The following is a 72,089-nucleotide window of genomic DNA, read 5'->3' as shown; positions in this document are numbered from 1 at the left end:
AGGGTTAATGAAGCAGCTCCTCATCAAGCATAGAGATGTGTTCACATGGAATCACAAGAATATGGTTGGATTAGACATAGAAATAATAGAGTAGCGCCTTTATGTTGAACCCAAGGCCAAAAAGATATGGCAGAAGTGGAGAAACTTCAATGCTGTAAAATATGCGGTGATAGTAGAGGGAATGGATCGGCTACTAGAAGTAGAACTTCATTAGCGAGTCACATTACCCAGAGTGGCTTTCCAACATAGTTATGGTGAAGAAGGAGAACACAAAGTGAAAAATGTGTGTAGACTTCACAGATTTGAACAAAGCATGTACCAAGGATAGCTTCTCTTTGCCATAGATAAACTTAATAGTTGGTTCAATGGCAGGACACTGAATGTTGAGCTTCATTGACGCTTACCCGTGGCACAACCAGATAAAAACTCTGTGAGAGTGACCAAGAAAGTTGTCCTTTATAGCGGATAGAGGATTTTACTGTTACCAGGTTGTGCCATTCCATTTGAAGAATGTAGATTCGACATATCAATAGCTGGTGAATTGCATGTTCAAAGAACAAATTAGATGCAATATGGAGGTATATGTAGATGACCTCTTGGTCAAAAGTAAGGAGGAAGACCATCACTTGGTGGAACGAAAATAGGCCTTTGCCGTTTTGCAAAGTACAACTTGAAGTTCAACCCGACTAAGTGTGCATTTGGTGTAGGTTCAAGGAAATTCATAGGCTTCATGGTATCGGAAAAGTGATCGAGACCAATATGTAAACAATCAAGGTGATAATGGAGATGAAATCACCCCGAAATTGACCTGCAGGATAGCAGCACTGAATACTTTCAAAGCCTTCAAGTGTTGGGAAGATCCAGAGGTGGGATACCTATCTAGTCCTCTCTTCCTTAGCCAAATCAAGCAGGGGGAGACATTGTATCTATATTTATTGGTTGCATCAAAAGCAAGAACTGTTGTGTTGGTAAGGGAAGTAGGAAGAATTTAGAAGATCATATATTATGCTAGCTAAGCTTTAAGGTAAGCGAAGACGCGGTACCTATGAATGGAGTTATAGGCATTCATGCTGGGGGTAGCAGCACGCCAGTTAAGGCCCTACTTATAAGAACATGTTGCAATGGTACTGACAGAAGCCTTTCTAAAGAAAGTCCTACACAGGCCTAACACGTTAGGTAGAATGGTGAACTGGTCAATTGAACTTAGTGAGTTCAATCTCAATTACCTCGCAAGAAGCGGCATGAAAGGACAAATCCTAGCAAGTTTTGTTGTTGAATTTACCAACTTCCTGATGGCACTAAAGGGAACACCCAGAAAAGTATACGTATACGGCTCCTCCTGCCGCAGTGGTGTGGGAGTAGGCCTTCTTGTTATGGAACAGGATGAAGAAATTCACTAAGCCATAAAGTTGGCATTCTAAGCTGAACCACTATTGGCAAGACTCACCATGGCCAAAGGGAGGCGCGAGTGAAGTTGAAGTACAAGAAAATTCCCAGCTAGTAGTGAACCAAGTGACGAGGGAGTACTTGGCGAAATGGGACAGCTGAAGCTGTGCTTACAGTTGGGATAGGAATGGTGAGAGTACTTCAATGGATACCACAGGAAGAAAATTGATAAATTGCCAAGCACGCATACATCACTTTAGGTATTGGAGAGCCGTCTATTGGAATCAAAGTATTGATAATAGGATCAGGTATACCATAGTGTGCATAAGATGTGGCAAAATACCTAACCACAGGGAAACTTCCAAGAAGACAAACAGAGGCTAGAAAGATAAGATCCAGGGCAACCAAATCCACCATAGTGAAAGGGATGTTGTATAGAAGAGGTTTCTTCACACCACTCCTGTGCTACATATCCAAAGAGGGAGTGCAATATGTGATGGCAAAAATACTTGAAGGAGTCTATGGAATCATTCTAGCGGCAGAGCCTTAGCACAGAAGGCCATGAAGGCAAGATACTTTTGGCCCCACGCACTCAAAGATGCAAAGAAAGTTTTTAAGAAATGTGTGAAGTACTAATAACAAGCAATTGTGCCTCACAACCCACAGAAGGAGTTGATTGCGATGGTGGCGCCATGGCTTTTTCACACAATGAGGAATAGATATTGTATGACTCATGCCACTAGGAAAGAGAGATGTCAACTTTATAGTGGTTGCCATTAACTACTTCACGAAGTGGGGGAAAGCAGAGACATTAGCGACAATTATGGTGAGCTAGATCATAAAAGTTTTCTAGAAATTCATGTTGTGTCGATTCAACATACCGTGGTCCTTAGTCTCAGACAACGGTCTACAGTTCGATTGCAACAAATATAGGTATTGGTGCTCAAAGTTGGAAATTAAGGTCAGATATTCCTCCCTCTATCATCTGTAGGCTAATAGACAAGTTGAAGCGATAAATAAAACTATTTCCACATGTAGAAAAGAGGCTCGATGATCGAAAGGGAGTATGGGCTAAAGAGCTACTAAGAATACTATTGGCATACATGATGATCGTGATGACCCCAATGGAGAGACCACATTTATGACATAAGATAGTGAAGCTAAATGACAAAGGTGCGAGGAAACAAACAACAAAGGCTTGAAAGGAAATCTAGACTACTGTAAGAAAAGAGAGAAGAGGCAAAAACGCAAGCAGTAGCATACATGAGGAGAACAACAGAATATTTCAACAAGAGACAAACACCGGGCGATTAAAGCTGGAGACCTCTTGCTAAGAGAAATCGGGATGGTCACCAGAAGAGAAGAAGACATAAAGCTTGGGTCCAGTTGGGAAGGGTCATATATCGTTGTAGCAAACAACAAACCAGGCTTATACCACATGGGAGACATGAGCGGGAATAGGCTACCACACCTATGGAATGCGGTGCACCCGAGAAAATATTTTATTTAGCCAATTGCATGTAACTTGAATATGGAATAAAGAATCTTCTTATGAGTATACAAAGAAACAAGCAATTTTTTTTAAGGTAAAAACAGAGGTTTTCTCTGCCTTAGGATTCTCTTACACTCTAAGACAGTGTAAGGGCTCTTTTCTGCTGTCTCTAAATATTACTTGAGCCAGTTAACACAGTATCACCTTCATCCAAAAAGTTGCTTGTGACATGTTTGAAATCCAAATCTATCAAATAACTTAGCTTTGTTGTAATAATGCCCACTTCAATATCTACAGCAAGCATGGCAACAACACGTGACATTTGGGGGGGGGGGGGGGGAGCATCATTGGTGATGCCTAAGTACACAAATGAGCCACTCCTATCACTCTAGTTGCTTCATTTTCATCAAACTCCAACAAATTAGGATCCACCAATCCTAAAGCTTGGTTATGTTCTTTAAGAGTCCATGCCTAGAAAACATAATAGTGATTATCACAAGCTTTGTGTGATTTAGGTGCTAGCATAAATCTGATGCCCTTTTCTATTTTCAGACAATTGGGGCTAGGAAAGTTCAAGGCCACTACTGTTTCACTTCAATTGGCGGACCGATCCATCAAACGCAAGAGGCATAGTAGATGATGTTCTTGTTAAGTTGATAAGTTTATTTTTCCTGCAGATTTTATTATTTTAGATATGGAGGAAGATCGAGAAACCCCATTAATTCTTGGTTGATCGTTCTTAGTCACGGGAAGAACTCTCATAGATGTGCAACAAGGGAAACTAATACTATGGGTGCAAGATGAACGAGTTACATTTAATGTATTTGAAGCAATGAAATATCCATCAACAACCTATACATGCTTTAACATAGAAATAATTGATGAAATTGTGGTAGAAATTTTTGAAGAGAGTTATCCTAAGGAACCACTTGAGGCATGTCTTGTTCAATCCGGCACTACCAATAACGAGAATTCCAAGATCGACAATTGTGCACACTACTTGAAAGCATCTCCACCTTACTTGCCTAAAGGGAAATCGAAAAACATAACATTGGGTGGAAGCACTACTCAATAAAAGTCATCCATTATTGAGACCCCTTCTTTAGAACTCAAACCCTTTCATTCTCATTTTAAATATGCTTATTTATATGATTTTTCTTTACAATTTCTTCATCTTTGACAGGTCTTGAAGAAGAGAAGTCACTTCGAGTTTTGAGTGCTCACAAGCAAGCTTTGGGATGGACTATACCCGACATTAAGGGAATAAACCCTTCGCTTAGCATGTAGAAGATTTTAATGGAAGAGAATTATAAGCCTATGGTGCATCCACAAAGGAGGCTTAATCCGAACTTCCAAGAAGTTGTAAAAAAAGAAGTTCTCAAATTGTTGGATGTCAGAATTATTTACCCAATTTTTAATAGTTTATGGGTAAGTCCAGTGCAAGTAATGCCCAAGAAGGGAGAAGTGACAGTGGTAGAAAATGAAAATAATGAACTCATCCCAACAAGAACAGTAACGGGTTGGAGTGTGTGCATAGATTATCGCAAGCTCGATGATGTCACACAAAATGATCACTTTCAACTCCTTTTCATTGATCAAATGTTGAAATGGCTCGCCAGTCATGCTTAGTATTGTTTTCTAGATGGATACTTGGGAACAATCAAATCCAAATTTCACCGAAAGGTCAAGAAAAGACCACTTTCACTTGCCCGTATGGAACATTTGCCTACCGGAGAATACCCTTTGGTTTGTGCCAACGATGCATGATGGCCATTTTTTTGGATATGGTGGAAAATTTTATTGACATTTTTATGAATACTTTTTCTGTCTTTGGTTCTTTATTTGATAATTGTTTAAATAAATTATCTTTAGTTCTACAAAGATGTGAAGAAACTAACCTTGTTTTTAATTGGAAAAAATGTCATTTTATGGTGCAGGAAGAAATTGTACTTGGGCATAAAGTTTCTTCCATGGGAATTAAGATAGATCAAGCCAAAGTAAAGGTCATAAAAAAATTCCTCCACCTAGCACAATCAAGGGTGTGAGAAGTTTCTTGGGACATGCAGGATTTTATCGTCGTTTTATTCAAGATTTTTCTAAAATTACTAAACCCTTTTGTTCTCTTTTGGTTAAAGACATTCCATTTAACTTTTCCAATGATTGTTTGTAGGCATTTGCACTTTTGAAGAAGATGCTAAGTTCAGCCCCAATAATCTGTGCACCAGATTGGGCACTTCCATTTGAATTGATGTGTGACGCAAGTGATTATGCAATAGGAGCTATGCTTAGACAAAGGAAGAATAAGGTTCGCCATGTTATCTACCATGTGAGTTGTACCTTGACGAATGCTCAATTAAATTATGCTACTACGGAAAAAGAAGCCATGATCTTTGCTTTTGATAAATTTAGATCATATTTAATTGTGTCAAAAGTAATTGTTTACTTTGATCATTCAGCTCTTAAATAATTGTTAGCTAAAAAGGAAGCTAAACCAAAGTTATTTAGGTGGATTTTACTTCCACAAGAATTTGATTTGGAGATCAAAGACAAAAAGGGAACCGAGAATCAAGTAGCCGATCATCTCTCTAGACTTGAGCATACAACCGAAGAGGCAACCCCACTTTTTGCTATAAATGAAGTATTCCTAGATGAACAACTCTTTGTTTTATCTCTAACACAAGTTCCTTGGTATGCAGATTATGTAAACTATTTGGCAAACAATATGATCAATCAGGATTTTACATACCAACAAAGGAAGAAATTCTTTCCAGAGGTCAAGCACTAATATTGGGAAGAATTTTTTTCTCTACAAACATTATAGTGATCAAGTGATTAGGAGATGTGTACCCGAGGAAGAGATAGAGTCAAACCTAAGACATTGTCATTCACTAGAAGTTGGCAGGCACCATGGAGTAAACAAAACGATTGCTAAAGTGCTCTAATCAGACTTTTATTGGCCCACCATTTTTAAAGATACTTGTATTTTTGTTTTTTCTTGTGATAAATGTCAAAGAGTGGTAATATTTCCTGGAAAAATGAAATGCCATTAAATAATATGCTTGTTGTTGAGCTATTTGATATTTGGGGCATAGATTTCATGGAATCATTCCCTCCTTTCTCTACTCAATACATTTTAGTAATTGTAGATTATGTTTCCAAATGGGTAGAGGTCGTAGCTCTTCCTACAAATGATTCTAAAGTTGTGATGAATTTTTTGAGAAAGTAGATATTCAGTCGGTTTGGAACTCCAAGAGCAATAATTAGTGATTGGGGAAAACATTTTTGCAACTAGCAACTTGAGGCACTCTTGAGCAAATATGGTGTTACACACAAGGTTGCCACTCCATACCATCCTCAATCTAGTGGACAGGTAGAAATTTCCAACCGAGAGCTTAAATGAAAATTGGAGAAAACCGTGAGAAATTCAAGGAAAGATTAGTCCAAAAAATTAGACGATACACTATAGGCATACAGGACAGCCTTCAAAACTCCAATTGGTATGTCCCCCTATCGTCTAGTTTTCGGGAAGGCATGCCACTTACAGATGGAGTTGGAACACAGAGCTTATTGGCTATCAAGACTCTTAATTTTGACATGGAGGCAACAAGTGAGAAGATGATATTACAACTAAAAGAGATGGATGAGTTTCGGCATGCATGCTCGCATATACGAGGGCAGAACCAAGAGACGGCATGATAGACACATTCTCAAGAGAAATTTTGAAGTTGGCCAAAGAGTCATACTTTATAATTCCAGACTTCGCCTTTTCCCAGGCCCGAACAATTACGATCCCGATGGTCCAGACCATTCACGGTAACAAGAGTTTTTCCATATAGTGCCATTAAGGTTTCTAATGACTCAAAAGGCACATTCAAAGTTAATAGTCAATGTCTAAAGCTCTACTTCAAAGGAGATTTCAACAAGTAAAAAGTCTCCATTGATTTGCTTGATCGGTGATTCAAAAAAGGAAATGTCAAGCTAAAGAGTATAACCAAGTGCTTTTTGGAAGGCAACCCAATTGTCTTTCTATTATTTTATTTTAATTTTTTTTATTATTTCACTTTTATTTTCTTTTTCATTTTCTCAATTTGCAAATTTTATTTTTCGTTTGCTAGAAAAAAAAAAGGGCAGCTCTGTGCCGCTGTGCTAGAAGAGCATGTCGTAGCACGTAAAAAGGCAACAATTGAGCATCGCAGTGCCCAAATGACTGCCTCCAATGTTGTTCCCTACTCTATATTTATCATAGCACTTTTGTAACACTTCCCTATACCTACCATTGCACTCATGCAACATTTTCAGGAAAGTTTACTTTTATCCTTTCATTTTTTCATATCTTTTGATTCTTCACATTGGGGACAATGTGCTCTTTAAGTTTGGGGCTAGGGGTCATTTATTTTGGAATATTTATTTATTTTCACAAAAAGATAGATACATATTTAAAAATTTTGAAAATCACAAAAAAAATTTCTTTTCCTTCTGTTTTGTTTTTGGTTGATGATTTCAAGCCTATGATATTACTTGATTGAAATTAAAGTTGGATTTGTGGAAAATGCTAAATTTGTCTTGTTTTGTGCTTAATTCTTGTGTGTGTTAGTTTTATTTGAATTCCATTGAATACTATTGCACAATATCATGATCAATAAGTTGTTTTGTTGGCTTAGAGTATATTTATGTAAATTATATATTTTCTAAGATCTCATCGAACTCTAGAACCTATTTGATAATCTCTTGAGGCGAAATCCTAGGCAATACACCACTAGAGAAATGATCTAGGCTACCATTGGAATGGTTGAGCTTTTCTAGCTTACTCTAATTATCTATCTCTAGTCACCCCTTTGAGCCTTAAACAAATTGGCCATTTTTCTTTCATTAACCCACATTAACCACACCTTTTAACCCATAAACACTCATCCTACTTCTTTTTTTTTTTTTTTTCCAAGAAAATAAGTGATTTGCTTAGTTATTGGGAAAGAGAAAAATTTTGTTAAAGAGTTAGAAGAGCAAGAGTAAGTTTTGTTATTCTATTATATATATATATATATATATATATATAATACAACCCCAAGTACAAAAAAAAAGTTTGGGGTTGTGGATATACCAAAAACAAAAGGAAAAAAAAAAGAAATTAAAAAAAAAAGATGAATAAATTGCTCATAAGTTGCTCTAGGAAGTAAATGTAAAACTTTGTCTCTCTCTTCATTGTGAAGCTTGTGTTGAATTTTGCTTTGAATTCCATGCCATTTTTTTCTTTTGCCATTACCTTAAGCCAAACATTACAAGCTTTTATTAAGACCTTTTGATCTTTGGTTGTGTGTTTGTACTACATTACTGGAGAGTTGATTTGAAAAATAGGCATATGAAGTTCGAGAAGCTCATTCTCATAGAGATCAATCATAATTCAATCGAGTTTGCATAAATTGATCTGAGTTAATAGAGTAGCAATATTGAGATTGGTTACTCACACACACAATCAAAGGTTTTCTTGTAAACCTAAACATACTCTTGAATTAATCTAAAAACTTGTTAAATGTTTAGACTTTTCCTTGAATCAATTTCTTTATGCAATCCATGAAGCAATCATTGTGAGAAATCAACCTATTCTATTTGTTTAATTTTTCTTTTCTCTTTTCTTTTTGCTCAAGGACTAGCAAATCTTACATTTGAGAGTATTTGATGTGCTTAATTTCTATACAAGTTTTATCATACTTTTACTCTTAATTTTATGTTAGTTTGTGTTTAATTTTCTTATTTATTAGAGTTTTTATTTATTTTGTTTATTTTTTTAGGAATAAATAAATTGAAAGAGTCATGAAAATTGAATAGGAAACTTTCCTTTCTCTAATTTCTTGAAATATCCTTTAGAATTTGGAGCATAACTTTTGCTAGAGAACTCCAATAAGGGCAATCTCGGTGTTGATGGAAAGCTAGGAGAAAGCCCTACAACTTTTGTTTTGAAGACTTTCCCAAAAATGAACATCCTAAGAGATAAAAGAGAGCGTCGAGTCAGAGGTTGAAAAAACTACCTAATTGAGAATCCTATTTTGGAAAACAGGGGAGATAGGGTTTTGAGGAATGTAGAAAATGAGAGAAGTTTGGAGCATGACCAAAGCCTGGTGAAAATGTGTTTTTTTTACTATTGGATAGGAATTCGAAACTTGGAAAAAGAAGAAGACGACAAGCCGAATTAGAGTTTGTAGACGATTGAGATTCTCGATCTACATGCAGTTTCCTTATTAACTCTTTCATCTTCTTTTTGTACAATCTCATTATGAATTCTAGAGTTATTATGGGGTTTGGCAAAGTCTTCATTTGTTGATTTAATTTTATTTCTTTTTAAAATTCAAAATCCCTAGTTTTCTTAATTTTCAAATAAGTTAGAATTACAATAGTTTCAATAATTAATAGGTAAATAGTCTTCGTGAGTTTGATATCCTTCTTTATCACTATATTACTTGTTACAATTTCGTACACTTGCGAAATTTCACATCACATACCAAACCCCATTCAGTCCAAATCACAAATATTCGTCTCAATGAAGCCAACTTTTTGAGATGGTCTCAGTCAGTGCAAATGTATATTTGCGAGAGAGGTAAGATTGGGTATCTTACTGGTGAAACCAAGGCCTTTGACAGAGCAGATCCATCATATGCTATATGGGATGCTGAAAATTCCATGATTATGGCTTGGCTTGTGAATGCAATAGATGAAGATATTAGCGCTAATTACATGTGTTATCCTACTGCAAAAGAACTCTGGGATAATGTTAGTCAGATGTATTCTAGCCTTGGAAATTATTCTCAGATTTATGAATTACAACAAAAAATCGACAAGACCCAACAAAGGGAAGACAATGTGACTAAGCATTTTAGTGTCCTTAAGGGACTGTGGCAGAACTTGGATCTATTCAATGATTATGAATGGAAGAGCCTTGATGATTGCAACTATAACAAGAAGATGGTGGAAAATGCAAGAATTTTTAAATTCTTGGCTGGACTCAATGATGAGTTTGATGAAGTCGGAGGGAGGATTCTTGGTAGAGAACCTCTGCTTCCAATCAGAGAGGTATTTTCTGAAGTGAGATGTGAAAATTGTTGTCCGAATGTTATGCTAAAGAAAAAAGGGGCTGATGGAACAGTGGAGAACTCGGCTTTGGTTGCTGCTAATCCTATTGTTTTGGCTGCTGCTAATGCCTTTGTACAGCAGTCATATCCCAATAAAAAATCTCAAGTATGGTGTGACTATTGTAATAAGCCACGCCATACCCAAGAAATCTACTAGAAACTACATGGAAAACCAGCAAATTGGAAGAGTAGCAAACCTGGACCTGGACCTGGAGACAACCAAGTGATTCCTAGAGCAAATGAAGCCCAAACCAATGTTCTAAGTTTAAAGTAGATGGATCAACTTCTTCAACTACTAAAATCCAATCCGATATCTGGTACTTCTATTGGTTCCTTGGCCCAAACAGGTAATATGCCGAGTGCCTATTCTAGTTCTTTAGCCTTTGCACTATAGATTATTAATTCAGGTGCATCCGACCATATGACCAATATATCTCAATTGTTTCAATCTTATTATCCTTGTCCGGGTAATAAAAAGGTTAGGATTGCAGATGAAAGTTTTTTATCCATTGTAGGAACATATTCAATTAGAATTTCAGGGAAAATAGAATTAAAATATGTCTTTCATGTTCCTAAACTTACTTGCAATCTTCTGTCTGTTAGTAGATTATTCCGTGATTCTAATTGTCGTATCATATTTTTTGATTCTCACTGAATTTTGAGGACTAGAGCTCGGGTGCGATGATTGGCAATGCTGGGATGATTGATGGCCTTTATTATTTTGATGATACCCTATTCAGCAGTAAACAAGCTCAGAGCTTGAGTGGTAGTACTAGTTCAATCCCTGTGCGTGAGAAAATAATGTTTTGGCATCTTAGATTAGGGCATCCTAGTTTTTCTTATTTAAAATATTTGTTGCCTAGTCTGTTTAAAGTTTTGGATTGTACTTCTCTTCATTGTGACATTTGTTATTTATCAAAAGTTATCGAGTTCCTTATAATTCAAAAGGCTACCGTGCATCAAAACCTTTTTACTTGATTCAGAGTGATGTTTGAGGTCCCTCTAAGGTTACTACCTTATCTGGGAAAAAAAGGTTTGTGACTTTTATAGATGATCATACTCAGATTTGTTGGATATATTTGATGAATGAAAAATCTAAAGTTGAAATATTATTCAAGAATTTTTATAGTATGATCGAAAATCAATTTCATACAAAAATAAGCATACTTCGTACGGATAATGGTAAAAAATATTACAACCAAGTTTTGAGAAATTTTTTAAAAGAAATAGGGATTCAACATCAATCCACGTGTTGTGACACCTTATAACAAAATGGCATTGCTGAAAGAAAAAACCATCATTTACTTGAGGTTGCAGGGGCTATAATGTTTTCTATGCATATTCCAAAATATTTGTGGAGATATTCTATTCTAACTGCTTATTACCTCATTAATAGAATGCCTTCCTGCATGCTACAGTATATCACTCATTTGGCATGCCTAAAAAAAGCCTTTCATGATAATAGGATAATTTTTTATTTGCCTCTAAAAGCATTTGGATGTACTATTTTTGTTCATATTCCAGCTCATCCTAGATCTAAACTTGATCTTAGGGCTTAAAAATGTGTGTTTCTTGGATGTGCTCCCAATAAGAGAGGGTACAAATGTTTGAATCCAAAAACAAAAACACTTCACATCAGTATGGATGTCATTTTTGTTGAAAATCAGTCTTACTTTAACCAAACTTATCTTCAAGGAAAAAAGAGAGTAGTGAAGATCAGTTTTGGCAAACTTTTGTACCAATGCCTAATGTTTTCCTTGACATCTCTCTACAAAACGTTCAAGGAACTAAAATCTTAAATATTGAAAAAATGGAAATCCTAATCTGCCTGTACAAAGCATAAGGGAATCACAAACAAGGGGAGAATTGCTACTGAATAATCCCTCATCTGAGTTTCGTGTTTATACTAGAGGTAGATATCATTATGTAATTATGTAAATATTCTTAGGAGATATTCTAAGAGATATTCTTAGGAGATATTCTAGGAGATTGATTTTGATTTGATTTGTTTGAAATTAAAAATAAATATTATTTTATTTATAAATCGTAAATAAATAATAAATGAATTGTAAGAGAGAAAAGAAACGGTACCCTCTACCCCTTACTATTAATAAAAGAAATAAATTATACATTAGCTACTATTCACCCCACATCCCATACTTGATATGGCTTTTTTTATATGTTAGACCCATCTCTCTCCTCAAGCTCTTTCTCTCTCTTCGAGCTCTCTCTCTCTCCTCAAGCTCTCTCTCTCTTCGACCTCTCTCTCTCCTCAAGCCCTTTCTCTCATTGAACCCCTCTCTCTTCTCAAGTTCTCTCTTACCGAACCCCCACCCCTTCTCTCTCTCTCTCTCTCTCACCAAGTCCTCTCTCTCCTCAATCTCAATTTTGGATTGGTTTCATTTCCACTTTTTTTCTTTTTATCAAATTTTCTACACACAAGGCACTGAGAGGAGAGATGAAGGGTTATGGCAGAACTGGTTTACTTGTTAATGAATTCGGTTTGCTATTTAAGTGTGGAAAGGTGTGGGATAGTAAACCGGCTTATGGGTAGATTATTTCTTATTTACTAAACATCCTAAACTATCTAAAGGAAAATGATATAGGTTCGAAGACTTTTATGCACTATTTCTTACGCGCTGCGTACTCTTTTTTTATTCTTTAAATAAAAAAGGTCAAGTGTCCAGCCCACAAGATACCATTCAATCGGTATACTTTTTCCTTTTTCATAATATTAAATATAGTCTTAACTATACAAATTTTGTATGCTTTTAAAAAAGGATAGAATTTATTATTAAAAAAAATTATTTTTTCATGTAAATCTCATTTTTATTCACTTTTTTCAAACTGGATGTGAGAAAATAAATACAGAGCAAAACTATAATTATCGCATATCCTATTTGCAATGAGTAAAAAATAGAGAAATAATATTTGTAGTCTTAAAATGTGTAAGATTTATGTATTTCTTTTAAAAAATGAATAAATATGAAATACATATGATAAAATTAAAGGTGGCTCTACAGCCACCGCTTTGAGCTCTCTTGGGAGCTGCCGTTAGTTATATTAGGATTTTGTTTTTTGTTTTTTTCTTTTACATATATTTTTTAATACTTTTAAATATTTTTTTAAAAAATAAAGAAATCACAATATTATTAAAAAACGCTTCCTTAATTACTAAGTAAAAAAATTTTAAAAAAAAATTCCAATGGGAGACCCTAGCAGGAAAAATAGTGTTTTTCTAAATTTAATTTTTTAAAAGTAAATTTTATTTATTTTCAAAATGAGTATATAGAACTTGCTAACTTTAAAATTATATATTAATCTATAATTCGAGAAATCACAAAATAAATAATAAATTTTATACATTATAAAAATGGAGAGATTTAGGTTGTTTTGGATGTTGAAGTGAGTTGAGTTGAGATAATAAAATATGTTAGAATATATTTTTAATATTATTATTATTTTGGATTTGAGAAAGTTGAATTGTTTATTATATTTATATTGAAATTTAAAAAAATTATAATGATGAATTAAAATGAATTGAGATGATTTATAGTTTCAAACGAAACTTAGATTGTTAAAACGAAAATGGGTTGCAAATCGTAGAGTGCCACGTCCGAGCGTAAAAAGCAGGGCGTAAAGGTCTTCGTACATGTAGCAGCGCGGAATCACTTAGTTCAATGCCCTTTTATATGAGAAAAATTAGCATCATCAAAAGAAGAAAATTCAATATTGTCACCAAAGAAGATGCTAAAGAAATTGAAACATGTAGAATTTATATAACAAATAAATTAAAGCTGCTGCTCATACTTGTCTTTCTTTTAGCTTCCATAATTTTCTTTGATGATTTAACAAAAAACTCAAACCAAAATCAGATTTAATTGTGCATTTTGAAACCTACAAAAGCTTGTTTAATATCTGAAACAACCAACCACATGAAGTGTGCAAGAACAAGGAAATATTTGCGACTTGCGTATAAAATATGTTCTTCAGGTCAGTCCCAATATCTCTTCTTGAAGGGGAATTTTCTTCAAATGATTTTAACATCATGATAATCCAAGTGAAACATGTCAATTAATCCTACCGCCAAGCTTCTTTAAATGATTTTAACATCACAATAATCCAAGTTCCTCCATGAATCCATCCCAATCAAACCATTAAAGTCTTTCACGACTAAGTTGGAGTCAGTATGGCCAACCTCCGACTCCAACTTTGACTTTGTCGGAAGTCGACTCTGGCCTCCGATTCTGACTCCGAGATGTATCCTTCGCTCTGACTCCAATTCTGATTTGTTGGAGCGGAGTCCCATTTTGAGTTTTTTTTAACTTCATATTTTGCCTACTTTTTAAAAAAGAATTTTTTTTTTGTAGGCTTTCAAATTTTAATTTTTTGAAAAACTATAATCTAAAAGTAAATAATTTAGTAATAGTAATTCATAATATATAATGCATGCATGCTAGATGTCAAAAAATTACAATATAAAAATAAATAATATCCACCATCCATATATCATCCACACCCAAAATCATTCACTTCCAAATCATCCATCATAATAATATTTCCTTCCAACTACAACAAAATATTAACTCCCAAAATCATCCACGCCCATCATCCACATCTATCATAATAGTATTTCCTTCTAATTACTACAATAAACATTTTTCTAAGTTCCCATTCCAACGCAACAACAAAAGAAACCCAACAACAACAAAACAAATTTTTTGTGCCCACCAAATTAAATGTTCCCAACAACAATAACAACAGCAACTACAAATGTTCCCAACAAATGAATAAAAATAAATGTGTATTTTGGTTCATTTGTTGGTTTGGTACATGCTGAAGTTGGTGGATTTCTCAACTAGGGAGATTAAATGTTGGTGGAAATATTGCTGAATTTGATCTGTGATAGGCATTTTATGGAGATTAATGTGTATTTGCAAAATATTAAAAAATAATAATAAAAAAATAATATTAAAATATATAATATTATATTATTATTTTGACTTTGGGATGACTAGTCCAATGTGGTTCTATGTCTATATTGGTTTGGACTTTCACCTAAAGGTCTAGTTTTAGCCAAAATTTAGACTTTTATTGGATTTGAGAATTTCCATTTTGGTTCCATCAGATTTTGCTGATATTCTTCAGCTATGTCAAATTTCATAGAGAATAAAAAAGATATCAATTAGTATTGTTGTATTGTAGTCTAATTTCACTTAATCACTAAATTCAGTCTATACCTATGGACAGCTTATACATATGCTTTTCTACTCGACACAGAGTACTATTGTAGTTGAAGAAGAGAGCTTACCGCAAGAGGTGCCGGCGCTCTGAAATGCTAGGCTGGTACGGTGACACGGTAGAAAAATTTCCCGGAGGGAGTTGGCGCAAAGAGAGGCTAGGACAACACTAATTAGTGAGATAGAGAGAGGGAGGGAGAGGGCCTTCATGAGACTTATAGAGAGAGATAAGTCGATGGTGGAAAATGAGAGACAGAAGAGGAGTTTATTGGCGATGACGCGACAGTAGGATTGCGATGACAGTAGCGGCGACAACAATTTGTTCAAGGAAGAGAGAGAATCGGGGCACCCAAGCAAAACCGTGCCAAAACGCACGTACAATCTTGTCAAAAAATAATACATTATATATGCAATGAGTTATAACGGTGATTTGTCGGTCGATGCTACAATTATTTGTGCCAAATTAGTTCTAGCAGCAAGCTTTAGCAGTGACTAACACCTGCTGCAATAAAATACAGACCTCGTGGGGATTAGATAAGTCGATGTTGGACGTGATATGTTGCGACGAGTTGTTGTGCCGTAGAAATCAATCGCTGCAATAAACTTTTTGTCACAGTTTTAATGGATTGAATCTAATGAATGGTTGAAGAAGACAATTGTGGTGAGACTGTCTCTTAGCAGATACATAAAAAAGAAAAAGGTGATTCTATAAATCGTCACCTATTAAGATGTTATTTGCTGCGATACCTTTTGCTGCAACCAATAGTTGCCGCAAAAGGATACAGATTGACTATGATCCTATAAGTTGACGCGAAGAATAGAAAGTGTCCCTAATATCTAGTTTTTATCGGCTGATAACCATCGTTGAAAAAAAAATTGCACTAAAAGCATGTATTTGTTGTAGTGAGATCATATAAATAAAATATGTTATCCTTATGTAAATGATTGATCTAAGTCATGAATAAAAGTGATCAGCTAATACCATCATCTCTCTCGACATGAGTTATACACATTAACTTAAAACATGTGACTAAGCATATAAGCACACAAAGGTAAACACATGAAGGCAGAAGATTTCACATTCCTTATGCCTTTGCCTTTGTTTTTCTTTCTGTGAGTCTTTTCAAAGTGGATTGAGATGGAGTTTGTGGGATGTTCTGGGGTTACAAGCAATTCCTGAACTTACGCCTTTTATACAGTGGGCTTAATAAAAGGGTGTCTCAACCTCAAGTAATAGGCTCTCCATTATAGGGCTGAAATGCACACAAAGGGAACAAAACAAGGAAAAAAAACTGAACAACAATCTTAATATTTTTGAGCTAGATACAGTACTTGTTTGAGTTTTCCTTAATTTTAAGAATGAATTGCCTTGTCAATTTTCTTCACCAAGCATGATAACATATACTTGACTTCATGATATTAATTGGAACACAAGAAACACTTTTGATACATTCTTGTTGACGAGAGAGAGAGAGAGAGAGAGAGGAAAATCAATATCAATTAATTTTTAGCTAGGTCTGGCAGATGCTTAATTTAATTAATTATGCTAGAATTAGTATGATTGCATGATCTTAATTATGGGATTGGATCGGAAGGCTCAATTTGAAACATTTAGAGAGAGAAGCTCTCACATCTCTCTAGAAAAAAACTTCTGAATCTAGGTCCAGCGCGGCGTCGGGGGGGGGGGGGGGGGGGGGTTGGAGCCTCGCTCCTCCTCCTCTCCTCCCCCCTCTGACTTCTTTGTCTAGTTTTTCTCCATCTCCTCTTGATTATTTATTTATTTTTTGTTTCTCAGTCGGAATAAGGGAGAGAAGTAAGATCTAAGCTTCTCCGGTGGCTATCTTCCTACACGCGCCCCACCGGGGGAATCCTCACCCGCCAATCTCGCAAGCAACCGAATTGGGCACCAATTGGAACAGTGTGTTAAGGGAGCGCAAGGCTCCCACGCGCTGTAGCTTAGCTTAGGGTCCAACAACTCTGGCACCTTGAAGATCGACAGATCAGCTTCCTCTCAGGGTGGCGCATGTCCTTCACGCGCCACCACAATTTCAGTTTTTCTCTACTTTTTAGGTCTCTGTTTGTGTGTTTTTGTGTCTGTATTTTGGTGTTTGTTTGTGTTAGTTAATAATTGAAATAGCCTATTGGACTTTTGTCCATAACGGTGGTTGGTTTCTCTCTCCTCTGGTTAGGAGGATGGATGTGTTGTTCACTTCTCCTCCTTTAGAGGATGGAGTTTTGATGCGGGTTGTTATTTTTTTGTTTTATACAGAGATTGATACTCTCTTTTTAAGAGTTTCTTGAAGTTTATACAATGCTCGTCGCAAAGTTTTTGTGTACAGGGGAGCTTACAATAGATGTTTAGTTTGGCTGTAACTTGAGTCACAGATGTAATTTCCTTTATGGAATGAAATGAAGTTTATTTCTTATCAAAAAAGAAAAATTATAGGATTGGATCCACTTTTGCACTACTTCTGATTATCATACCTAGATTACATATAAGCCTATAAGTTGCTAGACAGCCCAAGTAAGTATATTCAATTAGATAAAATCTTTATTTCCTCATAATTTTTTTCCTTTTGCTCTTTTACACCATATTCTTTTCATAAGTTCTAACAAAAGCATACATGATAGCAAATCAAATAGATAAAATCATGTCAACGAGTGTTATATATATAGCCTAATGAACTTTCAATGCGTGGATAGTATTTATTTAGAATAAAATATAAAGTATTTTGATCATTTCAGATTATGTTGACCGTTGAGATGATTAAATTAAATGTCATTATCAATTGCCCACGGTCCTCCAAAGCATGGGCAAATGCCCATGGTTAGGTTAGGTTTTTATATCATTATAAAATGCCCATGGTCCTCCAAAGCATGAACAAGTTGCAGATCAAAATAAAGTAGTTAGACTTGCTGGGTTTTAGGATTCTTCTTCTACACATGGGCATTCGACTTAAACATCAAGTAGCTTGAAACATGTACACAGATTCACAAAGCATCTAGCCCCATCTACACAAATTCATAAAGCATCTAGCCATCTACACAAATTCACAAAGCATCACGAAATAGATCAATCCATTTTTCATTTGCACTTTGAAATTAAATCAGTACACAGATTCACAAAATTTCAAAAAACTCAATCTGATACCGTGATGGCACAACATGAAATTTTTTAGTGTCTTCTTGGTTCTTGTGTTATACACCCCACAATTTGAATAGAACCAATCGTAATGGATGCATGTAAATCGATGGAAGCAATAGAAATGGAAATGAAAGCTACTTCATATATGTTGTAATTCCACAGGGTATTCGAGGTACCTCAACCTCCAGGAAATCAAACAAGTTCTTTAAGGTTCCAGAATACCCACCACAAACGACTACCTCTAGTACATATACTGGAAGGGACCCCTAATTGGATAGCAACGAATAAGGCCCTGGGCCAAACTAAGACAAATAACTAAAGCTGATAAAATCTAGGCCAACATCACAAATTCAGCCAACTAAAACAAACTCAGTAACTCAGCCAAACAACAAAGAAGACAAATTAGCTAAAGGCCCATCAAGCATGCCCACGTTAATTAGGTTCATTATATTATCCACCCCTTCAAAGAACCGTGTCCTCAAGGTTGAGAACACTGATGCAACCCTTAAAAAAATAGAACAAAAGAGATAGAGCAGCAAGTCCAATATCAAAGTCATTGCCAATCACAGTAGTGGTGTTCCTATCGACACCAAAGGCATCAGTTTTCTCATAGATTTGATGGCTCAAGCCTGCTATCTCAAAAATGCCTTCAGCATTGTCACTGATGAGTCCTTAAACATCCATAATAAGAGCCCAAAGTCTGGAACAAGATGCCACACAACTTATAAACAACCCATCTACAATTCCTCTATCACCAATATTGCATTGTCTGTACCGGCTAGCAACACGTACAACTCAATTTCTTCCATCTCCTTCATTGTTGGGTTCATAATATATTTATCATCTGAAGACCGATTCGAACTCTTGCAACCGCTTCTGAATTGGAAACTTCTGAAAGAGCTACTGCTATTCCAGTTGTTGCTTCATACAATGAGCCATGCCAATAGCAGTGGATAAGCGTTTTATAGGAGTTCAACCCAAGGTAAACCTCAACACTCTTATCCAAAATCTTACTCCAAAGTTTACCAATTTTTCCATACACATTTAGAAATACATTAAAATTGATCAAAGTAGGCTTGCATCCCTCTTCTCCCATCTTCTTAAAAAAATTTACAGCCTTATTTGATAAGGAACACATCCTTCTGTCGTAGGGATTCCCCAACTCCAATAAGTGCACCATTTTACTGCTATTGTCATTATAGCCACATGTGTAGTAAGTCGCACCTTCTTTTCTTGTAGCATCAACAGCAGCATGCGCCGCACACTCAACACCAATAAGCAAATCTGATGAACGTGCTCAAGGAGGGGCCAATTGTACTTCTCAGAGAAATTCCTTGCACCACAGTCCCACTAATTCGATAAGCTTGCATTTTCACCATGCTTGTCGCGAACTAGAGCATCGTAAGTATCTCCACCACATTTTCATTGCCCTTCAGAATCTTCAAGACTACTTTATCACGCACGTGATAGTCATCCCATATTTTGTACCGCTTTGCTTTGCTTTGAATAGAATTATTGTCAACTTTGGAGCCTAGAAGAGGATCGCCACTATTCCCAGGATTAATGACAGCATCTCTGTGGACTCCTCCCCCAATTGTGACTCCAACTTGACTGAAAAGGTCTCGATTCAGTCTATTGATAACCTCAATAGGAAGTTTATGATCAAAACCAAGTGGATTGCTCATAACTAAACACTACAACCCAACTCTTAGAGAAGTTGATTGTCCCACCTTGATTGGCCTCAATAGATCTTCAAAGGCTTCTATGTTTAAGACGACAAGATCCTTCCTAGTGACCACTCCTTGTACGTACATTAAAATTATAGCATTCCAAAACCCCACTTCCCTAGGAGGCATTTTCTCAAACAACTCTCTCGCATCAACTAAACAACCAAATACTTTTCTACACTCAAAATTCATCTATGGGAACCATTGAAAGAGAAGAGAACCACTGCCCAAAACAAATAATACTAACAACAAAAAAACTTAAGGGAACGTAGATGAGTGCAACATAAGCACCAAAATGACTCACCTCGTTCACTTTGTCTTCTTCCATGACTGCAGAACTGAAAGTGGAACTGTGGTTTAGGCCAGAGAGGAAGCCGCTTGAGTCGAGAACCACCGTCCGAATCTCCGATGGTTGTCCCACCCTCTTGCAGACATCACGGAGGTGGGCTACAACTGCACCATAGGCTTTGTGATGGGAACCAAGGTGGGCCCCATCTTAAATATCCTTTGCAAGTTTCAGATGAGCCAATTACAGAGCAAAGAAGATCAATGAAGCAATGCAATGATTGAAGCAATCCACTTGGAACGAGTCTAGCAAGAGCTGAATATTCAAGATGGGCTTGAGAGAAGGAGATCCAGTAATCATCCACGTGATACAAGCTATGGAAGAGTGCAACATAAATTAGGGCCTATTATTATGATTATGTGATTGAATGCCTTGGACTTGTTTATTTTATTGAAGGGGCTTATTTTATTAGTTATAGGAATTAGTCTAGAATAATTGGGCTTCAGGATGTTTGGCCCACATATATCTTATTTCTTATGAACAAGGGTTTTTGGGAAGGCCTTGTATTTTGGCCAGGGGCTAATTTGAAAAGTTACATTTTAGGAACTAGGGTTTCAAGAGTTACTGTAGTCGCGTTACTGTAGCCGCATTACTGTTCATCCAGGGGCATTTCGAGTAAAATGGGCTTTATTTTGGCTAGGATTTTACTTAGGTTATGGTTTAAATACTCTTTGTTGCCTCATGTTAAGAATTTTATGAAATTTGATAAATTTATTTATTGTGAGTTGAATTTATCTCTCTTGTTCTTAAATGAACTTTTAAACTTATCGAAGGTAAATCACAACTTTTGTGGCGTTCCTCCTTGTAATCTGGGTTCTTGAGACAGGTACTTCAACGGATCTAGATTTTAACATAATTTAGGTTCTTGAAACGAGTTCTCGTCGAGTCTAGATTCTCCATCTATTGACTTAATTTTGGATTTTTTGAGTGAGTTTTCAAATTGATTGTGGGTTCAAGGGATTCCATTCCTACGGGTTCATATCATTTGGTATTCAGAGCAAGGTTTCCAATTAGGTTTGACTCTATCTTTTAATTCTTATATCTTTAATTTTGATTATAGGGCTTCATTGTTCTAGGGTTGTAAAAAAAAAAAAAAAAACAAACAAAACAAAAAGTAGGCTACCAAAATTCTTAGGGTTTTTGGTGTGGCTGATTTGCATCACCTAGGGTTTCAAAATTATGGAGTTTCTTTCATCTCTAAGTTTGTCAATTGCTTGGAGTGCCGTTCCATTGTTTATCTTCTACTTCATTGTCAATTCTTGTGTGTTTGAGTTCAATTGCTTGATTTTTACAATTGTATTGTTGTTTGTGATTGAATTAGAGAAAAGAAAAGAAAAAAAAATAGTGTTAAATGGATTAAACGTGTTGCATGAACGTTCGTGAGAGTATCATTTGTCATTCATTAACTTGTTGCATGAACGTTTGCGAGAGTATCATTTGCCTCTCATTGCGTTTGCATATAATTAGAGTGGTCATTTTGATGAAAATAAGATTTTAGATGAGTTGTTTAAACATTTGTGGGAGTATCACTTGCCATTTATTGACTTGTTGCATGAACATTTGCGGGGGTATCATTTGCCTTTCATAGACTTTGCATATAATTGAAGTGGTCATTTTGGTGTGAGAAAAACTTTAGAAGTGTTTCACGAACATTTGTGGGAGTATTGTTTGTCATTTATTGAGTTTACATATAACTGGAGTGTTCAAGCTACTATTAAATTTTCACCTTCTGAAATTGTTTATAGACTTCATCCATTTACTCTTTTAGGTTTAATGCCTTTACATGTTGATGACAGGAGTAGCTTGGATGGATTTTTTCAACTTCATGAACAAATTAATGATAATGCATATCAAATGAATCTTCCAGATAAGTATCATATTTCTACTATTTTCAATGTTACTAACATTTTGCCCTTTGATGCAGGTGGAGATTCGAGGTCGAATCTTTTTGAGGAAAGGGGGAATGATGGGAACCAATGTGGACCCCATCTTAAAGATCAATTGCAAGTTTCAGATTAGCCAATTACAAGATCAAGAGCTAAGAAGATCATAAAAATGCAAGGATTGAACAATCCACTTGGAATGAGTCTAGCAAGAGCTGAATATTCAAGATGGATTGAGAGAATGAATCTAGTGATCATCACATGATACAAGTTATGAAAGAGTGCAACATAATTAGGCTATTATTATTTATTGATTGAGCTTGATTGTTTTTTTATTAATGGCTTATTTTATTATTATAGAATTAGTCTAAATATTGAGCTTCAGATGCTTGCCATATATATTATTTTTATGAACTAGATTTTGGAAGCTTTTTTTGCAAGGCTAATTTGAAAGTTATATTTTAGGAACTAGGGTTTCAAGAGTTACTATAGCCGCATTACTGTTCATCCAGGGGCATTTCGGGTAAAATGGGCTTTATTTTGGCTAGGGTTTTAATTAGGTTATAGTTTAAATACTCTTTGTTGCCTCATGTTAAGAATTTTATAAAATTTAATGAATATATTCATTGTGAGTTGAGTTTATCTCCTCTTATTCTTAAATGAACTTTTGAACTTATCAAAGGCAAATCACAACTTTGTGGCGTTCCTCCTTGTAATCTGGTTCTTGAGACAGGTTTTTCAACAAGTCGAGATTTTAACATTATCTAGGTTCTTGAAGCGAGTTCTTGTCGGGTCTAGATTCTCCATTCATTGACTTGATTTTGACTTTCTTGGGTGAGTTTTCAAATTGATTGTGGGTTCAATGGATTCCATTCATGCAGGTTCATATCACTTTGTTTGGGTGAAGCCAAAACGAAAAGAGGAGCACTGCTTCAGCTCGATCAGGCGCTCTGTTTCGTACGACACTGGGGTCATGACTTTTGTGGAGGACTAGCGCATGAGGAGGCTCATTGGAGTCAAGAGCAAGGAGTTTCTCATCGGGGTCACCCTCTTCGATATCTATATCGACGGCCTCAATTTGGGTAAGATCACCCCCGCCAATCCAACTGGCATCTCTATGTCGTTCCCATTCTTGGTGTTCGAACTCGACGAGTGGAAAAGTGGGAATGGAGTTTGAGCGAGAAACCATCTCTAACACTACCCTCGAGAGAGAAAGAAAGAGCTTGGGTAGTTTGTGTTTATTTAACGTTGGAGAAAAGGAGCCGAGACCATGAAAATAAACACCCCTAGGTCGAAGGTTCCATACAGGTGTGATTCAGTTGTGGTTGTTGAAGATAGAGTAACATCAGAGACAAACAGTGATTCTGAAGAAGCCCAAAGAGCTAGATCCAGCGCCATCAAGAAGCCTTCTGAGGTTCCTTTACTATGATTAGAGCCGGCGACCTTAGAGACTGCAGATAATTCCCCCAGGTCCTTCGAAGACTCGGAGATTTCACCAACAAGAACTGGGATATCTTCTATAACTACTAATTTTCCATTTCCTCCCATCGAATCTGTAGCCCCTTCCATTTCCTCCTTTAATTCGATAGCATCCAAATTTTCGCTCATCTTCATATCAAGATAGAGATATCCATCCTCAAATACCCTTGTTTCTCCCAACGTAACATCATCTTTCAAGAGGAATTCTCTGTACATCAATTTTTGTTGCTCCAATGGATTTATATGTCTTCCATATGTGTATTCAATATTCAACTTCACGTAGTAAATAGTGTAGGAAGATTCAACTAAGATTTTCAAATATTTACCGTCTAGAGACTTCATTGTAAGCACCCTTTCTCTAGGATCTCTATATAATTATCATAGAGTGCACAGTGATGAAGTTTTGCATTATTCAATTTTGCCATATCAGAATCGCCGTCTCTAGATACCACTTGTTATACACCCCACATTTGAATAGAACCAATCGTAATGGATGCATGTAAATCGATGGAAGCAATAGAAATGGAAATGAAAGCTACTTCATATATGTTATAATTACACAGGGTATTCGAGGTACCCCAACCTCCAGGAAATCAAACAAGTTCTTCAAGGTTTTAGAATACCCACCACAAATGACTACCTCCCATACATATACTGGAAGGGACCCCTAATTGGACAGCAACGAATAAGGCCCTAGGCCAGACTAAGGCAAATAACTAAAGCTGATAAAATTTGGGCTAACATCACAAATTTAGCCCACCAAAACAAACTCAGTAACTCAGCCAAACAACAAAGAAGACAAATTTGCTAAAGGCCCATCAAGCATGCCCACGTTAATTAGGTTCATTACATCTTGGTGCTTCATTAGCCTCGAGACCCTTTATGAGAAAATAAAAATCAAAAGAACGGAGAGAGAGAGAGAGAGAGAGAGAGAGAGAGAGAGAGAGAGAGAGAGAGAGAGAGAGAGAGAGAGAGAGCACGATGGGAGAAGATATATAGAAGACAAAGGGAGAAGAGAGAGATAGGGGCTTACCAGAAGAGAGAGAGAGGTCGTGCGGTGGGATTCTGAGAGAGAGGTCGTGCGGTCGCCGGTGGAATTTTGAGAGAGGTTGTGTTGCGGGGGGGGGGGGGGGGGGGAGGGAGGGAGCTACGCCTAGGGTTTTAGTGCGAAGAGGAAATGAAGAATCCGAGGAAGGGGGTTTGAATTCGAAAGCCCGAGGGTTTTAAGTTGTTACCACGTAAAACGACACCATTTTACCATATAAAAAAGACGCCGTTTTACATGGACTACGGGTTGGGCTGACGTTTTGGCCCTTTTTGGCTGGCCTATTGGGATTTTTTTTTTCTAAACCCTAATTCAAACCCTAAAGGCCTAATCTAGATCCTAAATCAATTTTAATCTATGTTCTAACCCTAACTTTTTTATTTATAGTTTTTATAATTCTTTTATCACTTAATTTTAATTGTTAGTATTTATTATTAACAGTTATTATTTAACTAGTGTCTAATTACATGTTATTATACTATAATATTATATGTTATTAACTCAATCTAATACTTTATACTAATTTCTAACTTATAAGTTATTCCTATAGTATTTAATAGGCTATTAGTATTATAGACTTGTACTATAGTATTTAATTACATGTTGTTCTACTAAAGTATTACATATTATTATATTAGTTTCTAACTTAATTAATATACTAGACTTAGTATTCTATGTTTAATGTTATTATACTAGTGATTATACATTAGTATACATGTTATTATACATTAGTTATTATATATTAGTATTACATGTTATTATATATTTGACCATTGGTTATTATACATTACTATTATAAAGTTTTAAATTTCGTTCAAGTGATGATTCCAATTTAAACAGAATGTTAGTTACCGTGTTGAATTGAGTTGCTTAGGATGTCTTTGTCGAGGAAATGATGAGCTGGGTGCTTTGAATTCTAAAGTGGTTTGAGTTGAGATCACAAAGTTGGTCTGGTGCAGAGGGAATGTTTGTTTTCATTCTAGACGAGATCCGTATAAAAAGATCCAAGATTTTATTCTGCTTGGTGTGTCCTAGACACGAAGTTATGAATGGATATATGCTTATAAACCGACAATACGACATTAAAAAACCAAAGTTATGGAGTGGCCTTCTTTAGGAATTTTGCAACAAAACAAAAGCTATACTATACAAGCAGATTTAGGAAAAAAGTACTGTTATTCAATTACACTTCCATCCAATATACACCAAAACCAAAACCAACTGCCCAATTGAGCTATATATATATATGTATATATATATATATATTAATATCAGTAAATTCACACAAATATAACAACATCAAATATCAAACATCAAAGCATCACTGTCGATGGCAAATAATCACTTAGCTGAGGCATGGGATTCGCAAAAAAGGAAGCTCCATAGGACCATAAGTATGGTGGAGGGACTCAATTAAACATGGGCAGAGTTGTGGGGCTTGGACTGAGTTGTAAACCAGAGACAGGAGGGAGTAAAATACTAAACAGAGGTTTCAGATTCTTTCCAGAGTTGTAAACCAGATTGTAAAATGCATAACTTTGCCAACGGTAGGCATAACTTTCAAGTTTCTAAAGATCACTTTTTTTTGGCTAATCACAACAGCACAAAATGGCTTTGGCTGGTTGAGTAACAGTATAAAACGGCCATTTTGTTGTCGTTTTCAGGAGAACCGAACTAACTTTGAGAAATTGGAGTTGCATATTAGTAATTTTCTCTCTAAAATCTTGCAACATCGTTTGTTTCAACTGTAATCGATTGGTTACTAATAAAAGCAGGCAAAGATCCCCATAGTTTGGAGATTGGGGTAGAACCCAAACAAACCGGCATTTTGTAATGCCTGTGTTTCACAAGGCCTAGAACCAGAAGAGCAACAAAGTGTGCAACCTCGGCCCATACATGTTAACAAGGTCAAAGATACGGAGGAAGAGATGTGTGGTTCAAATAAATTTCTTTTTACAGTTCCTACAACGACAGAAATAAAAACAAAATAAAGTTGAGAAATGAAGCTAAACAAAAGGTTCAGCCCCAGACTTTCTTAGCTAAATAAGGTGATTGATGCAAGAATCAAGAGAGTTGTGGCTTGTCTCTTTTTAACCATATAAGTTAGAGAAAAGATATTTGCAACCATAAATTGTGCAACTATCGCATAATCACTTTTAAAAAAATGAATAAAACATGAGACCCACATAAAAAAAATTAATTTTTTAATAGTGGACCTTACTCTTTTTCAAAACAATTATGCGGCGTTTACATACTTCACGGTTGTATGTAGAATTACTCATAGCTTTTATACATGCATAATGTCTCGTCTCTCAACGAATTGGCATCAAACAATTCTTATCACTGAAAGAGGTAGTGATTCCTTTATTCCTGTGCTTCATTCTCATTTTTTTAACCACCAAACTGGATTTTTTTTTTTTTTTGTACATTTCCATTAGTAGAATGCCAGAGATTCACTCTCTATCGGGTTATCCACCCCACTCCACGTTGTTCAATCACATTTGCTAAGGAGAAGGTGGAGTTAACATCCAAAAAAAAAACAAAAAAAACAAAAACAACATTACAAGGCCTTCGGCCCTCCTAACAAACAAGGGTGTTCTCCCTCAGCCGCTTTGTTGCATTACATGTTGACATAAATCCTTTTCATGCAGATGAGGCTTATTTTTTCATCCACAACACCCATTGATATGATTGGACATGATACATTAGATCTAATCTATAATAAAAACAAGTTTACAATTTGATGTAGCAGTATTCTCTTTGTAAGTATGGGCCTAGTAATTTTGCTATCAGTCAACCAAGGAAATAATTTTTATTGATTGAAATGAATGACTCAGGATGACTAAACATGAGCAGCTGGCGAGAGTCCCATTCCTAACCAACAACATCAATTTATAAACTAGAGCTAAAAGCCAAGTTTCAAAACAATAGCAAATAATAACTAATCCAGCTTTATTACCATCTATTGCCAATGCTTATTATCTACATGAAGCTCCACTTGCGTCAACGCATATCCTTGTTGATAATCCACATTCTTGCTCTCCAACGACCACGCTGAGAATGCACTGCTTTACCTGTCAACCTTTAGTAATAGGGTGCATTTGTGATCTCCCACAGCCAACCACATCTAAGTCCACCACCAGATGAACCACCACGGCCTGAAGTCAGACAGCCAGCCAGCTAGGTTTTCTTCAAGCCATATGGACCTGCTTCCTTAACACACGGGAAAAATGGAAGAGAACAAACAAGAAGGAAAGAGGGAGCGGGACAAGGATAGGAACCCGAGGATGAGGAGAAGGAAATGGAAGGGGACACTGTTGAAAGACTAAGGCCCCGTTTAAATACAAAAACGGTTTCATCTCATATCATCATTACAACTTTTCCAAATTACCATACCAAATATAATAAACAATTCAACTTTTCAAATCTCAAAACAATAATAATATTAAAAAAATATATTTTAACAATATTTTATTCAACTTTCAACTTTCATCTAAAACCATCTCATCTCATTTCGCTATCCAAACGGGACGTAAGGTAGAGGTAGAAACAGGAGGAGAGGAATATGGGAGGGGCAATCAAAGGAGAGCATATGAGGGGAAACTACCCATGACCGAGCGGTGTTCTCATGTGCTGCTGATACAGGAGTAAAGGGGAGTAAAATGTTCGTGGTAGAAAACCAAATTCCGAAATAGTCTCCCAGATAAAATAATTCGAACTAGATGTACTACTTCTATAAAATTCAAAGGAAAACATAAGGATTTCTACAGTGCATTAAACTTCTACAAAATAAACATGAAAAGTCACCTTAATGATCTGACAGATCTAGCATGCATATTCTCAAGGCACTAAGCTCACCATGCCTATATATATGGCATAGAGACTTCTATGTGAAATTTTGTTATACAGATACCATGGTTTTGAAACATTTTTTATGGTACAAATCCATACCTTCACAACTATTAAAACCCCATTAGTTATTTGGTACATCTGTTGATATATCATTTCACTCTATAAAGGCAACTGTGACTGATGATGAGGCAAATTCAATATCACGATGATTGACACGATTATATAGCAAGACAAGATACTGTTCATCTTCCTTCTCCAATAATATCAGTGACCATCGATTTGGTGACATTCATAGGTGACGGCGTTGGATCAGTTGGGCTCACATCAGCTGGGTTGCCATCTTGGTTTTTCTGCTGTCTCTTAATACTACTTGAGGCAGTTAACATGGTATCACCTTCATCTAAAAAGCTGCTTGTGATGTCTTTGAAATTCAAATCTGTTAAATAACTTGGCTTTGTTGTAACAGTGCCCACTTCAATATCTCCAGTAAGCATGGCAACAACACGTGACATGGGGGGGCGCATCATTGGTGATGCCTGAGTGCACAAAAGAGCAACTCCTATCACTCTAGTTGCCTCATTTTCATCAAACTCCAGTAATTTAGGATCCACCAATCCCAAAGCTTGGTTATGTTCATGAAGAGTCCATGCCTAGAAAACGCAATAGCGATTATCACAAGAAAAAACAAATAAATATCAATTACATAGTAATTTGAGAGAAAGAGATTCATTTTCTATACCCATTCAAGCAGATAAATCTTTTCAGTATCCAAGCTATTGTCTGAGTTTGGCCTCCCACTGAGGATCTCCAGAGCAACAACACCAAAACCGAAAACGTCTGCCTTTTCTGTTAAGTGTCCACGCATTGCATACTCTGGAGCTAGATAGCCACTAAAAGAGTGAAAATGATTAAAAATAAATTGCTTAGTGAAGAACCCCTTGACGATATCTCCATGACTGAGTTAATCAGGAACAATAGGCTCACAAAAGAGAAAGTGTAATGAGCAAATTAAAGAATATATGAACAAGTATGGCTTTGACTTGGGGTCTAGTCAACACATTATGTTGGCAAATTTTGCAGACGTGGTTGGCACGACTGAAGGCTATGCTAACTAATTTTATTTATTTTTGTGTTTCTTGACATTAAGCTTCTGGGTAATTCTAATTATATTTCCTTGGGTTTAAGCGGCTGGATTATTTCCTCAATTTCTAAAATTTACCGGACATGGGCCATACTCACCCAGGATCTTATTTTGGTCATCTTTTACTTTTAGCTCCTCTTTGTTGGATTATGGGAGTTGAAGCATGAAATGTCGAAGAGACTTCTGTTTGTAAGCCAGTGTGAAGAAAATACATGCCACACTGTTAACAAGGCAGGATTTCATTTGCAAAAGAATTTAAAATCATACTCTCCTGCAAATCAAAATTTTGCTATGTCCACAGTGTGGAGGGTATGTCCTCGACATTGGCTTGCAAATATAATTTTTCAGCAAAGAAACTGGCACCCTAAACACTTAAAAAGGTGCTCACAATTTCAGAGCACTCCACAGACTAGTTTTGTTGTTCTCGTTCTTGCTTATTTCAAAGCCCAAACTACACCCGTCTTGTGCATCATAAAATAATGTCAAACCGACAAACTCTCCCAACCTTTCCCACAATAAAATCTAACCTAGATATCGTAAAACATAACTGCTAAAGTTGACAATTCCAACAAGCTCAAAGCTTTCTTTTTTGAAAACCAAGATTCAATACCTTTTCAATTTGTAAATATATACACTCACTTTTCCCGTGTTTAAAAGTTATAGCAGCAATATCTTCCAATGTTATTGGCCACCATACAACAACTTGTCGGTACCTTGATAAATAACAAATTTTGTCCAACACCAGTCAGATTCTGCAGAGGTACTGCAGCAGTTTTTTTTAAAAAAAAAAATCATGGAATTAAGACCAATGTGATAAGGCGATGGATCCAGCTAAAGTAGTCATTCTTGTTCTCAATTCAATCTATTAGTAGCCTAGATCAGCCATATATTAAAAAATAATGCTCCAAGCCCTTAAGTTTGTATGTGATGGTTATACAATCATGCTTATAATAAACTATTTTTCTTTTTCCTTCTCACATTTAATAAGGGGTTGAAAGTATAGCTTACATGGTCCCAGCTACTCTGGTGCTGATGTGTGTTATCTTGTCATCGTATAGCTTTGCCAATCCAAAATCTGAAATCTTGGGGCAAAGTTCTGCATCAAGCAAGATATTACTAGCCTTGACATCTCGATGTACGATTCTTGGCCTTGACTCCTCATGAAGATAAGCTAGGCCTTTTGCAGTTCCTATGCATATGCTGAACCGGGTAGGCCAATCAATATTCAGGTCATTTTTTCCTGTATAAATAGTGGTTGCCATCTTATAAACATGAATAGTTGCGAAGTGGTGGTTAATATTCATAAGCACGAGTAATTTGGGGCAAAAAAATATACGTTAGCTACAATTTTCACCCACTAACTACCACTTGGCACTTATCATACACTTTGCGTCCGAAACTACAAAGGTTTGAATTTGCACCCTAAACTACCAATAGGTTTCACTTTCTACCTTCAATTCAAATCTATCTGTTAAGATTGTGTTACATTGCCAAACAAATGTAATTATTCACAGTGAGTGAGTAATGTGGATTGGCACAATCTTAATGGTCATATATTTGAATGGAAGGTACAAAGTGAAACCTATTTAATAGTTTATGGAGCAACTATTTGTAGTTTAGGGTGCAAAATATATAATGGGTGGTATTTTATGGGTGAAAAGTGCAATTTCCCAAAACTTTATTGTTAATTAATTTCATCTATGTATAGTAAAAACATGAAAATACTCCAGAACGTATAAAAAACGCCTACGATAGTTTTACAAATTTTGAATACCCTACAATGAAGGCTTATTCATCTTCAAATGGTTCAAAAATTTAATGAGATAACAATAAGACAATCAACACAAAGCAGTGAAATAAGTATACATAAGATTATAACTTTGGCCTGCATCCACGTTCAAAGCAAGAAATTTCACAATGGATTGATCGAGGTTACAACATAGCTCTCAAGAATTTCAATCATTGTACTCTAGATGATTCTGTGTTTCTCACCAGGTTTAGCAAGAAACACTACATCCGGCTGTTGAAATAAACCCAAAACTTGACCTGAATGAATTGAATCAAACTGTATAAAGTTGGGCAAGGCAAGAGCTTCTTCCCCACATGACCCCACTAGTTATGAGGTGGATACGTGACAAACGGGATTCGATGCAAAGGTTAGAACACGGTACGCATTCCAGCCATAGTATTGAGTGATAGGTGACAAGATCTGAATATATGAATTTCTGTTGCCTTTTCCCACAAAACAAACTAAAAGAAGAAATTTGTACACTAACAATTCAATGAAAGTAACTTTATTGTGTATAGAAACCAATTGTATTTTTTTTTTTTTTGTGATAAGTAAAAATATATTAATATCAATAGGCGTAATCAAGTACACTAAGTGTATACAAGAGAGAGAACCTAGCCCATAATAGAGAGCCCCTAAATGAACATCGCCCAAAGAGGGAGAAATTAGAAACCTATCCAATATACTCCAAGCCCTATTGGGACAAAACCTGCCTTCCCAAAGCAAAGCAAGTCACTATAACTACCCCAACCATTTGTCTCCCACACAATTAATACTCCACCCGAATTATCCTAGGAGGACTGAGGAATGTTTTATGCCTTCCCTCTAGTCCTCCCTCGACGTGTACTACCTTACCTCCCTTTGCGTCGTAGTTGATTGCCCAAGTAAGACATTTTAACTCCCTACTCTTCTTAAATCTTGATTTTGTTTCAAGCGAGTGACCCGCTTGAATTGCAGTGAGTAGTGCTGTGAATTGGTTGTCAAATCCTCCGCAAGTAATCCCCAAACACTGTTGTATCTCATTAACCTTTTGCAAAACCCAATCCAATGATGGTCCAGCTATATTGTTTAATGGAGGAAGAGATAAGAAGGGGATAACATCTTCCACAGACACAGTTCTCAACTGAACACCAAGTCTTAAACATTCATCCTCGCAAGGCACCAATGACAAACCCATATTCAAATCCAGTACCTCCTCAACAACTCCATTGATTCTCTCCAATGGTAAGGTCATGATCACCATTACAAACCAATTATAAGTGACTTTGTGACACCCCGTATTTTAGTGGGTTTTTAATTGAAGGGGTATTTTAATTAATTTAAATATTGGTTCTTTTATCTTAAATTTATCGGGTTTTCTCATTGGTTTATTTTTATGATTTTTAAGTTGTGTAATTTATTTTGATATACTTTCTTAATATTAATTATTGTTTTACATTTAAATTGCTCTTTAATTTAAATTAGTTTATTGTTAGATTTTATTATTTTATTTTACTTCATCACTGTGTTTAAGTTATTTTATTTAAATTTACTGTTTTGAAATCATTTTCGTTGGATCAATTTTTGTGACTCAAGTTGTGAGGACTGGACTTCATTTTTTTCCCTCACTTTTTCTTTTTTTCCTTTTTTCTTTTTCTCCACTTTTTCTTTTCCTTCTCTTTCTTTTTCTCCTTATTTCTTCTTTGTTTCTCTCCCAGCCCGCACGAGTCTCTCCCCTCTCCCCCGTTCGTTTGTTTCGTCAGCCCCAAGCGCCGTCGTGCGCAGTCCGTGTCCACCACCGCCCCTCTCAACCTCTTCCTCATCGGCCAGCGACCACCTCCCTATGTTTTCAGCTCCTCCACGCAACCATTAACCCCCACGCACAGCCTCAAGCCGCAGCTTTCCTTGCGTCCTTGTGCCACCGTCGCGCCACCTCCGGCCACCATCTCTTCACCACATCATTCTTGACCTCCCAATAACCTAAACCACCCATCCTTAGCTCCGATCCGTCATCGATGAAGCTCCACCATCTACTTTTTCGATTTGAGCATTTTGGCCTCCAAACACCTCCCACGCCGCCACCCACGGCCAACCACCGCCACCACTAGCTTCACCGCCACCTTTAAGCCCTCCCTTGTAATCTCAAGTCTTCGTTTGTCCCCATTCAAAAACTTGCATTTTGAGACCCACGGCCACAATGCATTTTGCACTGTTACATTGTTGTGCCGCCACTTCTAGCACCTCTGTGATCCTTCGAAAATTATATTATAGCACCGTAAGTATTTTTCCAAAAAACTTTCATGATCTAAATGTATTTTTTTGCACTAACTCATTTTTATGTGAACTGATTTGGTTGTACCGGATTGAGTCAGAGGAGTAAGGGGGTCAGTTGGATTGGTTGATGGAGTTGTTTATGTGATTGGTTTATGCTGGGATTTGTTAGCTGTTTCGGGTTTAAATATTAGTGTTTTGGAATTTGACGTTGGTTATGGTGGATATTGATGAATTTAGAAAGGGATGATATTTAGAGTTGAGAGAATTTTAAGTTTTTTTTTAGGAATTAAAATAGGTACTTCAGGTGTAATATGAGATTTATCTGTTCACTGGAGATTTATTTAAGTTACATGAATTTTTTCTAGGTGACAAATGAAAATTGTTCAGTGCTGTTGTGAAGAATTTCTGAATAAGCTAAGAGACCCAGGTAAGTGGGGGTTTTTATGCTAGATTTGCATAAAAAGAAATGAACGGAGGTTGGTTTGTAAAAATGTGTATTTTGTTTTAAAAAGAAAAGGTGAAAGACAACTTCAATATATGTTTTGCATTCACTCGTGAGATATGTATAAAAAAGAAAAGAAATGCTTTTGACATGAATAGTGTAGACATGAGCAATATTTGACATGTTTCTGAAATGTGCAAAAGAGCGAATATGATATCTGTGAATTTTTCTACATGTGATATGAAAATGATTTGAATCTGTTTTTGATCAAATGGAAATGATATGAATATGTTCAGCACATGGTTTGATATGATATGGATATGAAAAACCTTTGGCATACTTATCTGTTTCGATTCTGATTTTGGATATGGTTCTAATATGATGATACTGATTCACGTGATATGGTTAGTACCAACATAATATGATATGATATGAGTGCACCCATTTTGGAAACAAAATAGTCATTTTGTGTGTTATTTCCTGTGTGCACACTCAGGACTCCGAGATTGAAAAAGAGGAAGTTTCACAACATGATACTGTCTGGTTTGGCCACCGGGGATAGCACAACCCTACCAAGGAGGTTAAACATGGTATATGACAAGATACGATACGATACGATATAATAAGATGAAGATATGCAATTATGTTATGCCAAAGCGGTTTTTGAATATGAAAATGGTTTATAAGTATGAAAAGATTGAAAAGTTATTCTGATTTTTCTGATAACACGTTTTGAGATGTGCATATGAAAATGAAATGTTTTATTTCTGCATACCAAACTTTCTAAAAATGGCTGATGTTTACATACTAGTATATGTTCTCAGCTTACTAAGTTGTGGATAACTCACCCCCTTATTTTCATATATTTTCAGATGACATTGATTACCCAGTTGGGGGTCAGGAATAGGAATTGGAGCTTGGCTAGATATGGATGGAAGGTCGAGTACCTAAGAGTACCATTGTTAGTAGAAGGATTTAACTTGAGTATTTGAAGTACTTTATGTTGTTTGGACCTATTGAGACCTAAAGATGTATCGTTTCATTTCGTTGAGATTATTGGGAGATTGTGGACCCCCCTTTGGTTTATGTTATTCTGTAATGATGACTTATGGAGTTTGTATTATAGTTATTTAGAAAATATGAGACTGTGTACTATTTATGAAGTTCTTGGAGTTTTAAATACCTGGAGAGACAGGTTTGTAAGTGACAGGTAGTAATTCTCCGACCCTTCCGGGTACGGGGTGTTACAGTTGGTATCAGAGCCAGGTTTGAGATTCTGCAGACTTTATGGATTGAGGTTTTGGGAATTTAAGGTTTTAGATTTGATTTCTTATTTTGAAGGTTGTAGGACAGGACTTGGAGGTCTAGAATTCGAAGTTTACATAAGTTTGAGTGAAAGCCAGGTTTGAGGTTTTGCATACTATATATAATAAGGTGTTTGATGACATTTAAGGTTTTAGAATTTTGAAAGCACTAGGGACATGATTTTAAAGATATTTGGTTTGAGCTTTTGCATACTCATGTTGGGTGGCCTACGAAATCTGAGGTTTTGAATATTTGTGGGCTAGGAAGTTAACTCAGATTGGAGGTATGGAAATTTGTAGACTATAAGAGATGATTTTATTTGTATTTAAAGTTTTAGAATCCGGCAACCTTTTGGAATATATTCTAGGATGTTTGAGGTCTTAGATTGTGTGGGTTTTAAAAAGAAGATTTTGAAGAAAACTAAGGCTTTAGATTTTTTTAGATGTTAAGAAATGGCTTTCTTTACACTTGGGGTTTTAGATCAGGTAGGCGTACTTTGTTGACTATAGGTAAGGATCTTTTATAAGATGTAAGGTTTAGATTTTTGAAGGTGCACATAAGTTCAATTGTAATGGATTGAGTTTTCATGATTTTCATGTCTAGTTTTCTATTTCTAGTTAGATGTTCCTCTTGTACAATTTGTTCTTTTGTGTTTTATTCAAAAATTTTAGAATTCTGTTTCTATAGTAAGAAAAAAAACACGAGATGATTATTTAGTATCATACCAAAGAGTGCTTGATCAAGACTTTTGTTCTCAAGATATTCATAAACGAGGAGACGCTTATCTCCTTCGATGCAGCATCCATACAGTTTCACTAGATTGCGATGTTGTACAGCAGATATGGTAGCAATCTCAGCAATAAACTGACTCCTCCCCTGGTGAGATGCAACTGAAAGTTGCTTCACGGCCACTACCCTCCCATCAGAAAGCGTACCCTATAATGCACCACAGTTAGCAAAAGAAAAAAAGCCCTCCTTTGGTGAAGAAAAGTTAGAATCACTTATTTATTTTTAATATTGAATCGTCATTGTGTATTAAATGGATATGTAGTATTAAGAAAGTTTACCTTGTAAACCGGTCCAAATCCTCCCTCTCCTAGCTTATTAGAAGGTATAAATTCTTCTGTGGCGGATCTGAGCTCAGCATAACTATAAGTATTTGGTCTAGGACCAATACCAAGAAACTCTGCAAAGACAAGCAAGGATGGAGTAAGAAATAAATTCTAGTATAAGATACATAAAATAATAGTTTTAGCACGCAAGGAGATTCAAAGACCAATATGTGGTTCACTTTAGCTTAATATTGAAAGAAGTTAGATATTGACAGGTACTTTTAGGAGATATAGGCGCCAATGCCATTATGAGGTTTTGTTGAAATAATAATTTCTTACTTATCAAAACAAAAAAAGTTATGTTGAAATAAATTTTTTTTATCGTTAAATAAGAATTTTATCAATGAGAAATAATAGGCATAGCCTAAGTACTCAAGACAGGCTTTGTTGAAAGAACTACCATGCGCTTACCTTCCTCGTCATTGCTGTCTGATTTTCTTTTCATAAAACAAACTGCAACTATCAGTATTGAGCTAACAACTCCTACAGAGACTGCAATACCAACAACCAACCCTGTCCTGTTCTTCCCTTTTGAAGTACTTGGTGGAATTCCACTAACAGTAGGCGGGAAATCTGAGCAATAGAAGCCAATGATCAGTAGCAGTCAAAGGTAGAGACGAGCATTATGCCATTTGAAATTGAATAGAGACCTGTAAATTATTACAAATGATACCTGAAATAGCACGGAGGGCCGAAATCATTGGGCCATAGTAACCTTGCACTGGTATGCAGCAGGTCCCTTTACCAGCCCAAAACAAATGAACTTCAAGGTAGTTCTCCGAAACAGTAGCATTGAAAACCTTTTCAAGTGCTCTTTCAACACCACCTGCCTCCTCTGATATGTCAAAGTCTTTCTGTTGGAGACTCCCCTAAAAAAGCAACAGAGAGGGCATAGTGATATATCTATCTGAAAAATAATGCATTGAAGGTTTAGCATATAGAAACATTTTAGTGGTTCTACGTCAATGAGGGATAGTTTAGAGTTTTGCTTTATACAGATCTTACCTGAATATAGATATCAAATACTCTCCTCCCTAGGCTCTTCCAAGATTGTGAGCTTCGATCTGCAAAACCTGTTTCTGCAAATAGCATTCTTACAGTATAAGGTCCATTCTGAAGACCCAGGCCATAGTATCTAAGTGAACCAGGGGATATTCTTGAATTCTGGAAAAGTTCTGGCGTAGTCGTCCCAGTTACTTGTGCTAAGGTATTTTCTACATAAGATGTATTTTGGCGGTCAGAGAACTGCCCCACATTGCTCACTGCCCATTTGTCAAAACTGGTTACATAGAACGAAGCTGCACCAAGAGATGCATTTTCAGCCTCATACACTGTGCCATCAGCAGTTATCATTGCTCTGTCACCGCACTTGATTGAAAAGTTTGCATCTGTAAGATTCAAAATGAAAGCCTTGGTGTTGATGTATACATAGGTAAACCAAGGGGGGCTTGACCCTCTAGGAACCGGTTATAAGAAATCATTTCATTGACTGGGATACTCTTTTAAGATTAAAATAAGTAATAAAAAACCTCAGTTTCATGGTGGAGCTGAGATGACTGAAAATAATTCGAAGTGGTTCAAGTAAGCTTGTCCCTAGAGAAGGAACTAAATTTATCGGACTCAAGTTGGGAGTTGAAGGAAAGCTATAACATATAGACGAAACACTAAAACTACCATCTCAATAACGTGCTCCTCACTTCATTGTACATCTTCAGGCAGCAATGAGTATGTGGATAAATGTGTAATTTGAATCCTTCCCATGTTCTTCTGAAGTTCCTCCATACCTCTTTTGCATTTTTTCATCCAAGTCCAATTTGGTTATATACATGACATATATATATATATATATATATATATTTTATGACCGAGAACCACCTCACGACAGAGCCCTTAGGACTCACCTATGAAACCTAAACCTCCGGGGAGACTAGCACAGCAACCCACAGCCATGGCCTCCCACTTAAATCGCAGTTTGATCCCAAGGGGCTCATGCACACAAGTTCGCCCTTACCACTTGAGCTCCCCATGGGTGGGTTTAATATATATGGTACAAATAGAGGAGAAAAGAAAAGTATAATATAAATACTTTACTTTTTCCATGATTAGGTGAAATTACCAAACAAAACAAGAAACGAGAGTACCAAAAAACTTACAACGTGGAGAATTCCTATTGCACAGAAAGCTCTTCTGAAGACAATTCAACCCTGGCAAAGTACTGCAATCACAGAAAATGATAGATGCTCAATCTAGACGGAAATTTTATCATCTGCAGAAGTAAAAAATTGCAGCTAATTTGGGCTGGTAGGGCTCTTGTTCTTAAAAGCAATTTTTGTATGTCTTCAAAAACTATTTTCAGATAATTATTCTTGAAGACAGCCTATTCTCATAGAATATCGATGCAATGTGTTCCATATTCCAGGGGATAACTGGAATAAGTATGATGTGTGTTTTAATCAGTGTGGAAATGTGCGTTACCATACATGAGGTGTATTATAAACCCAGGCCTTCTAAACTTTCTTCTTATTTTCTGAAAACACAGGAGAAAGGCTTGTTCCTCCTATCGTTTCTTTCTTCTTTTTTTGTTTTCCTTTTTTCTCATTCCTATATTCAATAATGGGTTTATAATGAATGAATAAGAGATACCATAATTCAATTACTCACCTTATGTTTGAGCTACCAAACGTGAAATTGTTGGCCACCAAATTCCTGTATAATTCCATGAAAAGAACCTTATTATGTTTTTGTCTTCATGTACCAGCCAGACCCAACACAGAGAGAGAGAGAGAGAGAGAGAGAGAGAGAGAGATGTCACTGCAGGGATTCAAGCATTCAAAACAAGTGGAATGTTTAAAATAACTATCTGGAAACCCAATGGTAGGCGGACAAGCAAGAGATTCTTTAATACTTGTATAATTGGTTAATTAAAATATGTAGTTGATTCTTTACATTTGTTCAAGAAAGATTATGCAAGTGATGCTTGAGAAAAGATAGAAAGAAGCGCTATATGAGCACCAGAATACCTAATGTTTCAAAGCAAAATGTTAGAGCGAGCAAAATTTTTGTGAGAAAAGATGTATAAGAATATAAGAGACATACAGTTGTAAACCAGAGGTAGTTACCCAACTCGGAAAGCTTCCTGATATATCATTGTAAGATAAATCTCTGCATCCAAAATCATATTAACAGGAATGAATAAGTAAAGAAATTAGAAAAGCAATTAGATTGATTCCATGCTATCACATGGAAGATGTCCTCCTTCCTCGCATTTATTAAGGAGATATTCAATAGGTCATATAGGAAACTTAGCATGAGATGCATCTACTTATCCAAAGAAACAAAGGGATGGATTTATCCAAACTTAGCATGAGAATGCTTATGAGTGTCCAGTCACAGCAAACTACAACATTCTATATAGATTTTGAACAGATTTTCCTTCCGGTGAAATATATTTTTAAAACAGCCACATTGTCATGAAGCATGCCTAGGACACTCATCATATTACAAGGACATTTAAATTGAAGATGAGATGGAAATACATTGATTGCCAATGAAATTCCAATAATGATCTCCCAGGACCTATTATAGACATGAAACCGATCAGAAATGTACTTATAAAAAAAAACCGATCAGAGATGTAGCAATGGAATCTCCAGCATTTTTATGGTAATCCTTGATAATCGAATAGAAATAAAGCCACAGTTTTTTCTTTTATTTCTTGCTTTTTATTGTATAATAAGCAATTGAGCCTTCACAGAGCCTGACTGCCACTCTCTCTCTCTCTTCCCCCCTTCTCTACAGCTCTAATACACCAGTTATGACTTAGACCGATGCCCCATGCTCTCGGTAACTAGACCGATGCCCCATGCTCTCAGTAACAGACCCCACCCCTGACAAGTCTCGTTCTCCCCTCATCAGTCCCCCCTTCTCTCTCTCACACACACACGCACACACACATTTCTCTCGCTTTTATATATATACCTCTCCATGCTTCACTTAAACACAATCACCTAGACCCCAAAATGCAATCTGGGTCATCTAGAGATCAACCCATAGATGAGTCGGTCAGGAATGGCATATAAACCACCGATATGATCTAAACTAGACTCACTCTGATCTAGGCGTTTCTCAATGAATTGAACCATATCAGGTACAAAGGCCAAAGTTTTCAGGCTAATTGAGCTAATTTTAGGTTCATTTCAATTATATTGAGGTGTATAGAAGGAATATTAAACTTAAAGTTTCAATTATGCATGATTCTGGGAACTTATTGGTCCAATCAAGTTTTCTGCAAATTAATTGCGCTACTACAAGAAAAACATCTAAAAATTTAAGCTTCAATTCTCAATTAAATTCGGTTGTGATTGTATTGAGAATAGTTGAGAATTATGTTTTCAGCTTGCACATAATGTAGTGTTTACGAGATCACATATCGCATTGTCAATTACTATGAGAATGTGCTCTCTGAACAATTTTCTTGGAGACGGCGATTAGATGGGCTTGCTTTTGACGTCCTTGATTCACATGAAATGGAACAACTCGAAAGGCCATTTGACAAGCTAGAGTTCAGGCAAGTATTAAAACGTATGGCAAGTGACAAAGGTCCAAGTCCAGACGGCTTCTCTAAGGATTTTTTTTCAAACAAGCTAGGAAGTGCTTAAAGAAGACATCATGGGGGTCTTCCATGAGTTCCATGAAAATGAAAGGTTTGGAAAAAGCCTAGATGCAACTTTCATAGCGCTTATACCAAAAGAGTTTGGCGTTGTAGAGGTAAAAGTTTATCGTCCCATTAGCTTGGTCAATGGGTTGTACAAAATTCTCTCCAAAGTATTGGCGAATCGGTTGAGTAAGGTGTTGGAGAAGTTAATATCGAAGCCTCAGAATGCCTTTGTCAAAGGTAGGCAAATCCTTGACTCAGTGCTTATTGCCAACGAATATTTGGATAAGAGACTCAAGTCGGGAGAGTCGGGGCTTTTGTGTAAGTTGGATATGGAAAAAGCCTATGATCATGTCAACCGGAGATTCTTACTTTACATGCTCGAGAGATGTGGCTTTGGTACGAAATGGTGTACATGGATCCATCATTGTATCTCTACAGCTTGTTTCTCTATATTGGTGAATGGCACGCCAAAAGGCTTCTTTAAAAGCTCACGATGATTGAGACAATGTGACCCTTTATCTCCACTACTCTTTGTTTTTGTGATGGAAGCTTTTAGTAAGATGATTTTAGGTGTCATGGAGGGTGGGTTCACATCTGGATTCTTATTGGGGGAGGCAAATACTGGCTCGCTCAACATATCTAATCTATTATTTGCCGATGATACATTAGTTTTTTGTGGGGCCAACCATAATCAATTTCGAGCTTTGAGGGATCTTCTAATATGCTTTGAAGTTGTATTAGGCTTGAAATGTGAACTTGGCCAAATTAGAAGTAGTGTCAGTGAGAGATGTTCCTAATGTGGAGAGTATGGCTTCCATTTTGGGATGCAAGACATCTCAGCTACCCATGAAATATCTTGGCCTCCCGTTGGGTGCAACATTCAAATCGAAATCTATTTGGATGATGTTCTAGAAAAAATGGAGATGAATTAGCTAATTGGAAGGGGATGTATTTATCCAAAGGTGATAGGGTCACCTTAATCAAAAGTACCTTTTCCAATTTGCCAACTTATTTCCTCTCATTATTTATGCTCCCCGCCAAGGTGGCTCACCGTATGGAGAAACTCCAGTGGGACTTCTTGGAGAGGGAGGAGGGGGGGAATAAATGACGAGTTTAAATTTCACTTGGTGAAATGGGCCACAATATGCTCTCCCATCAAATGAGGTTTGGGTATTCGAAACTTGAAATCTTTCAACATAGCCTTGTTTGGTAAATGGCGATGGAGATATCACTACGAACAAGGGGCGCCCTTGTGGAGAATTTCCATCACATTGAAGCATGAGGAACCGTGGGGAGGATGGTGCTCTAATGAGGTGAGTGAGCCTTATGGAGTGGGGCATATAAGAAGAGGTTGGGATACATATGCAAGTAATATCCATTTTATTGTGGGTAATGGAGCCAATGTCAAATTTTGGTATGATGTATGGTGCGGCGATAGGGCATTCAAGGAAACCTATCCACAAGTTTATGGTTTAGCAAGAATGAAAGAAGCCTCGATTGCGGACCTATTAATCATCTCCAATGGTATTCCTTGATGGAATGTTACATTCCTCAGATATGCACAAGATCGAAGGAGTTGAAGACAAGATTTAAGAAATTCATATTCACATTACGCTCTTTCTACCAAGCCACGATCACTCACAACACAAATCCATTCTCATGGAAGAGCATTTGGAAGACAAAGGCACCTCTAAAGGCAGCATTTTTTTATGGACATCTTCCTTGGGGAAGATCCTCACTCTAGACAATTTGAGGAAACGTCAAATCATAATCATGGATTAGTGTTGTATGTGCAAGAAGAGCGGAGAGTCCGTTGACCATTTACTACAGTGTGAGATTGCCATGACTTTGTAGAATGAAGTCTTCGCTCGGTTGGGACTAGCTTGGGTGATGCCAAAAGGGTAAGTGACTCCCTAGCTTCTTGGAGAGGCATTCAGGGCAATTCTCAAATTGCATCAATATGGAAGATGGTCCCAATATGCCTATGGTGGTGCATTTGGAGGGGGAGGAATGAAAGATGTTTTGAAGATCAAGAGTAATCAATGGATGAGCTTAGAAACTTATTTTTCAATACATTACTTCATTGGACAATTGTAATTGATTTTCATGGCATGACCTTTCATGAATGCAATGTATCACTAAACTAGCACGCTTAGGCATCACTCTTGTATGTATCCCGTATACTTGGGCTCTTGCCTACTATTTTGATCAATAAAAACTAGTTTACTGATAAAAAAAAATAATGTTGCGTTTAAGTTGCTGTATCTCCAAATTCATATCACAGATAAGTTCGATCTGAGATTTATATTATTAAAACTAAGGTTTAGTTGTAATTTAAGGCTTTCATTTATCTGGTTTTCGCCTTGTCAAATTGAGTGTGCAAGTTGTAATTGAGACCTCCCCATGAAAAAAAAAATTAAAAACTTTGGTCAAATAGGTGTCAATTAGGGGGCTGAGTAGCATGACCCTTTAATTATTGTGTCAGTCTTGATAGGTATATCCATTCTTTGTAAGTCCCTATTTGAGTTCATTTAAGACACTTGAAGGAAATCTTGGATCCTCTTGCAAGTTGCTCATTATGTAATTAGCTAGCTAATGGATTTTAACAAATGTACTTTGTGGCATGGAAGGCATCTCTTTGCCTTTGGTTAACGGTCATTTTTGAAATCTCCATGAAACTAAGTTCGTTTTGGGGATACATTATTTTGATAGCCTGATGTTCTAACAAGCAAGGTTTTAGCATGCACCATGCCCATTGTGGTTTTGTGCCTGACATTTAAGTTTGATTTCTCTTGTAGCCACCTAAAATAGAACTATAACACCTTATATAGTAATAACTCATTTGAAGGCAGTACACCACTTCTATGACATTAAGACTCACATATTTTGAAGCATTTCACTTTTTTGGCTAGGAAGCGGTCCAGAAAGACTGTTGTTTCCAAGAAACCTGCCATTGCAATATGGTGGAAGAAAAGACAAAGAAAAGGCAAAACATCATGAAGTGAGAAAAGGTCATACCAAAAAAATCAATTATAGCTGTATGAGTAAATATCTTAAAGCAAGGGAAGAAAGAGCATGTATGGTTTTTACACGTATGTAAGAGAACTCATATTGAACAAAGCACTGGGTATTCGGCCTGTTAAGTTGTTGAAACTCAAATCCCTGCATTTTAAAGAGCCAAATTAATGAAAGCTAACTCCAATAATTTTTATTTTTATTTTTATTTTTGGATCAGTAACTCCAATAATGAAGCTGACATTTCAATCATAAATTCAGGAGCTTACAATATTTTTAGACTTTGGTGTTCTCCAATATTAGAAGGAATAGTTCCACTAATCAGGGCATTCCTCAGAACTCTTAGGTGTCAAAAAAGAAAATGGTGTAGCTAATGGTTAATACAATAAGACTAAATGCGCAACTCGAAAAAAAAAGCATATATTCGTAGTGTACAGAGTGGCATGCTCACTTACAAATCTGTTAAGTCCTTCAAGCTAGTTATGAAATCAAGGGAAGAGCTCACATTGTACAAATCACTGATTCGTCTGGACAATTACACCCAAACATCACCGAAGTTAGTCTTTCTTCCCTTGTTAAAGTGGGAAGTGAGAGAAAGACAGAGAGAGAGAGACAGAGAGTCTGAATCAGCAACAAATATTTACTCACAGAGAGTTCAGTGAGATCAACATAGAAAAACTAGATGGTATTGGACCTTCAAACGAGTTCCCTTGAAATCTCCTATCAGAAACAATTGGATGACTTGTCAAGAAGACCAATATCTATCACAGAAATATAGGTTACTTTCATAATATATGAACTAGAAGATGAAATAAAAAGATCCTTTCTTATTGCTTACAATCTCTTAAGTCTTGTCCAATTACCAACAAATTCAGGTATTTTTCCACTCAAAGGAGTGTCAGATGCCACCCTGAAATTCAAAAAAGCTCACTAATAGTAAGGCAACCACAAGATGGTATTGGCCCCGCGGGGGGGGGGGGGGGGGGGGGGGGGGGGGGGGGGGTGTTGTGATATAGAGTGAGAGTAGCAATCCTGCTTACAGAATTTCCATGTTTTGAAGCTCAGCAAATGTTGAGGGAAATTCACCACCCAACCCACTACTGTCTAGATAACTGTAATACCAAGCAATGTATACACTATCATCATCTGAAATGTTGAAACATGCATTTATTCATAGAAAAAAAATTAAAAAGAATAAATGTTGGAACTTACATTTCCCGTAGTTTGACCAAATTACCAAGTTCTGGTGGGAGAGTTCCAGAGAAATTGTTATGGCCAAGAGACCTGCATAATATATATACAAAGAGTTATTGGAATGAATAAGAAACGAAGTAAATTTCTTACATCGTTATTTCAAGTATAATTCATTTCTACGTTATTAAAGCATATTTTCCTGCCATTAGAAAAGTTAAGCAATCCTCTCGAACACATGATGTTTCTTAATGGTACCAGTCAAGAGATTTGAATCACTTGAACCTTTCCGAAATCCATCACCGTCCTATGTAGGCATGTCAAAAGGGAAGAGGAGTTGATTAGCCCCAAGAAAAATAAAATAGTGAACCATCCCTTCATGACTAGAAGCAACATGATTTAAGAGGCCGTCAAGTAATTTATGTACATTTGGGTGGTAGAAACATTTTCAAGTAAAGAAGTCTTTCCACTTCTTCCTTTTTTCTTCCCTTGTGGTGAGTGAGTTTAATTTAAAACTATTATAAAGCAACTGGTCACTTGAGCAAGACCTGGCTGGCAAACATCCCCCTACCCCCTTTCCCATCTTCCAGGAGCAAACTTCATTCTAGCAGTACAAATGCTATTGCCAACAGCTAGCATTAGAGAAAGCAGTGAGAATGAAAGACCGCAAGGAAAAGGAAATAAAACAAGCACCAAGGGATGCCATCGAGTAAGAGGAAGCATGCCTGAGCTAACAAAAGGCAAGATCAAAAGAATTAGATGCCTAAAAGGCAAATTGAAAGCATTTTCAGACAGGTAGCTACAAAGACCTGAGGACCAAGAAAAGTCTTGTTTATTTATTTATTTATTTTTAGATGAGTAAGGAAAACGTAGTTTACTCATAATAAACATGGCTTCTTCTTCTAGGATAAGTTTAAGCAACCAATGAAATGGCAGGATAGGTTGGAGGATCCGTAGCTTTTTGTGAAAGGGTTGCTCTCATCATGTTATTGCTGAAAAGATCATGAGAGAACTTTCAAACATGGCTTCTTATTTGACCAGACATCCACACTTCCATTGTTTGTAAGGGAAGGCTAACTGTATGCTGGTCATGGCTTGTCTATTGATTATACTTCTTGCAAACTTGGCAAAAGCAAAATTCTTCCTTTTCCTATGCATGGTAGTCGTGCTACCAAATGTTTTGATGTTATCCATAGTGATGTTTGGGGTATTACACCAGTTGCTTCACAGGCCCATTATAAATATTTTGTAATGTTGATTGATGATTATAGCCGTTTTACTTGGGTGTATTTTCTCCATTCTAAGGGGGGTGCTTCGGGTTTTTCAGACATTTGTTGCCTACCTTGAGACCCACTTTTCTACATGTCTTAAGGTTTTCAGGTCAGATAATGGTGGTGAGTATATGTCTCATGCTTTCCAAGCCTTTTTGCAACAGAAAGGCATTATTTCTCAGCGTTCTTGCCCTTATACACCTCAACAGAACAGTATGGTTGAACGCAAGAATCAACATCTATTAGATGTTGTTCGGACTTTGCTTTTAGAGTCCTCTATTCCTCCTAAGCTTTGGGTGGAAGTTTTGTCCACTACTGTCTATCTGATTAATCGTCTGCCATCTCAAATTTTGGACTTTAAGTCACCATATTATCGTCTGTTTGGTTCACGTCCTAGTTATCAAGCCTTGCATACATTTGGATGTGTGTGCTTTGTTCATCTACCTCCTCATGAACATCACAAACTTGCTGCTCAATTTGTTCAATGTGCTTTCTTGGGATACAGTGTGCCTCAAAAAGGTTTTGTGTGCTTTGATGTTGCGGCTATCACATTCGTATTTCTAGGAATGTGATCTTCTTTGAGAATCAATATTTCTTTCAAAGCCATGTTGTTCCTAGTTCTGATATGGCTATGCTTCCTAACTTTGATGATGTATCTTGGCCTGTTGAGCTTTTCAAACCAGGTGTTATTTATCAGAGACGGCAACCTCCACTTCTATCACCACCCTTTCCCGACTCTGATCAGGCATCTGTTCCTGAAGCTTTCAGCGCTCCTCCCGACCTTCTCATCCACCAGAAAGGTATGGCTTTTCCCACCGTCGCTCAATGTGACTTTAGCTCAGATCAATGTGCCCAATTCTTACTCTCAGGCAGCTACACAAGCCTGTTGGGTAAAGTCTATGGATGAAGAGATGCAGGCTTTGCAGTAGAACCATACTTAGGATATTGTTTCTTGTCGATCTAGTGTTAAGCCCATTGGGTGTAAATGGGTGTACACCATCAAGCTAAAATCTGATGGTTCTCTAGACAGGTATAAAGCACAGTTGGTGGCACTTGGTAACCGGCAGGAGTATGGGGTGGATTATGAGGAGACCTTTGCTCCTGTGGCTAAAATGACTACCATCTTAGCCACAGGTGCCTCAAAGGGTTGGCCTTTGCTGCAGATGAATGTCAAGAACGTCTTTTTGCATTGTGATCTTAAGGAGGAGATCTATATGACTCCACCACAGGGCTTGTTTGTTACTCCTTCAGATGTGTGCCGGTTAAAAAGGTCTCTCTATGGGTTGAAATAGGCTCCTCAAGCTTGGTTTGATAAGTTTCAGTCTACTTTACTTAATCTTTCCTTTGTCTAGAGCCAATATGATTCTTCCTTGTTTCTGCACAAGACGACTAGTAGTATTGTGTTACTTCTGGTTTATGTGGATGATATCGTTATTACAGGGACCGATTCTGTATTGATTCCGCAGCTCCAACAACATGTCAAAGCCTCTTTTCATATTAAGGATTCAGGTCTTCTGTAGTATTTCTTAGGTCTTGAAGTGAAATCTACTCCTGCCGGTACTTTCTAACATCAACACAAGTATGCTCAGGAGTTGATTGCATAGGCAGGTCTTCAAGAAGGGAATTTTGTGCAAACTCCCATGAAGGTGAATGTGAAGCATCATAAGGATGAGGGCAAGCTTTTACCCGATCCTTCTCTCTATCAACAAATTGGTCGGCAACCTGAACTATTTGACCATCACTAGGCCTGACATTTCTTTTGCAGTTCAACAAGTTAGTCAGTTTATGCAGACTCTCCGTCTTTCACACTTGGCTATTGTCCAGTACCTAAGGGGGATCGTGGTCTCTACTTTCCTACTGCATCACCAATTCAGTTGGTGGCTTATAGTGATGTTGATTGGGCGGGTTGTGTGAATAATCGCCGTTCAGTCACCGGTTTATGCATGTTTCTTGGCAATGCATTTATTCATGGAAAAGTAAGAAACAAACTCGAGTCTCCAAGTCCTCCACCGAGTTCGAGTATCTTGCCATGCCTTCTGCTTGCTCTGAGATTGTTTGGCTTCGTGGGTTGTTGGGAGAGCTTGGTTTCTCTCAAAACGAGCCTACTCCTCTTTATGCTAACAACACTAGTGCTATTGAGATTACTGACAATCCGGTGTTCCATGAACACACCAAGCACATGTCAATTTGTCTGAATGACCTTCATGTCTTGAGACCTTTCATATATATAGAAACTTTACATTAAGATATAAAAGCATTTTCCTCTAATTACAACCGAGATTCTCTCTCAATCCCCTAGTTGTACACACTACCCCTATTTTGAAAGTCTAATCTATACAAAATAAGGAAAGTTGAAGACATAAGGAAAGTCTAATCTGTACAAAATAATGAAAGCTAGCTGTAGCAAACCTAACTAATAGGTTGTCGCACATCCTATTAACATCCCCTCTCAAATTGATGTGGGCAGATCAAGAAGCATCAATTTGTCAATCATGAACTGATGTCAGTGCCGAGTAAGAGCTTTGGTGAACACATTGGCTGTCTAAAGAACAATGGAAATATGAGGAAGAGTAATCACACCCCTATCAAAAGCTTCACTTATGGAATGACAATCCACTTCAATGTGCTTGGTCTGCTCATAAAGACCTGGTTAGCAGTAATCTGAATAACAATCGTGTTGTCAGCATGAAGTAGAGTAGGCTAGAGCTGAGGAAAACCAAGTTCTGCCAACAACCCACAAAGCCACACATCTCAGAACAGGCAGAAGATATAGCACGATACTCGGACTCCGTAAAGGATTTTGAAACGCGAGCCTCCTTCTTACCCTTCCAAGAGATAAGAGCATTTACAAGAAACATGCACCACCCAGTGACAGAACGATGAGTGTCCACACATCCTGCCCAATCTTCATCATTGTGACCTGCCAGTAGAATAGGAGATCCAACTGAAACGAACAATCCACGTCGAGAAGTCCACTTGAGATAACGAATGATACGTCGAACAGCAGCAAGATGAAGCTGGAAAGGTGCCAACATAAACTGACTAAACTGTTGGACAGCAAAGGAAATATCGGGTCTTGTAATCATTAAATAGTTTAAACTCCCAACCAAATGCCTGTAGAATAAGGGATCAGAAAGAATCTCCCCTTCCCTTTGCTGTAGTTTCAAATTCACCTCCGAAGGTGTAAGAACCGAATTTCCTTCCTGAAGACCAGCCAAAGTAATCACCTCTTGTGTATACTTGTGCTGATGCAAATATGTACCTTCTAATGTGGTTTGAACCTCAAGGCCGAGGAAATACTACAGATGGCCAAGATCTTTCATGTGAAAGGAAGCCTTGAGGTGCTATTGTAACTACTCAATCAACTAGGAGTTCATTCCTGTAATCACGATATCATCCACATAGACCCAAAGCAAGACAATCCCAGTAGCAGTCTTTCGAAGAAATAGAGATGAATCAAAATTGCTTTGAACAAAATTGAAATCAAGAAGAGTGGAACGAAACTTATCAAACCAAGCACGCGGTGCCTGCTTTAAGCCATACAGAGACCGTTTCAGGCAACAAACATCTGAAGATGGTGTAGAAAACAGACCTTGGGGAGATGTCATATAGATTTCCTCCTTGAGGTCCCTATGTAGAAAAGCGTTCTTGACATCCATCTGCCAGAAAGCCTAACCTTTGGAGGCAACAATGGCCAAGACGGTCCGCACCGTAGTCATCTTAGTGACAAGTGCAAAAGCTTCATCATAATCAATGTCATACTCCTGGCAATTACCAAGTGCCACTAGACGAGCCTTATATCTCACTAAGGAGCCATCAAATCGAAACTTAACTGAATAGATCCATTTACACCCAATAGGTTTCACACCAGGAGTACAAGATACAATATCCCAAGTGTGATTTTGCTGTAGTGCCTGAAGCCCTTCTTGCATAGCTCGCTGCCAACAAGCTTGCAAAGATGTCTGAGAATAAGAACGAGGCACTACAATAGTATCCAAAGTCGCAGTGAGTGAGGTATGAGGAAAACCATACCTATCTGGGGGTTGAGTGACTCTGCTAGACCGCCGAGGTACTAGATTAGGTGGGGAATCGGTGTCGAGAAGGGGCGTTACTGGGTGTGGACAACGACTCTGGTATACAACACCTGATTTAAAGCGTTCAGCAACATGTGACATATTATCAAAATTGGGAAGCATGGCAAGATCAGATTTCAAAAGAAGGTGAAACTGAAAAAAATATTGATTCTCGAAGAAAATCACATTTCTGGATACAAGAAGTTTGTTAGCAATAGCATCATAACAAACAAAACCTTTATGAGCATTACTATACCCCATAAAAGCACATTGTGCAAATTGAGCAGCAAGTTTGTGGCGTTCAATGGGTGACAGATGGACAAAACAAACACACACAAAAGTATGAAGGGACTGATACTCAGAATGACTACCAAACAAGCAGAAATAAAGAAAGTCGCACTGCAAGGTCTGCATAGGCTAGCGATTAATCAAGTACACGGTAGTAGACAACCCAAAATTTAGATGGAACGGAAGATTCAATTAATAGAGTACAAGCGACATCCATGAGATGCTGATTCTTGTGCTCAGCCACCCCATTTTGTTGTGGGGTGTAAAGGCAAGAGCGCTGAGAAATGATACCCTTCTGCTGTAAGTAGTTCTAACAATTGTGAGACATATATTCTCCCCCGGAATCAGAATGCAAGACTTTGATACAAGTGAAAAATTGTGTTTCAATAAAAGCTACAAAGGTCTGAAACACAAAAAACACATCTACCTTAGATCAAAGAAAACAGACCCAGGTGAAATGACTATAATCATCGATGAACGTCACAAAGTACTTGTACTGAGCATGTGAATGACCAGACTAACACCCCAAACATCAGAATGAATGATCTCAAAGCATTTTGTAGCACAGTTGCCATGCATAGGAAAAGATAAAGTCTTGCTTTTGCCAAGTTTACAAGTAGCACAATCAAAGCACAAATGACCATGTTTATTAGATGTGTCAATACTATAGAATTTGGATGGCCCAATCTTTAATGCCATACCTCACTTTTATTTGCTACGGTAGTACATGCCAAAGACATTAAACTAGGAATAGAAAAATGTAGAGGAAATAAACGTCACACTTTAGGCCCCTTCACGATCACAGTCCCGGACACCTAATCATGCACAATACAACTACCACGAGAAAAATGAACATCATAGTTAATATCCACCAATTGACCATCAGAAATCAAGTTTGTAGACAACCCCGATGACATAAAACCATCCTTGAAACCATGTCAAAGAGTATCAACAGTAGTAATAAGAAGCGTACTCCCATTGGCAATCTGAATGTGTTGGACACCTTCATACTTGTGAATATCATGTAACATATCTGCACTCCCAGTCATATGATTTGAGGTCCCCAAATCCACAAACCAAGAAAGTGTGAGTTGGGAACCCTTACCTTGAAGTCTGAAAGCAGAGAAAGCTGACATAATCATTTGTTGCACCATCTCTGGCATGAGTCCAGGCTGATTAACACCAATTGGTCCAATTGAGGTGGCTGCAACATTCTGTGTAAGATCTGAAGCCCCTAGTGGGGTTTGAAGAGCCGCATGAAATGCCTATGCCTATAGGTTTTGGGGTTGTATTGGACATTCCTTAATGATATGGCCATCCTTCTTGCAATAGTTGCAGAACTTCTTGCTGCAATTCCATGCAATATGCCCATATCCCTTGCAGTTGTAGCATGGAATTTGTGGTTTCTTCCTCTTCCCTGAGTGGCATATGCTATGTTAACCACCTCGGAATGAATTCTATCTTGTGTCATTCCAAGTTGAGTGGACAGTCGCTGCTCCTCTCTTAACAATTCACCAAGACAGACATCCAACCAGGGAACGGGATCACGATTTAGCAAACCTGCCCATGTAGTCTCAAATTCTGATCTCAACTTCATCAGAAATCGATCTCTCTGACTCTCTGCATGAACCTCCTGAAGTGCACCTAGTGCTTCTTGAGAAACCTTGGCATGAATAATGCCTGAATACTCGCTCCATAAATTAAGAAACCCACCATAGAATTGTTCAATGGACAGATTACCTTGGCTGTAGTTAGCAATCTCCAACTCCAACTGAAACCTTGGCAAGAATAATGCCCGAATACTCGCTCCATAAATTAAGAAACCCACCATAGGATTGTTCAATGGACAGGTTACCTTGGCTGTAGTTAGCGATCTCCAACTCCAACTGAAACCTTCTAGCATTGTTGTCTTGATTGTAGAAGCACCTCAGATACTCCCACATCTTTTTAGCAGTTGTGAAGGAACAAAGATTATTTACCATGTGAGGCTCAATAGATCCCAACAGCCAAGACACAATTCTTGCATCCTTGCTTTCCTATTGAACAAGATTTGTTCCGCTGTCATGAGTTTTACCGGTACCATCGATATGGCTCCACAACTCATTTCACAAACATCCTAAATTGAAACTTCCAGGCAAGTAATTGACCCTGTTGAGGACCCTTACGACCAAGCATCCATCAATGCAGGTCGAATTCCAGAAGTAACAACCTACTTCTCAACAAAGACAGTTCCACTCCCAACCCTGTTGAGGACCCTTACGACCAAGGATCCATTGTGTTGCATTCCTAGTTAAAAAACAGTGTTCTATGAATAGATTTTTACTTAGTACTCAGAGTTCCCAAGGTATTGTTTTGCATCCTTTTTCCTTTCTTTTCTTTCTTTTTACCCCTCCTAAAAATGTCTATATGAGATTTTTTTTTTCCCAAAAGTTTTCCACGGGATTCGAATATGATGTTCCGTGTGTGTGCATACATATATTGTATCCGCAATGTACTTTGATCTGAAAGGCACGGCCTTACGCAGCAGTATAAGCAAGTTTTACTACAAAAACAAGATCGCTATTGACAATTCCTGCTAACAACCAAAGTACATTTTATTGTGGAGAATGCTCTGAATTCTTACAGCGATGTCAACTCCTTAAGGTTTCCAAGCTCCTTTGGGATGGGCCCATAAAATGTATTAAGGGCAATTGACCTAACAGATAAAACAAAAAAGAAAACAGGAATCAGAATTAGGAATTAGAGCTAACCAGGAGACCTTATATTTCAGGTAACAACCATGATGTTGACTATTTCAACAGTTACAGAATGGTGCCCTATGCGAAACCATGAAAATTCACTATGTCAATTTTTTTGTACAAAGTACACCATCGCAAACCATTTGAGGAATGGCACCCTGAATGATGATATAAACATAAATTTAAATGCAACAATATATAAAATTTGATTGGATGAGTGGCCCAAAAAGTACTAGTTTTCAAAATAGACAGCATATTTTTGTAAAATCATTTCTCAAGTGGACGACTGGGTATAAGTTTAGAGAAAAATCCCAACAAACCTCAATCCAGCCAAAGGGAGAGAGAGGGAAAAGAGAAAAATGAAGAAAGAAAAACTCAGCAATCCTTCGATCATTTTTATCTACTAATGTGCTTTAGATATATAAGAAGAAACATAATATATAAATCAAATAGACTCAAAAGATGCAACCGCGTCCTGTATATGATAGTTAATGCCAACATTATTGGGTAACCTCTGTGATGGCTTTTACATTTACATTGTTTCATTTTGATCATTGTTTCAGTTACCTTACTGTTTTCTCTAGTCTTTTAGTAACTAAATAGAAATTTTGTTTTTGTAAGTAAATGTTTCCACTGAAGAAACAGCCATCTACTGATGAAAGCCAATTTTAAATCCAGCGAGCTTAATCTCTACCTAAAAGTTATGAGAAAGATATAATAACTATATTAATGTGATGACTAGCTGCGTGATTAGGCAGCAACCCATAAACTAAATTAGTAATTTTTTCTGAACACAATTCAATTATCAAGCACAGAAAACTTCCAATTACAAGTGATAGTTTTTTTCTATACTTACAGGCTCTGCAATTTAGTTAAGTTTCCAATAAATGCTGGCAAGGTACCCGTGAAGAAATTTTGATCAATCTTCCTAAAATTCCAAAGAAGAAACAATAATTATCACCGGCTCTAGTTCTTGTATCATGAAAAGATAATGTGTAGTTAAAAAATGTAAAAAGACGAATTTAATTTTCAGAAAATAATGGCCAAGCGGAGGTACTGAGTAATCCATACAAAAGGGTCAGATCTTTCAAAGCCACAATATCTTCTGGAATAACTCCACGTTTGTCCAGAGCATAAACTCTCCTGGAAAAACAAACAAACAGACGGTTAGTATGCAATAAGTAATGGAGATGTTTAGAAAACCGTACCAGCAAATGTTATGCTGAAAACTACAATGTTAGACGTACATCTAGCATATTTATCAAACCAACAGATTCTAGCCTGCATTAGAACGGAAGTAAATCCATTTCTTGATCTGGATTGGGCGCTGAAGATAGTTGAGGAAATCTCAAAGCGCTGGTTTGGTCTTGACGGAGCAGACGTAAAAGATACTTCGCTAAGTTGGCAGTGCCTGTTCAATGAATCAATCCTAGCGGCCGGTTTGTATAGAAAGAAAAATCGATCCATGCATCTCAATTCATTTTATTTAATTATTATAATTTTTAAAAATTTTCATATAAAATATAATAAATAATTTAATTCTTTTAAATTCAATTCAATTTTAAAATTTTAAAATAATAATATAAAATAATATTTTAATAATATTTTATTTAATTTTCAATACTCATCTTAACTTTAAATCCAAACTAAAAATAGACTTTTGAACCTTCAAAGACGCAGGCCACATAACTTTTTCCTTCCATTCTCTCTCTAGTGTGTGCGTGCAGTTGTTTTGATTCAAGGTTTTTCGATAGAAAGATTCTATTAATTATCTTCACATATCATATTCTTTATTTTCTTTTCTTTTTTTATTAAATATGTAATATATAGATAATAAATAAAAGAATTCAATAAATTTAAGAAGAATAGAATTAAAATTAAATTAAAAAAATAAATAATATATAATATATGGTGTGTGAATACCATGACTAGCAAACCTCGGCTGGGTAATGCCAGTTTATTTTACACGCACAGAACCTCGTTGTCTTTCGAGACAGTAATGTTGACATTGTTCAGGACCTTCTTGTACAGTTGTACCCGTAGGCCGTACTCCCTTTTTTATTTTATTTTATTTTTAATATTTTGGTTTTTTTTTTTTTTTTAGTATTTTATTGTTCAGTTTCTATGAACTTTTAACTATATTTATATCAGTTTATAATTTTTTAAAATAAAAAAAATTATTCACGAAAACATTTTATAAAAATAAGCTAACTTTCAAATATGGCTTGATATGAAACGTATTAACTCTACTTTAAAATTTATAAAAATTAAATTATTTATTATATTTTATATAAAAATTTAAAAAATATTATAATAATAAAATAAAATAAAATAAAATTATTTCTATATCCAAATGAACTAACACTTTTCCCATAACTTATTAAGAAACACGTATCAAAGGACGGCTATCGATGTGGCACATGCACTTACCATGGTTTAATAGTTTTTTGATAAAGGACTAATTTAATTGTTATTAAAAAATAAAGGATTAAAAAATTCAATTAAAAAATATATACTCAAAATTTTTTATTCGACCCTTCTTACTACTTCATATATCTGGCCGTTGTAGAGAATAATCCTCACTAATAAAATACTCACAAAATCTATACGTTTCAAAGTAAACTTTCTAATTGAGTAGGATTTAAATTTAGAAGACTTGAATGATAAATCACAAAAAACGCTATTTTATTGCTCATCAAGACTCCACTAGTCACCTGAGCTATTATATATGTATGCATGCATATATATAACGCATACTTACTAAAATCAAACGTCCAAAATACATAAATAATAAATTATAGATGAATAATATTATTTATCATCTCAATTTTCATCATACTATAATATGGCATTAGATAATTAGAAACTATTTATTATATTTTAGTTGTGAACCTATCATCTAATACCACATCATAAAATGATGAGATGATAATAAAAAAATAAATGATAAATAGATTTACTCATCATAGATAGATTGAATCGTTGAATTGAAAAAATCAGGTACTATTATATAATTTTGTATCGGCTAAATTCATAAGTTAAAGATAGAAATACTCAACATTAATTATAGTATTTTCACAAACATATCACAAATTATATTTAGTAATAGCACAAAAACTTTACTAGATGTAATTTACAAATAATATTATAAACTAGATCATGTTAATCTAGATTGACTGAACTATGTATGTCTTGGGAGTTGGGGTTAGAATTTTGAGACCAACTTAATTTTCACGTCCAAGGTATTATGCATGATCAATTTAGTTGATAAATCTACTAATTTATTTATTATAATCAATCTAGCTCCTTTGTCATTTGATAAAATACATTAAGTATTTTTTCATTAAATAATAATAATAATAAATAATTAGAAGAGAGATAGACGTACAGTTGAGTGATGTGGCAAGTTGAGCCACTGTCATAAGTACAATCGCAGAGGATGGCTGGGTTATTATTACCATCTAGAAAGAGCGTTTCATCGAGGGCAGATCCGGTACATAGCTCTCCGCTTGTGTTCCATGATGATGCAGCTTGCGCATCCCATTGTTGGAATATTGCGTTCAATGCCTTAGCTGTCTCGCATCATTCCAAAATTAACAAAAATTGCTTTAGAAAACACCATCCATACACAAAACTAAAGGCTTTTAATTGCAATCCAAATACCTTAGAAGCTAAGTACATGAATTAACTTACATTTTATGATTTTAACACTAGAATCATGTAAAGCTAATCAACTTATATTTTGATTGTATTTAAAATCAATCTAGATGCATTACTTCTATTATATATTATATCACATCATATACACAAGAGTAATTATTTATAAAAAGAAATTACTTTTTTTAGTTGATTCATTTATTTATAAAAAGTCTACGTGTACACGTTTTAAGTTGTACTTAGATTATTAGTACTATGTATACGTGGGGTCTATACAACAAAGTACTTCGTCCCTTTGGGGATTACAGAGGGGGATCTCTTGTCAGTTCTGGCACACCGGAAAACCACCCCTCAAGCATGCAATTTATACATCTTATTTATTATCAGCTCTAGATTGTTTTTACCTTTCGTTTACTTAGAAATTTGTCGGAGATTTTACAAAAGAACAAAGACGTGAAAAAAGTTAGCCAGTAAAAAATATACATGTTTGAAAAGTTTATAGCTCTCCTTAATTCGATCTAATTAAAGCATGTACGATGATGACCATCAAGATGTTAACAACTCCAAGCAGAGGAACCTTTGCTGTAAATCATGAATTCTGGAGTGTAAACAAACAATAATAAGCATCTAATTACTGATTCTAGAGCGTTAACGAGAAAGGTAGGATATTGGTTCACCCCGCCCCCTCTTAGTTCCACTTGCATCCAACGTCATACCCACACGAGACACAGAGGGGAGAGAGAGAGAGAACCTTCAGATGGGTCGGTAGTAGCATTCTGAGCGCTTGAAATCTGAAACGAGAAGAAGAAGAGTAAGGAGCAGCAGAAACAGAAGCAGAGAAAGTGATATGGAGTGGGTGCTGAATATTGCTTCACTCTCGAACTCATCTTCATCCCCCCGTACATGTGAAATGTCACGCGGTTCGTGAGTGCTATATAGATATATATAATAAGCAGAAGATACCAAGATAGCAGACTCTCGGCCAAAATTTTATTAGGGAATTTATTTTTATAAATTTAGATAGTTATTTTTTAACAATATCAAATAATAAATTCTACCAATTTATCACTATTTTATTAAAATATTAATTTTAACATTTTTATTTATTTTAATTCTAATTGTAATTTAAATATTTATTCGTTATTAAAAAAATATACATTAATTTTCTAACGTTGATATTAGATTTTAAAAGAAAAAATTGACATTAACTAATCATAATATTACAAAACTAGAACTTGAAGCACTCAAGCAAGATAATGTCATGTCATTGAAATGATGATTGATGCAGACTATTTATCTTTTGTGGTTGAGTTTGGAATTTGCACGGGTGCTTCGTGCTTTTGAGACGAAGAGGAATTTTTTATGGTTGTGAGCTCGGGCAAAACTAATAGGATGCGGGAGAGGGAATTTTTTATACTAAATAATATTTGGCTAGCAATTTGGACTCAATAAATTTAGCCAGTAAAAATAATCAAAATTAAAAATATTGTAATTTTATTAAGTTTACTACAATGAATTTTTATACAATCTAATTAAACTTTAACCGAAATATAACTCTATTAAATTCACTATTAATGCTCTAAGGGCTCGGGGGGGTAAGCGAGATGGTTCGGAAAATATTTTATTTTATGAATACATGGGAAAAAAAAAATTACTTTTCATGCAGGATTGCATCCGTGGAATTCACAGCGTGTACGAATAGTAACTCATTTTTTCCTTTATCCCACTTTGAAGTTTGAGTCCGTGGAGGCCTCCTGTGTTTCTGTTAGGGCTATAAATTTTTCAGTTTGAACCAAGAAAGTAGGAAAATTCAGTTTTTGATTTGGTCTTTATAGATTTTAAAATAATTTTTTAAAGTAATTATGTAAATTGAAAGCAAATAATTATATAATTTTTTTTTCTAATCTAGCTAATTAGTAATGCTTGGATCATATAAAATATTAAGATTTTAAGAATTTTAAGATATTTTGATAATATACATTCTGTTAACCTTATTAATTTATTATACTTAATTTATTAATTAGACAACTCAGATCGTGTTTAGATATTGAGCTGAATTGAATTATTTATGAATAGTAATGAGTTGAGATAGTAGCTTAAGTTTTGTGGAGTCTACCTTAGTTGATTTTAGATGTGTTTAGATGTTAATATGAGTTTAGATGTATTTATGAGATGTTGAAAAAAGTTGTGGATCTCGCATATAAAAATGTGTTGAATTGAAAAAGGTTGTGACTCCTGTAAAAAAGTTTTGAGTTGAGATGAATTTAGTGATTTGAGAATTGGGTGTTTGAATATTACACTCGATTTAAAATTAAACTGAACTGAATTGATCTCAATTTAGTCCAACTTTCAAACGGGACCTTAGACTCAATCATTCACTTAATTACATTTTTTATCATTTGATATAACTTTTTTATTAAAAACTTGAAAAAACAAAAGAGAAAAATGATCTGGAGCAAAACAACCGGATAAGACCGGTCATACCGAACCAAGGTGATCATGTCTAGTCCAGAGGCCTTATCGGTCTGGTCGGCCGGTCCGAACTTTTGGTGGACCGAAAGAATTATTCCAGTCCAAAAATTTCATCCAAGACCGATTGAACTGCACCGTTTACATCCCTAATCTCTATCAATATTTTTTCAATAAAGTAATATAAGAGATAGTAACATATTTGTCATCTAGACTTTAAAAACTTGAGTTTTTTTATAAAGAGTTTATAGTAAGTTAAAATTAATATTTACTATATTTGTGATGTATTACGTTACAAATTACGTGAATTGTCACCTCAATTTGCAAGATTTTGTTAGTAAAATTTGTAGTAAATTGTCGCCTTAATTTCCTGTCATCAAGTTATACAACCAATGGTATATAAACTCAATTTTAAATAGTTGTAAGTGACACCTATGCTTAGTGGTGATACGGAAACACTAGATATTTACTGTATATATCTTTTATATTGTTAATATGGTAAGATGTTGTGTCCAACCTATCAACTTACAAATATAATCTTTGTTGACAAATACAAAAGTATATAAGTATAATATATATATATATATATATATATGTGTGTGTGTGTGTGTAGCAGCGTATGCATGTATGAGCATACAATGCATTGGCATCATTGTGAGACCGGCCTCGTTTGCATTCAAAATCTATCTCAACTCATTTCATCATTACAATTTTTTTTAAATTTTCATACAAAATATAATAAACAATTCAATTTTTTCAAATCTCAAAACAACTTTTCTAAATTCTCACATAAAATATAATAAATAATTTAACTTTTATTCTATTATTCATAAACTATCTCAATTCATTTCAACTCATTTCTAAATTCAAACCACTTGGTCTATTATCAGATTCAAGCACATAAAAAAATATCTACCAACACTTTGGAGTTCCACTCATAGTATGCCTATCCAGGACTAAAACTCTTTATTACTCTCTTGCAAGATTAGTTAGCGTCTGTATTAGATGTTCTCAAATTATTTTATTAATAATTACAAATTAATTATTATTTTTTATTATTTATAAATATTAATATTTTATTACTATTTACAGTCTCTTTTAATAGACCATGCATGCATCAGCGGATCTCTAAGTTCGTTAACTTTCTACTGTTACCTCGAACTCATTCAAGGGAATAGTACTCGTCAGATATGGTTGTTTCTTCACATTTATTCTTACATCGATCATTGGCTCGTACGTCGAAGTCCCCTTGAGATATAAATAATGATATAGACATAACATATATTATATAATAATATTATAAAATAAAAATATTTTTATAAAATAATCTTATTTTTATAAAATATTTTATAAAAATATTCTTAATTTAAAATATAATTATTTAAAATATTATAAAAAATGTTACGTGTATATATCCCCACGAAAATTAAAGTAGATTGGCTATTTCAAAATTCAAAGTCCATGTACTACTAGTCTACTACTGACGGCTATGTCGACTATCAATGGTCCAAGGCAGACTTTTGTAAAAGGATAATGCTTGGGGACTGCATTGCAGATAAGTGTAAATAATATAATTTTTTATTTATTTTTGTTTTTCTCTCAATCATATTTTAAATATTTTTAAAAATAAAAAAATATAAATAGATCACTTATAATCATTTTCTTAATTATTAAATAAAAATAAAAATAAAAATAAAAATTACAATAGGTCAAATTTGTAGCATTTTCCATTCTAAAAAAAAATCTAAAAGCAAGCTAGCAATGTCTTGATCTTATCTCCCCAGCCATTTATAAAGTTCAACTTTATTTGATTACCAATCAGTTTTTGAGCATGTTCATATTCGCCAAAAAAGTACCAGCGCACCCGTCCAAGTACTGCGCATGGAAAAATCTAATTCCTAGCTAACATATAAGTATATTACATGATTATCCTTTTGAGATATGAGTGGTGGAGCTTATCACCATGATCCACTACGATGTATAGGTGGGTAACTTTGGCAATTATTTAGGGTTATTTTCCCACTAATCCCACGCACAATCTTTATGATAATTTTTCCCACTACGAGGATGTGCAGGGTCCCTCTGGACTGCAATCCATTTCGCTACGAAAATTCGAAAAATACCAATGCCGTCGTTGTTCGGCTGCGAGACGCACTAGGAATGCAACAATAACCGTGTAATCGATCGGTCTCTTTTGCACAACGGTTGACATTAGGCCTCCTTTGTCTAAGATGCAGCGTGTACTTAGAAATATATTTAGGAGAAAAAATATTTATAATTGTGAATTATGTAATTGTCACGTAATTATTTGAAAAAAATAAATAAAATATGAGATTTATATAAAAAAATTAATTTTTTAATAGTATATTCTACTATTTTTCTAAACAATGGCGTGCTGTTTACGCACTTTATAATTATATGTAGAATTATTCTCTACAAAAGGATTTTCGAGGCACCTATTTCATCCATGTGAATCTTTTGCGAGATAAGTTGACCTATCGGGTATAATGCTTTGTCAGCCACGGCAACTCTCCATGCTATCACATAGTTTTCGTCAAGAGTTTTGCTACGTAACTTCCATTACACTCTATACTCTATATTTTTTTAAATTTTTAAATATGTTTTTTAATATTTTTTTTGAGTTTATTTTTTTTAAATTATTTCAAATTTTCTATTCATTATTTATATAATAAATATTTAATAAAAGAAAAAAAATAATAAAAATTAAAAAAAATATGAAGTGTGAAGTGATGAGAGGGTGTAAAAATTTATTCTTTCGCCAAATGGTGTGTTTTATCTAGTTTGGACTCTTCCTTGCATTCTTTCGTAGACTTCTTGTGTGTACATCTCTTTAATTGCCTATTGACATTTCCTCGCCCTCAGCGAACGCTTTTACCCAACATCATTCATACTTTAACAAACATTGGAAAACTAGAGATGATGCATAATAGTACTGATTGAGATTGGTTGACTTGTAATTCAATTATTATGTCCTCTATTTGTAATACGGTTTATTGACATCCCAAATATATCATTGATGTGTGGAAGCCTATTATTGTGAAAATACTGTTTATCTCAAAAATTTAAGCTGATAAAAATATGTAGATTTTATTATTTATTTTATATATTAATATTGTCTGTCACGTGTGGGCCAGACTCTCATTCAATAGGTGACTCAACACTTAAAATATTTAATTAAATGAGATATAGTGTAGAGTCATGATTCGAATTCAGGACCTCTGCTTTAATATCATATGAAAATACTACATTTTTCCAAAAATTTAAACTGATGAAAAGAGTTATATTTTATTATTTATTTTATATCTTAACAATTATATCAATTTATTTAAAAAGGTGTTGGTAATTTTATTTATTTATTTATTTATTTTATGAATATAATGAGTCCTACATTAAACAGCATGACTCATTTATGATACTTAAGCGAGGGTGAAGTTGTGGGTTATAAATTTCTAATCCCTCGAATGGCCTTTTGTTTAAAAAGGAAAAAACAGAGAGAAGCCTGAGTGGATGAAGTTTGAAAATACAAATTGTATGCTTTATTTATTTATTTATTTATTTGTTATTTTTATTTTTATTGTAATAATGGATTATCAGATTAAAATTTAGCAAGATAAGAGGGAGAAGGAAAAAGAGAAAATGAAAACTTATGAATAATGTCCTCTAATATTTATCTCAACGAGATCTATATAATATTATTATTCACATATCAATTCAGATCATTTAAAATTATCTCAATATCTAAATGCAATTTAAGAGTATCTTAGAACATCTGTTAATAATAGTGAAATAATAATAAATAATTTATAAATAGTAATGAATAATTTGTAAATAATTATATTTCCAAACATAATCACAATATTAAGGGAGAGACGAGTTGAGGCTCATGTATACTCGGTGGACTGTTTGGTTAGGTGGATTAGGTTTTTTTTTTTTTTTTTTTTTTTTTTTTTTTTTTTTTTTTTAAAATTCTAGAGAAAAAGGAGAGCACTTGAGTTCGGATGGAAGATTCACAATGTCTGGAGTTTATTTTCAATAGATAAAGGATAGTTAGAGTCGTGTGTAACTGTCGTGTAATCATTTTGAAAAAAATGAATAAATATGAGATTCACAAGAAAAGAAAATTAATTTTTTAATTGTAGACCTTATTCTTTTTTAAAATGACTACACAATACTTACACACTCTACAACTATATATAACATTACTTTTTCTCAATAATAGCATGCTTCATTAGTTTGAAAAGGAAATGGAACGGGACATAATCGAAGTTGGTATGAAGTTTTTTTTTTTTTTTGAAAACAACTTGTTCACTGATAAATTGTGTTAAGACACAATCATATTACATGTTAGAGTCTCCTCCAACTCGATTACACACTCGGTCACTATTAAAGCACTTCTCCCAATAAATGAGCAACTAAATTGCATTCTCTGTTTACATTTTTAAAGTAACTAGATTTGAATCTATTGAGTAGGACTTTGATATCTATGATGATCATTCCAATATAATAGTTTTGTTGATGCCTCCTTTGTATTGCCTGGACAACTAGCTGGGAGTCTCCTTCCATCACTACATTTGTCATATCAAGTTCAATTCCAAAATTAACTACTTCAAGAGCAGCCCTTCCTTCTGCAAGTAGAGGATCTGGAATAGATGTCATATTCTTCCTCATTGTAGCCAAAAAATTTCCTTTTATCATCTCTTACAACAACTCCTATAACTATTTTACATAATCTTGATTCAACTGCAACATCCCAATTAATCTTGCAATAACCTTTTGGTGGACATTTCCAAATCACTCTGTCAGTATTTTCAAAATTGTTATTGCCTTGTCTTCTGGTATTGACAGCAGCTGCTAAATCCATTCTCAATTGGTTTATTCTGTATATCACTTGCTGTGGTTCAATGAAAATGTTCTTAAACACTAGTTGTTCCTTCTCCACCATAAATTCCATAGAGTCAAGGTGAATTCTACCATTTCCTCTCTGTCATGCTTCTGTTGCATTACCTGCATGATTTGTTTGAAATTACTTTGTGCCATAAAGCTCTTTTAAATCTTTCTGGAGGAGACACTCCAAACATCAGAAGCTGATATACAATTTCACAAAATATGTTCCATTGTTTCAAGTTGTTGTAGGCACATTGGGCATATTGAATCTGTCAAAACTTTCTGTTTACATAAATTATATTTAGTTGGCAAAATGTTTCTACGGGCTCTCCACAAAAGTTCTTCGAGGTTGGTGGAATAGAAAGCTTCCATAGTTTACACTAGTCTTCTTTTAGGAATAGTTTGTTAGATGTCTGAGCTTGGTTTCTGTCTTGCAAGTCCCCTTGAAGGTGATATGCACTCCTTACTATGAAGTCACCATGGGTAGTTCCTCTCCACATTAATTGATCATGTTGTTTGCAATAACTGGTGGGAAGATGAGTAATAAGGTCAGCTTCTTGACTGCTAAAAACAGTTTTGATCATAGGGATATTCCATTCTCTGGTTTCATATTGTGTAAGTGTTTCCACTTTTGCCTCTCTTCCCAATAGATTTCTACCACTTTGAGGTTTAAACAAATTAGGTTGAGGAATCCAAAGATCTTCCCAGATTCTTACTGAACTACCATTCCCTATCCTCCAAATTAAACCTTGTTGCAGCAGCTCTCTAGCAGATAATAAGCTTCTCCATATGAATGAAGGAGATGTGCCCAATTTTGTTTTCAAAAATTCAGAGTTAGGAAATTATTTTGTTTGTAGAATCTTGGATACTAGGGAATTAGGATATTTGATAATCGAATTTCTCAAAATCACGAAATCCTAATCCACCTATATTTTTTTATTTTCCCAATTTAGCCCAACTTAACCAGCTGGTCTTTCTATCTTGATTGTTTTGACCCCACCAATATGTTGCCATTAATCTGTTAAGTTGTTCAGTAGACCTTTGGGAAATTTGAACACTCCCATTGCATAGGATGGTATAGCTTGAAGCACTGACTTGATCAGAATCTCCCTTCCTGCCCATGAGAGTAATTTCATCTGCCAGTTACTTAATTTAGCTCGAACCTTGTCAATTATTTCTCTAAAACCTTGGTTCCTTGATTTACCTATCAGATTAGGAAGACCGAGGTATTTCTCACATAAATTTGTTATCCTGACCCCTACCACACAAGAGATGCTATCTTTTGTTGAGCTTTGAGTGTTTTTGCTAAAAAATATGGATGACTTTTCCTTGTTCAATCTTTGACCAGAAGCTGTTTCATAGATCCCTAAAAGATGTATCAACCTGCTCCATTCCACTAAGGATGCCTTACAAAATAACATACAATCATCTATGAAAAGTAGATGATTTAAATGAATTTGTTTCTTTGCTACTAGAAGGCCTGTTAACTGGTTATCTCTTGCTGCTTTGTTGAGCATTTGGCTTAGGGCTTATAAATAGATGATGAATAGATTAAGTGACAAAAGGTCACCCTGTCTAATGCCTTGAGTTGGTGTGATTTTAGGCTGAGGTATTCCATTAAGAAGAATAGAATATGAAACTGTGGTTACACAAATCATAATAAGTTTTATCCATTTTCTGTGAATGCCAAGTTTCTCCATCATCCTTTCAATAAAGCTCCACTCTAGCCTATCATAGGCTTTGCTCATATCGATTTTTAAAGCCATATAGCCCTGCTTTCCTTTCAATTTGTATTGCATAGTGTGAAGGGCTTCAAAAGCTACAATAACATTGTCTGTTATAAGCCTCCCTTGAACAAAACCACTCTGTGTTGGAGATATAATCTGAGGCAATATCTTCTTCAATCTATTTGCTAGCACTTTAGCCATGACTTTGTATAAAACATTGCACAAATTAATGGATCGAAATTGTGTAACATTTTTAGGATCCTTTGTTTTTGGAATTAAGACTATAAAAGTTTCATTAATGGCATTATCCCATCTATTAGTGTTTCATGTCATTGTGATGATTTCACAAAAATCCTTACCAGTTGAATCACAATTTTGTTGATAAAAACCAGCTGAGAAACCATTTGACCCTAGTGAGCTCCTGGGATTCATATTTTGAATTGTCTCCTGGACTTCTACCAGCTCAAATTTTTTTATTAAGTTGGAGTTCATCTCATCTGTATTCATGTGTGGGGTGGAATCCAGACATTGCTGCTGATTTGATGGCTGAGAAGAAGTGTATAGACAAGAGTAAAAATCCTGAAAAGATTTACTGATACCTTCTGAGGAAGTATGGACTGATCCTGCCTCATCAATGATTTTATTAATGGCATTGTTTTTCCTCCTTTGAGTAGCACAACTATGGAAATAGCTTGTGTTTCTATCTCCTTTTGTGAGCCATTTCTGTTTAGATCTTTGTTTCCATTTGACTTCCTCTTGCTCCAATATGAGATTGACTAGTTGTTGAACATATCCTGTGTTTGCTTCTTCATTTGTTGTATATGACTCAAAAGGTTTTTCAGTTTCTTGATTCATGTCACTCTCTTGATTTATGTTCCAAGCAATTAAACAATTTTTGCATTTATTGAGTTTGTTGATAAGTTCAGTCATGGATCTGTCTGCCATAGCATCTTCTCTCCATGTCTCTTTAATCCGATCCTTACAAGAACTGTCCAGTCCCCAACCTAACTCATATCTAAATAGTTTTTGTCTTCTTTTTTCTGGTATTGCCTGAGTAGTCACCTGAATTACTAGAGAACTATGATCTGAGGAACATGTTGCTATATTTAAAACTGAAATAGCTAGAAACATGCTTATACAATGAATGTTAGCCAAAACTCTGTCTAGCCTTTCTTTTGTGAAATCAGGACCCTCTCTGTTATTTGCCCATATGTATTTAGTATCAATATATCCCACATCATTCAGTCCAGTTTCTTGGAGAACTTGTCTAAAGGCTTCCATTTGAGATAAAGGTCATAAAGGACCACCATACTTCTCATGTTGATAAAGTAGTTCATTGAAGTCTCCCATACATAGCCATGGACCATTGTCCTTTGGTTGCAGCATCCTCAAAAGTTGTCAACTCCTATCTCTCTTAGCAGTAATTGGATCCTTATAAAAACCAATGAGTGTCAAAATCTTCCCCCAAAGAGGATCTAAAACATTGATAGAAATGTGTGAGCATGTGTAATTTTCCACCTCAATATCAAAAGTAGATTTCCACATCATTGCCAACCCCCTTGGCCCCTCTACTATTTACAACAAAACTTATGTCAAAACCTAACTTGTTCCTAATATTTTCAATCCTCTCTCTTGTACTTTTAGTTTCAATAAGAAAGAGGACTTGTGGGCTCTTTTGCTTCACCATAAATTGAAGTTCATTAACTGTTCGAGGGTTCCCAAGCCCTCGACAGTTCCAAGACATGCATTTCATTGTTGTTGGTTATGCAGCCCCACCTCAAATTCCTAGTTTAAGCTCTTCTCATGATTGAGCCTCTCTTTAGCTTTCTTTTGTGTTCTTTGTTGGTCTTCATTAGTCTCTCTATTATAAACTCTCTTTCTTGTGCTAAAGACAATTTGATTGCTTTCCCACAGTCCATCTCTTGAACTCTTGGCAAGTTAATTGCTCTTGCCCTTCTTTTCCACCCAATGCTTAGAAGGTATGTCTACCTGTTCCACAGATTTGTTCATATTTTTGTTTGCTTTTTTTGTAGACAAGTTTGCTTCTTGATAATCTTCCACTTGAAAGGGCAGCCTCTGTATATCATTAGTGTCCTCTTGGTGTACTAATTCAGGTTGTACAATGTTTTTTCCTTTGTCTGCAGAATTAAAGTCTTGGGACGGATTCTCAGTTTGCTATTCAGGAGTAGACTCAAGAAGTTCTTCATCAGTGGGCCATCTGTTTAGTCATAGGGATCCTGCTGCTTTGACCCTCTGCAGAGTTTTCTGGATATTTTATTGGTTTCTTTCCTTTTCCCTTTTCTATCTTATCACCAATTCCCATTAAGTTAATTAAAGGTAGTAGCTCTCAACCATTGACCATATTGAGAAGAAATTGAATCCTTGTTCATCAGTCTATTTTTTTCCACTAAGCATCCTTTATGAACATGATTTATAGCTCCACAATGGAAGCAAAATAAAGGAAGCCTCTCATACTTGAAATCAACCCAGGTTTGCTTACCATCCACTCGAATCAGCTTTCCTCTTGGAAGAGGTTGGATTATGTTCATGTTTACCCTGATACGAAGATATTTTCCCCATCTCAATCCCTCCTCATCTACAACCACATCAAGAATTTTCCCTATTGATTCCCCAAGTTTTCCCCCCTTCTGCTGTCATAACAGCATAAGTTAATCCATATAATTGTATCCAAAATAGTTCGTGAGTAAACATATCTTCACTGAAAGGATTGTTGTTATCTAAAGGTTGTATACAAATTAAGTGCTTATCAAAGGACCAAGGTCTTCCCTTCAACAAACGATCAATATCCATAGATTTTTGGAATTCAATAAGGTACTTATGGTGTCCCACCTCATGAAAAACTATACTACCTTATAAATTCCAAACCTTAGTCATGGTTGCTTTGAAAACCTCTTTATTGAGGTTCTTTTCTATTAGGATGAATATCAATAGACATTTGTGAGCTTTCATGTTTGCTCTTTTAGTATCCTCCGCTGTAAAAGCTACCTCATCTTTCTCAGTCTTTCTTAGGTTGAAGTTTGCCCACAAGCTTGCTAACTCTTCTACCATGTTTGCTAGGTTGTTTGTTCAGAATCAAGTCTAATATCAGCCTTGATTTCATCTCCACCGCCTTACCCTTTAAGAGGAAGGGACACACACCTTACCCATTAAGGAAAGGACCTTCGGATCTCTATTAATCGAGCAAATACTTAATTGTCTGAAGTTGGCATGAAGTTGAAAAGTCAAGCTGAGGTTTGTAGGCCAGGTGGGCAATTGGGAGAGTCCTCAGTCCATTATGAGTGGGGTCTCAGGTTGAACTTAGAGAGTGGGGTCATTGTCATGACATGGAGTTGGTAAAGCACATACAACATCGTTTTTTCCACAAAGTGGGACGGGTTGCACTTGCACTAAGGGATAAATAAGTAGGGTTCGAATCGGTTTGGTCTGGTTCAATTTTGAATATATTTTAAAATCAAATCGATATATATCAATTTTAAGATTTGAAAAATCGATACCGTACCAGTTATACCTCTAAACCAATACTTTCGCTTTTATCGATTTCAGTTACGTTCGATCCGATTTTTCCAGTATATTATATATATTATAGTATATTATAATATATAGTTATTTATGTATAGTGGATTGCTAATAATATATATTAGTATATACCAATAATAATATATATTATTAGTAATGCACGCCCATTATGGCCCATTATATATAGTATTAGTATACTACTCTAATATGATATGTTAGTGATAATATGATGGTTACATACATTTTTTATGAGTGTATATGATCAAATGATCATATTTAAGATTAAAATTTTATGTTATATTAATCTTATGTTATAAAATTAAATTCTTTTAATGATAATATTATATTAAATGTTATATTAAAACTTATAAGATTAATTTTATGTTATAAATGTTATATTAATTTTATGTTATTAGATTATTATTATACATGAATAATAGGATTTTAAAACTTAATGTTATATTAATTAGCAATTTATCATATAATATAAAATTATTTTATATATATAAATTATATATAATATAAAAAATCATATAAAAAATATTTTATATAAAAAATTATATTTAATTATATATATATATGAACCAGTTCGGTATGCTTCGGTCTAGTGTTCGAAATAGGAAAACTGGAACCGGATCGGTTTTGACTAGTTTTGGAAAAAATAGAACCAGTACCAAACCTAACCAGTTTTGAATCGGATGGAACCATTTAGTCCAGTTCACCGGTTTATCAGTTTTTTTTTTCGCCCTTATAAATAAGTACCACAGGAAGTAGGTTGAGATTTGGATATTGATGGAAGGAGAAATTCACATGAGAAATCTTCATTCACAAAAGAATTTTATTAAAATAAAATAAAAAATTAACTTAACTTAATACCGTACATTAGGTATATTTTAAAGTCTAACATATTACATTAAATTAAATCAATTTATGACATTATTTTATGAGATCCATTTGTATACCTAGTATTCTTCAAGAGAAATGATATTTATATTTGAAGTCGTGGAGTGTGAAAGTGCTGCACACTCTTTTTAATAAAAGTGAGTAAATATTGAATCCATATAAAAAAATTAATTTTTTTAATAGTAGATACCACTCTTTTTAAAAGAAGTACGCACTGCTTGCGTAACCCATAATTGTAGTTAGCATTACTCAATTTCTCAATCCGCATTTTTTATTTTAGCATGGAGAGCAATCAGTTGCTCAAGCGAAGCAATGTTCCAGTAATGACTTTCCCATGATGCGTTGGCTTTATGTGATGGTGCTCATCAAGACAACAAAGTGGGGAGATGAATTTTAAATTTCTATGGCCTATTTGGAAATTCTAGATTTATCATTTACACTATCATATTGGCAAGAACTATGCTACATTTATTTATCCATAGGCATTGAAGTTTAGCCTATTTGGAATGTTCTTTTCGTTCACTTGGACCAAAATGCTTTGATGTTACAGGCATATGTTGAGTCACACACGCACACATATAGAAATTTTAGTTTTGTTGGATGGTTCCCCTCCCTTATTTGAGGTGAAGGGGCAAATCTCTTTCAAAGAATTTGAAAACTCTACGTTTCTAGTGTGAAGGGTCCATTTGTTTCTAGGATTACATTAAAGGAAAATTCTATTCTCAAACTGGTGTGTAGAGCATACCTAATAAATTGTTTATATGTATAATTTAATTTAGAAGATGAATATTAAAATTTGAATGTTACAAATCAAATTATACTATTTAAGTGATATGAATGGTGTGCTTTACACACGACCTGAATATAGAAGAACTCTTACGTCAAATATATTGAACTGCA

General features: G+C 35.6%; 1 protein-coding gene and 1 pseudogene across 3 annotated transcripts; one reads left to right on the top strand and one right to left on the bottom strand.

Annotated features, from left to right (window-relative positions):
* Positions 1-19,947: 19,947 nt before the first annotated feature.
* On the top strand, positions 19,948-23,517 carry LOC121265748 (annotated as a pseudogene).
* A 5,106-nt stretch (positions 23,518-28,623) lies between these two features.
* Positions 28,624-58,581, bottom strand: LOC121265206 (probable LRR receptor-like serine/threonine-protein kinase At1g56130). 3 transcript variants are annotated; one of them, XM_041168730.1, is made up of 24 exons: positions 58,400-58,581; positions 57,380-57,563; positions 55,063-55,134; positions 54,848-54,919; positions 53,877-53,948; positions 45,643-45,714; positions 45,471-45,542; positions 45,269-45,340; positions 45,079-45,150; positions 44,886-44,957; positions 44,700-44,771; positions 44,506-44,577; positions 44,297-44,362; positions 39,855-39,920; positions 39,420-39,464; positions 38,912-38,973; positions 37,764-38,146; positions 37,432-37,627; positions 37,170-37,331; positions 36,714-36,832; positions 36,372-36,582; positions 30,866-31,097; positions 29,456-29,606; positions 28,624-29,366 (listed from the first exon to the last, which is right to left on the bottom strand). In XM_041168730.1, exons 1-24 carry the CDS (start codon positions 58,551-58,553, stop codon positions 28,959-28,961), a joined length of 3,159 nt encoding a protein of 1,052 aa, XP_041024664.1. In that variant the 5' UTR covers positions 58,554-58,581; the 3' UTR covers positions 28,624-28,958. The 3 variants fall into 3 exon arrangements, with proteins under 3 accessions (XP_041024664.1, XP_041024666.1, XP_041024665.1); XM_041168732.1 differs by lacking the exons at positions 57,380-57,563; positions 58,400-58,581 and adding an exon at positions 55,239-55,401; XM_041168731.1 differs by lacking the exons at positions 54,848-54,919; positions 55,063-55,134.
* Positions 58,582-72,089: the final 13,508 nt, after the last annotated feature.

Source organism: Juglans microcarpa x Juglans regia, chromosome 5D, assembly GCF_004785595.1.
Source record: "Juglans microcarpa x Juglans regia isolate MS1-56 chromosome 5D, Jm3101_v1.0, whole genome shotgun sequence".
Classification (NCBI taxonomy): Eukaryota; Viridiplantae; Streptophyta; class Magnoliopsida; order Fagales; family Juglandaceae; genus Juglans; species Juglans microcarpa x Juglans regia.
Note: the sequence above shows the minus strand (reverse complement) of the source record. Positions and strands in the feature narration are given on the sequence as shown.

Coding starts and splice junctions, on each gene's coding strand:
- LOC121265206 (XM_041168730.1), bottom strand. CDS start 58,553: ATGTACGGGGGGATGAAGATGAGTTCGAGAGTGAAGCAATATTCAGCA. Junction 54,920..55,062: donor TTGAAAGATCTGACCCTTTT/GTATGGATTACT, acceptor TTGGAATTTTAG/GAAGATTGATCAAAATTTCT. Junction 45,341..45,470: donor CTTCAAAACATGGAAATTCT/GTAAGCAGGATT, acceptor TTTGAATTTCAG/GGTGGCATCTGACACTCCTT.